The 70,222-nt window shown below is 46.4% G+C and overlaps 2 protein-coding genes across 7 annotated transcripts; one reads left to right on the top strand and one right to left on the bottom strand.

The window, feature by feature from the left end:
• Positions 1-25,915: 25,915 nt before the first annotated feature.
• Positions 25,916-28,666, bottom strand: NKX6-1 (NK6 homeobox 1). 4 transcript variants are annotated; one of them, XM_082758755.1, is made up of 3 exons: positions 27,757-28,666; positions 27,454-27,626; positions 25,916-27,386 (listed from the first exon to the last, which is right to left on the bottom strand). In XM_082758755.1, the coding sequence occupies exons 1-3, from the start codon at positions 28,397-28,399 to the stop codon at positions 27,135-27,137; spliced, it is 1,068 nt and encodes a 355-aa protein (XP_082614881.1). In that variant the 5' UTR covers positions 28,400-28,666; the 3' UTR covers positions 25,916-27,134. The 4 variants fall into 4 exon arrangements, with proteins under 4 accessions (XP_082614881.1, XP_082614882.1, XP_082614883.1 ...); XM_082758756.1 differs by having other exon boundaries at positions 25,916-27,374; XM_082758757.1 differs by having other exon boundaries at positions 27,129-27,386; positions 27,454-27,555.
• Positions 28,667-38,710: 10,044 nt separating this feature from the next.
• CDS1 (CDP-diacylglycerol synthase 1) lies at positions 38,711-68,976 on the top strand. 3 transcript variants are annotated; one of them, XM_082759403.1, is made up of 13 exons: positions 38,711-39,401; positions 46,027-46,154; positions 46,922-47,018; positions 49,456-49,553; positions 50,967-51,106; positions 52,591-52,649; positions 54,608-54,690; positions 56,513-56,600; positions 58,503-58,571; positions 59,334-59,486; positions 61,953-62,045; positions 64,839-64,942; positions 66,125-68,976. In XM_082759403.1, the coding sequence occupies exons 1-13, from the start codon at positions 38,799-38,801 to the stop codon at positions 66,252-66,254; spliced, it is 1,845 nt and encodes a 614-aa protein (XP_082615529.1). In that variant the 5' UTR covers positions 38,711-38,798; the 3' UTR covers positions 66,255-68,976. The 3 variants fall into 3 exon arrangements, with proteins under 3 accessions (XP_082615529.1, XP_082615528.1, XP_082615530.1); XM_082759402.1 differs by having other exon boundaries at positions 38,716-39,401; positions 61,926-62,045; XM_082759404.1 differs by lacking the exon at positions 38,711-39,401 and adding an exon at positions 45,323-45,622 and having other exon boundaries at positions 61,926-62,045.
• The last annotated feature ends 1,246 nt before the right edge of the window (positions 68,977-70,222 follow it).

Below are 70,222 nucleotides of genomic sequence, written 5' to 3'. Positions count from 1 at the left end.
CAAGACAAGTAATGTCTATAATCTGACACAGGCTCTTCTCTGGCATCATACTCAAAGACGGAAGCAGCTTTCATCATCTTTCTGCAAAAAGAAGAAGACTCTGAATGTTACCAAGTGATTAAAAATCAGAGAGGAGGGAATGCTGAGGACTGTAGCCAGCTCAAGAAGTCTCAGCTCTCTGTGAGCCAGGCTATATACTTTTATGTGTGTTAAGTTTAACACCTCCCAGTCTCACTTCAGCGGATTTAATTTTCTCAGAATAAATTGTTAGCATTTTTATAACTTTGACACAATTATTTTGGAGACTTCTTTGAAAGGGGGTTTTGCTTCAAAGCTCAAACAAGACCATTTGAGTGAATTTTTGGCTCTAAGCATGGATGTTGTTTTCAATGAATGTGTCTGTCGAGACCTATACAAAAAGGAAAGCTAAGCTGTCTCATTATTTTCAAATCTGCAGTGCCATCACAGTCATCCAAACTGATGGTCCTGAAAAGTAGCATCTGATCGTCACGTTTTCACATGCAGGAAAGTCAGCTGATGAAGAAAATAAGTAGACCAAGTTCAGATGGTTCTTCAGTAAAAAAAAAAAAAATAAAATAAAATACCTTGGTAGTAGCGTTTCAGCTTGCTGCCCTTACCATCCCTTTTGCATTAATTGCTCTGGATGTTAGCTTGGGCACTTCATGTCAATGATGTTCTGGAGATAGCGCATGAAAACTTTACCTTTAGGCCCATCATGCCCTACACCACTTAGGGCTTTCCAAAGCAAAACCTATGTTCTTTTGGCCAGGAAAACCATATGGGAGACAGAGCATGCAGAAAAGGTTTAGTTTTATTTTGTTGTTTTTGTTTTAGCTTTGGAAGAGAAAGAAGTGTGTTCCTTGACTGTCTGGGGGGGGATGTGAAGAGTGGCTTTTGCATTGAATCTGTGCAGCAGTTCATCAAAATATATGGCTCTGGAATGTTATAGAAATGAATTGACACATTGATTTTAGTTGGAAAGAGGCAAACACCAACAGGGTTTCTTGTGAGTGATCATACTATAGAAGGCCAAGATGGGAAGAATGCAGTGAAACTCACTCCTGATTGAGTACTGAACGCAGTACTTCAGGTGCTCGTGGCCTTTGGTTGCTTCATGGCCTTGCTTGTTTCTTTCTTCTTTGCTCATATTTGTCACTTGTGCTTTCCCTTACTCCATTCATAATGCATCCAGCTGTTCCTTGCCTCCCTGCACCAGGAAATGCTTTCAGCTGCTCTCTAGGCCACTGGTTAGGAGTTGCACAGTCTTCACTAAGCTGGCATATGAGCCAGCATGTGAACACTGTCCTGTCAGCCAGGACCAGCTGTGGCAAAACAAGAGCATTACAGGGCTCCTGCAAGAAGGAAACTGCTGAGGTAAAAGCTTTGGTGGAGTTCAAATTATGCATCCACTGTCATTGCACTCTTCCCTGCCTTTCATTTCTCTCTCTGTATATGTACATGGAAAGTTAGCCCATTAGCTCTTAGTGGCAAAGATTGGGTACACGTTATTAGCAATAAATACCTAATCATTGTGTAACAGCACTGAGAAGAAGAGGATGCAGTGCTGGGATCTCTTAGCTCCACAGCAGGAATGCTGATGGCTCAGAGTGGTTTCACTGACTTCATTTGGGTTTGTTCCCTCACGCTAGCAGATGAAAAATCATTTAAGGTTACCATGGTGGCTCTTATTAGTGTTTTCATTAAACATCATTGGACTGTTCCCTAGGATTTTCAGAAACCTAGCCAAAAATGAGCTGTGCTCTCAACTGAATCATGAGTTGCCCAGCTGTTGAATTTCCACCTGCAGTGGGTACATCGTGTTGCTTCCCTGGCACCAGTTGGAGCAATAGCAACACAGAGGTACAGGGCAGCAGAACTGGCCCGAAGAAGCTGAGTGAACCATCAGCTGTTGTCTGGTGCGTGCAGTAGCTGTTCTGCACCTCAACTGTGTGTTAGGGGCTCTGATTTTCCTCACGCTTTTTCTAAGCCAAGTAGAAGAGCAGCGTGGGAAAAATGGGAGTCCTTAACACAACCATAATTGCCTACTGAAAAACATTTATAGAAGAATTTTTTTTACAGATAAGCAGTAAATATCGTTCAGCTCTTGACGGAGGTTGCAAATGAATGTTCACTTGAGTACTCGGAGCCCAACACTACAAAATTGCTGCTCATGCATTCAGTGCGGTCATGGTGCTAGCGTGGGTACATCTGCAGGCAGAAAGGATGCAAAACGTCAGAGAAGCTCTTGCTGTTTGCCAAAGGTCCTAAGGGAATCTTCTGTTTCATTCGGTAGTAATGCCCTTTTTGTTGACAAAAGTAAATTGATGATAGGTGAGAGGGAAGCATTTGTTGGAAAAATTCTGTTGACCCTTCTCAGATTGAATTTGACCACAGAACAGGATACCAGCAGTTGCAGAAATGATAAATTATCGTAATGACCAGAAGAATGGCCTTTTGGCATGTTTAAATGGCAATAAATTTCACTAGGAAGAGGGCAATTTAACTACTTTTGGGCAATGAGGATGCTCTTTGTTTGAGGTGTAAATAAATTGCGGTTCATTAACAGTGCACGTATTACGTTCATGGTGTAACTCTAAAGCAGGGGATGTTAATATTTAATTTAATTTAGGCAGATACGCTCTGCCTCTCTTACCTTTTCCTGACTCTGGATTGCTCAGCTTCCTGTGGCAGTGGCTGAGGTTACCTTGAACCTCCTCAGACCCCACCAGCACAGCTCCAGCTTTCCTGAACAAACCAGGATGCGCAACAAGGAGTGGGGCTTAAGCTTATGTTTCCAGATGACACCACTGTGCCCTTTGGTACCACTTTTCACCAGCAATGCCTTTTGGGAGGTGGCTATATGTGCAATTGCATAGCTGGGAGAACTGTGGAGCCAAAGCCTTGTTGGTGTGACCTACACCCGTGCACAAGCAAAGACAAGGCACTAGGTGAGGCAGATGGCAGCAGACCTGCAGTGGTGTAACTGCTGGGAGAATTTATTTCTCACCTTTTACCTTGACTCCCAAATTCCTTGTGTCCCTTGCTCATTATTTTGGCATTGTTCCTTGCTGAACTCAGCTGTTAGAGGAGAAGGGGGTTGGGGAAGAGAAATTTGACATTTTCTCAAAAAGATTGTATTAAAATCCACTTACATTTAGAGCGTGTGCTCATTTTGGAATGCTAATAAGGCATCATTTCATCAAGGTAAAGGAAGCAAAATCTAATCAAGCCAAAGACCAGCTCGTCTTGCTGGTGACTGTGTTCCTGAGACATCATTTTAAAAGGTTGCTTTTAAGTCTGTCATTTTTAGCTATGTTTAACAGAAATTTATAAATAACCGTATCACTTGGCTACTTACCTCTGCCTGTAATAAGGGAGCCTTATTTCTCTATTAAAGATTGCGGGGTGGGCTGTAAGCTTATATCCATGCTGTTATTTATACCAGCAGGCAAACCTTCCCCCAGCATCCCTCTCAGGGGGCAGGAAGGCCAGGATGTTTCCACCTCTTGGCCACCATCTTCAATAAAAAGAACTGGGCCAGGGCTACTCTTCTGGTTTGGAAAAAACACAGGTCAACAGAAGAACAACATTTAAAAGCCATGTTCTAAAGCCAAACAAATCAACAAGAAGTGGTCCTGAAAAACATCATTGCAGAGCAGGGTTCTGAAGAAATGACTAAGAATTTGTTTATGGAAAAAAAACTTCAGGCACTGTGGGCAACCTTTTCAACATCTACATGGACAGCTGTGCTTGCAAAGTAAATTACTGATGGCAATAAAGTACTGAGATTCAGGCAGCTGCCTCAAGTTGGTGCCCTTGGGTTGGCTGAGCATTTCCCCAGATCAGTACCCCAGTGCTTGGCAGGGGCTTTTGTGGTGAGGTTGAGATGTGGCTCTGATGAATGGTTTGTGAGCAGCTACACTGGACAGGGCACCTCCCTGAGAAAGCCTCCATCTGTACTGCAGCCTCTCAGCAACCACCTACAGTCTGCAGGCACGTGGGGGGCAGAATAACGTCAGAGATGACAAGTGGGTCAAGGCCCAGCATAACGGTGTAACTGAGGTATGCCTTTGGTGTCACACCTGGATAAAAAAGATAAATCCGGAAGGCATCATGGAAACAGGGAGAGTCAGTGTGAGTTTCCTGGCATACTCTGTGTTTTCCTACCGGCATGCACCTGTGCAGTTTTCCACATCAATCCCTCCAGCTTTTCCCTATTTCTGCTACCTTGTAGATAGCTTCCCAATGGGCACTGGTTTAAGGAGGGAGCACATCTTGAGGGTTACACTGGTTTCTGTGCCAGATAGGGTGAGACATGTTTCTGGGAAGGTTGCTAATCCACCCCATGAGGGTACAGCTGCAAAGCTGAATGGCGCTGTTGTGATCAGGCATCACTGCTGCACCTAACTTTTCTGCTGCGTTTGGCTGTCTTTATCAGGGCTCAATTGGTTCTTATCAATACCTGTAGACAGAATAGAAGGCATCAGGAATTTTCTATTCCTGTTTTACTGCTTGAACAAGAAATTGGGAGAGTTCAATGATTTGCCCCTTCTCTCATCTAAGATGAATAACAGACCCAGAGGGGATGTGCAGTTTTCATGTCTCCATCCAGGTCAGGCTCTTGGCCACAGGAGCACTTTCATCTTCCATTTTCTTTGGCCACTTACGCTTTTGAAGGTCTCTCACCTCTCTGTGTGTTTACTATTTTACCTCTACAGCCGGCAAAATTAGCATTTTTTTTTCTTCAGTGATTAAAGTCAGAGTTTGAAGATTGCATTAAACTGCAATTACAGATGGCTCACTGAGATGCCTTCATTTTAGTTCCAGTGAAGAAGAAAACATCATTGGCAGTACATTCTTTTGATTTCTTCCCTTTGTGCCCATTGCCCGCTTAAGGTTGGTACCCTCTAAAGGGTCAACATTGTGATTTTTTGTTGCAGTAGCATATTGTGGAAATGCTATTAATGCATGTTAAAAGAGAAAGAAGCACAGCATATTGCATTGTTCTCATTTTGAGAGAAGAGCAATACTGCCAGCTCTGAGTGCTTTCTGAGAAACTGAGTAGGAGGGAAAACCATTCAGTAGCGGATGCCTATCCTGACTCTATCACTTCTCCCTCTCAAGCCTACTTTTTATTATTTATTATTTGTATTAGTGATTATTTATATTCACTATCATTTATACTTCTAAGTTTATTTATAGTTATAACACACTCATTATACAATATTAACCAATCTATAACACTGTCATTGATGGCTGTTTTTTTCATTATCCTTCATGAATATTTCAGTGTAGTCTGCTTGATTCTTCTATTTTAGAAAAACTTTCAGAAGTGCTATGTTGTCAAGTCCTGTGAATACTAAGCTACCCATCCAAATGTTGTTGATTTCGTCTCCTCAGGCTTTTTTACGCGTGTTACAACAAACGCATTGCGTGGATGCACATGTATACTGATAGGAAGCATCAGCCATATGCTTGGAGCCGTGTTGTTATTGAGCAGCGCATGGTTTAATTACCTCCTACTTGGGAATTTAAAATGTGAGGATTGAAGCTTGCCTGTTTTTGTTGTTTGTTGTTTGCTTTGCTTTGTTTTTTTTTTTCTGTTTGTTTTTTTGTTTGTTTGTTTGTTTGTTTGTTTTTGTTTGTTTGATTTTTAAGAGCAATGCAGGCTTTGATTTAGTGATGGGATTTCCTAGGCAGTTCCCTTTCTGAAATGATCTGACATTCACTACTGCTCTTTCTTCATCCTCAGGAACAGCAGCACGGCTTTGTTGGATCAAACGTGCTGGGCGTAGCATCTTGACAGTGTAAGAGGATAGGAACAAAGCTATGCTGTGGTCAGTTCAGAGATATGCTGCCTCGGTTTTGTTACCACTTAGGTATTGCCTGGGCCGGGAGGGTTTCTTCTCTTGCAGAATGATTCAAGCATTGTCCAGCATCAGGTGCAGAGTATTTTTGGCTCTGTACACAGTACAGTGAGACAACAATAGTGACTACAGTTAAAACCACCCTGCGGTTGCAGGACTGCTTTTATCAAGTCACAGGTTATCAAAATGTCTCATTAAGCAAAAGGCTGTTAGCCTAGTCAGTAACTAGAAGAAAAGTTCTCTCTTCTCCCTCTCTGAAATTGCTCCTGTGTCTGCTAGAACATGAAGTACCTCCTAGAACAGCCGTATTTCACCCAACTAGAGATTTCTCCCTTGCTGCTCTCACATACAGCCACGCTCTGTAGCAGTGTGAGCTTTGGAGCAGGAGCCTTTCTCAGGCCAGAAACCTCTGGCTTGAGGGTGATGTCCAGCACAAAAAACAGGATATTGTTTTCTGCATGCACTTTCCCTACCTCTACTCCATGGGTGCCTGCAGGGAGCCATGGCCACCCCTGTCTGCCAGGGCGTCATGCCTCCTGCTCAGCAGGATGCCGTGCTGCCTTTGTCACCATTCTGCAGGCAGACCGCGGGGGACTGGGCCTGTGGGGAGCAGGGTCTCTGTCTGGCTGCTGCCGAAGCCTCTCTCAAAGTGGCTTTGCAGGAAGGTGGCTTGGGGTGGCTGCAGAACAAGGGGAAGGAGCACTGCACCGATGTAAGCATGCCACGGTCCAAGCGTGCCAGCCGTATCGGCACTATAGACCAGATGTGTGCTTTGCAAATTAATTAAATGCCTTTTGAAATGCTTTTAAGTAAATGAGAGTTAAATTCACACTAATTACATTAGCCTTGGTGGAGAGCACTGTCTGTCGGGGGCCACCTCAGCACGGTTTTGGGTGTGCTGGGTGCGTGTAGCCAGGTTCCTCCATCACAAGAGACAGGGGCCAGGGGTGCCGCCAGGACCCCCAGGGCTGGGAGCAGCAAGGGCCCGGACGGGGCTGAGGGGGAGCCCGGGCACAGCACGAGGCGGCCTCTACGGCACCGGGGCTGCCCGCTCCATCTCCGCCTGCTTTCTCCTTTCAGATGGCACTGTGACAGAAGATTAATTCAAGTCAGCTGCTGAAAATAATTATTGCATTATGGGAGCAGTAATCATTGTTTAGAACATGATTAAATATGTCTGCATCTATTGACTCTGCCTATGATTTATGTATTTGTTTAGTCAATAGTCTAATGTAAATGATGTAATTAATTATAGATGGTGGTGTCAGGTCATTGGTAAAAACAATCTGATGAGAACAAGGCCCTGTTTTTTCCTGACAGATGCGGAGGGAGGGCAGGAGGGACGGGCAGAGTTGAGGGAATTCCAAGGGAACTTTTTCATGTGTGAATGGCGGCTGGGATCTCAATTTGCATGTTGTCTTTCTCTTGTTCAGCATTCGTTTAGAAATTGAAATAACTTGTTAAGCAAAGGGGAAGGGAACACATGATTGCAAAGAGGACACCTGGGAGTAGTGACGGCAAGCAGCTAAAGAGCCAGCTGCTCCCTAACACGAGAGAGCGTGCCACTATCATTTACCGCTTCATAAAATTAAATGTTTTCCAAATTAAATCAGTAGGCAGCATGCAGCAAGACCTACTATCTCTAATAACAATTTTTCAATCAATATTGGGGGCCCTGCTGATCTGGAATTGGAGCGGAGGAGCCTGGGATTGGCTGGGGGAAGCGGACGGGGGGGGAGGTTCGTGTACTGCAGCTTTCAATCAGAGCAAAAGTTAAAATATATATATATGCATGGTGGATTCTCCATCACAGTGAGTCTATTCCCCATAGATTTTTCTCTTAACTGATAATTCGGTCAGTCACATTCCTCAGAGGGAGGTCACGGGTCACCCCAGCCCCTGTCAGGCCTCTGAGAAACCATTTCCATTTTAATGCCACAGCTATAATCTATCAAAGATGTGATGTACAAGATACAATGAATTTAAGTGGTCTTCATATATCACAGAGCTTTCATGCCTTCACCTGGGTAATAGTCTGAATTACTCTCCCTACCTCACAATCTGTCACCCCCAGTAAAATAACTGCCACGCCAGTGTTAATGGCAGGTTTGTCCAAATTGGAGCCGGGGTAGCCAGAGACATTATACATCATAAACTTTAGCATTCACCGCTTAGCCTAGCAGTGTCAACAGTTTAAAATTATTCCTTAAATACTTCTACGGGGCTGCTCAGCTCACGTTTCTATTGATGGGAGCAGGAAGGAGTGGCACTGCAGCGACACAGGGAACATCTGCTCGTGAAATAGCACAGCGGACACTTGCGTGTGGGGCGGGTGCGTAATGCAGCTGCATGGGGCCGGCCCAGCCCCGTTCCTCGCCACAGGCCTCAGGGGGCCCCTGAGCTGCGGGGGCTGGTGTTGGTGGAGTTGGAAAGAGCTGAAAACTGGGCCGCTTTCCATGACTTAGTCTTTAGGGCTCTAAGCAAAAGTAAGCAGCAAGGAGGCTCCTAACGTTTGGGTCCTGCTGAGCAGCCCCTTCCCCATCAAGCCGCCACTCGAGAGCTGCTGCCCATGGCGTGTTGGTTGATGCATGGCAGCTGGGTCAGGAGAGAAGCAGTGGGGGCAGCATGTATGGGGTTCTACCCTTGCTTTTACTTTCAGATTTGTTTCATCTTAATTCAAGGGACTGATGGTAATTCGAAGTGGCAAAGTAAAGGTGGAGTGGGATTTTGGTAGCATGGGCTCTGTGGGAAGAGAGAGTCCCTCTCTGCTGGCATCAACAAACAGGCGGATTGATAGAGACAGTGTGCACAGCGATAAGGTGTGAAACCACCTGGCAAAGATTTTCCTGTGGGAAAACTGCCCTTACCTTGTAAAAAAAAATAAACCGGCGGCTGCAGTTTTTGCATGACCCTGGTGTTTGCTTGCTTCAGAAGTCACAAAGCACTTCTCAGCCCTTCTTTTGGCCAACACAAGCCAAGCTAGACACTGTGGTTTCAGCCCAGTGTCTTTTGCCTGTTGAGGCTCCACAAACCTGTCTCCTTTTCGATGTTAGTGCATCAAATAAAATAGTCTCATTTTTTCGATGTTAGTGCATCAAATAAAATATTTGCTAAGTTGCATTCTCCCCTAGATGTTTTCAGAATATTTACAGTGGGAAGAAACTGCCGCACTGTCTCTGGTAAGCAACATGCACAGGGCTCATTGCAGCACCAAGGAAGTACCTAAATAAAAGATTTTTTTTTTTTGTAATCTTTTTAATGGAAGAAAACAATTAAATCCTCTAGCCTCACCAGGACTTAAGTATGTGCTTAATTTCAAGCACATCATCGAGTACTTTCCTAAATCAGGATCTTGATTTCCAACATTATGCTTTTTTAACCTGGGTTATCATTTACAATACATTGAGCTATTTTCTCTTTTGACATATTATGCTGATCTATGGCTTGGCTTTAATTTTGTCCTGTTAAGTAGAAACCCACTTCATCATGAAATATGTTCCTCATGCTTTCTCCTCCGCCAGGAGAGAAAAACATTGATAAACATCACGTGGCAGCCATTTCTCAAAGCTTCCTACAGATCTCAGAAAAGGAGAAGTAAAATAAATACTAAGTGACTGCTGCTTGTTAAAGTAGATGCTGACTACATGAAGGAGTAAGTGGGACTGGATATTAGTGGGAATAGACCGCAGCAAAAGGATTTTCTTCCTCTGCCTTTCTTGCACCCAGCATGTAGGAGGCTGTGGGGAAAATCATTTGACCTCAGTTCAGGTAGAGATGGAATAAAGTGCTGATGTCTCTCACATCTGACCATACTGTGTCCTGTGAGGCACAGGGCTTCCATGAAATGCCATGAGCAGTAGTGACCTCTCCCAAGCGCTCCTACTGAGTGTAAACAGTAGACTTTTTAGAGTAAATAGTTTGTTATTCCACCAACATTGAACTAAAAATTTCCCTCAAAATTTCAGGTGAAACTTGTTGCCTGGGAGGATTGTAGAAAACAGAGTTAAGCCAGATTTAGTCAAGTTGTAAGGCAGCATCTGCTAGCATGGGCTCACAGCCATAATAGCACAGCGCACCAGAACTGCCTGTGTTTGTGTAACCTCTGAATCTGCTGCAGCTTGCCCTGACTAATTCTTATGTGTCCCAAACAACCCTTGTTTCAGAGAAACTGGAATCTGCTGCCCATTGTGCAGCTGAGGAGAGCTGTTTGAGCTAAAGAACAATATTGGCACAGAAACAAATGGCTTTGAACTGACCGTGAATAAATTTGAGCAATTACATTATTTTTAACCAGCAGAGGAATGAGACTCTGGAAGAGCCTTCTAATAGGAAAAGAAGGAACTGAAGCCCTAGCCAGCTTTAAGATGAAGCTTGATCGGTTTATGAAGACAATTATATGATACTGTCCTCCACAGCACTCTCCATTACTGCAGGCTGGGTTCCTGTGCCTCCTTTGTCTCTTCCATCCCCAAGCCCGCAGACAGCCCAAGTCCATTTCCATCTCTCCCACAGGCAATACAGCAAGCCCATACCTGCAGTCAAGTGGGGCTGTCCCTGGCCCAGTGCTGGAAGGAACCGCAGGTGTCCTGGCCTCCTGCCGCCCTGCTCTGCTTTGCCCTCTCCTTGCTCAGCAGCCCCTGCTAATGATTTTGTGCCACTGGGAAGGACGCCACTTGTTCTTGCTGTAGCGCTGTCCCCCTGTGTCTGTCTTCTTCTCAGCCTTCTTCTCAGGTGAGCAGAGGATATTGGTGCCTTCTGAATGGTCCCAGTGGAAGCAGGAGCTTGTAGCTTCTGCTTGCACTGGCAAACACGTGTCTGGAGGCTGTTGAGCCCCTGCTGCAACCAGTGGCAGCAGTCACAAGGGGCCCGTGCCTTTGTTTTTATCTCTAATGACGGGTCATTCCGTGGTTGTAAGTTTGGGCAGATCACTGAGGGGCATCACTCCAAAGTGTATGGGTGATGGCAGTACTATGAATTGCCCTGGGACACTGAGTGCCCCACATTCCTGGCACCAGCAGTGAATCTGTACTGGGAAGGATGCTGTGCACTTATTGACAGTGCAGGCGATACCCATCCTTATTGTGTGTCACTTATAGACAAATTCACCTTGCCTTTCTCCTAGATGGGCTCTCCATAGATGTACATTAGCACTTCAGAGGAAGCCTGGGAGAACTCATAAATGATGAGGCTGCAAAAATTTAAGTATGAAAAAATCACCCCAAGCTACTGATAAAGAAACAAATTCAATTTTCCCCAAGTCAAAGACATTTTTATTAGGAGCTTAATACTTCAACATGGTGCAGATATACAGCATATACACTTTTTCCCAGAATTTCACCCTTAGTTCAGATTAGAATTTGCCCATAAAGCTCCAGTAATGTTTTTCTTTTAGTAGTGACACTTAACAAAATAATTAGGCAATTAATTGCCTAACTCCACAAGGAGCAGCAATTATTTATTTTCCTTAAAACATGTAAAAAGCTGTGTCATTTATTGATAGAGAGTCGCATAATATTCCATGGCAGAACAGCCCTCTGGAGACATTACTCTATATGCTGTGAATGCATTTTGAGAATAATAAACAAAACTCAGCTAAATATTAAATGGGCTCATTCCTGTACTTAAAAAATACTACCATTCATTACAATTATTTATTGTTTATCAGTGCACAGACGACCACAACCTGGCAAGAATGGCCCAGCCTGTACCCGCAGGAATTTACAATCGGGAGCTCCATGCTGCCACCAGTACCAGAGCGGCTCTGCTCATGCAAGCTCCAGTTTGACAGGGGATGTGAGCACACACCTGGCTTTCACCAAGGCCATGTGCCCACAGAAGCCAGGGCTTACAGCAGCACACATTTTAAAAGCTTGCTCAGTCCAAGCTGGACTGCTTTGGGTCTGCCAGAGGCTGATGAGAGGGTAAATGCACAGGAGAACTCCAGCTGAAGTGGTCACAAGTGCCAAACTGTTGCAGCATGCTCAGAGCTTCAGGGCAAGTGTTATGCTCTTCTCAAGGTGAGGGTTGGCAGAGGTGGGAATTGAGGTGCTCCCAGGACCATTGCTACATTTAATCAGATGCTGCAGCTGACTTCTAGGCAGGGTGTTGTGTGCAAGGTGCTTATCTGTACCACAGATGCTGTCTTGCTTTTGTTGCTGTGAGTACCTGGGTGTATATTTACCATTTAAAGTTCATGTAACTCAATGTTGCATTCCAACAGTACATTCTCTGATTTTTGCTGCTTAATTTAGCCTATACAGTCTTCATCCTAGAAGTAGCTGAGCATTGAATTTATTGACTTAGGGTGGTGCTGTCATGGCTATACTTGAGATGCTGTATTGATGCACAGAGTTCTCCAGGAACCCATGAAAACAATCTGTGCTCTGAGAAACCCAGGGGCTTACCTCCCAGCAGAAGGGGAGAAATGCCATGGCTGCTGGTGTGCCCCTGCTGCTGAGGTGCCAAATGCACAAGTAACAGCTACTTTTCTCCCCGTCATCTTGGTGAGAGCTGAGCAGGGTTGTAGAGGGACTTGGTGGCTGAGGAGAGGGATGAGGTCTGGGCACCAGTCACATCCCACCACAGCCAGCTGGAGCTGGGACCAGTGGAGGAATTCCAACCTCCTGATTTCCTTGCTGGCATTGGGTGCAAAGTTGTGCTCAGCAGAGCTGGCCCATGGGGAGGGAGCCAGGCCAGCAGGAGGAGGGCGATTGGAGCCATGGGGAGGAGGCTTTGCAACACTGCTTCATTGGGTTGAGGAGCTTCAGCTGCAGCCTTGGGTCACCGGGATGTAAAATCCCAAACTCCTGGCTGGTGGCAGGTCTGAAAATCAGAGCTGAGTGGAGGAGACACAGCAGCAGAGGCATTGCCACTGAACTACACAGTGAGCAGGCTTGCAACACATTTAATTACCAGCCGATATTTTCTTCTCAAGAAAGCCACCAAAAAGCCTAGTGACGCTATAACGTGCCATGGTGATGGTCTTGTGCAGTGCATTTTTGTATTTCGTTTTGAAACAGAACTGTTTTTTTTTCTGTGAACATCCCTTACAAAATGATACCGAATGTTGAGAACATAACCTTACTCAGCATGTGGAGCTGAATGCCAGTTTGTCAGAAGTGAAATGTTTTGATTAGATCATCCTTAAATTGTTCCAGAGCTTTATTTTGCGCAGAATTTGGCAGCGCTTCCCCTGGCATGAAGCGAAACCAAAATCTAGAGCCTTTGCATAGTGCACATCTGTCACCATGCAACTCCTACAGATATATTTTTTTTTTCTATTCTCCCCAGATAAAGAGGAATTTTATTTTAAACCTGGTCTTTTAAATGCCTGAAAAAATAGGGCAGTCATGGCTTTAAACAAACTTTATTTGGGCGCTTGACTGACTGGCAATTGTGGGCAATCATTTTAGCTGTCACAAGGCCTGGAGAAATGTGTGAGAGCTCTTCCATGAAATGTTTATATTTCATAAACAAAATGATGTGCTTAACAGTCAGAGTGATGGGAGGGTTCCGGCTAATGCATTTTCCAATGTGTGGGGCAGATTATTAATGCGCTCCAGTAGCTGTTAATTTCAGTTTGCCGGAATGATTTATGGGGAGGTAAAGGAGAGAGACATAATCTAATTGAGATCAGAATCACTGTTCTAGGAGAGGAGCACCAGCACGGGCCCCAGCCACAGCAGAATGATTAATATCTAATAAGCAAATAATCCGTTAAATTATTATAAACATTACTTCTGACAACTCTTTTGTTGCCAGTGGGGAGTGCAAAACAGGCAAACAATATTAACAAAAGCCTAGGTAAATTTTCCGGGCACTTCCATTCTGTTACACTGAGATAAATGTCAGACAGTGGGCAGAAACAACACATCCTGTTAGGAGAGAACATGTGCCCTGATCAGTCGGGCTTCAGTGCTTCAAGCAGGGAAGTGTTTAGGCTAGAATACGAACAACAATCGAATGGTCAGTGGGGAATCAATCTGGAAAGGGAATAGAGCGACAGCAAAAAGTCCCTTACTGTCTGTGTGCTCCCCAGAAGGGCTCCAGCCCCGCTGCCTGCTCCCCACCACCCCATGGGAGATGGAGGGGCTTAGGCGATCGGCATCTTGGCAAGGGTTGGTGGCCCCACGCCACCATGACTTGTGTGTTTGTCCGTGTGCTTGCGGTGGGTTTCCTTGGCCCAGGCAGGCACTTCGGTTTAGTCTTTCATGGGCTGCACACGGGGAGGCAGCGTAAATGATTTTGGCTCTGTGCAGGGTGTTGATTGTGCCTACGGGTGTTTGTGCCTGAGCGCCCGTGAGCACTTGACATTGCTTTTAAAAACATGGCTTGTGGAGCCCAGAAAATCTGACGTGGTGCAACAGAGAGCTTTGGGCAAAGTCCTTCTTGCCTCAATTTCCCTTGCAGCAGGACTGTTCGCAGGAGCACATACAGTAGGGAAAGTAGGAACACCCAGCCTACCTGCAGTTCCCTTGCACTGTAGAGTAGAAAATGTATATTTTGGATTAGTCGGAAACAAAGGTACTTTATTTTTCAGCAGATGAGACAAGATCTGTCAAAATTCTTGTGGGATCAAACAGAATGTTTTCCTAGACTCAAAATGAAATATTTCATTCAGTTTCAGGCTTTTTATGATCAAATTAAATATGTTTTAAAGCAGTATTTATTTCCAACTAAAAAGCACGAGCATGCTGAAAACTATTAACCAAATGTTAACCAAAATTTTTCCACAAGCCGAACGTGGATTGAGGAAACCCTTGGGTGGAATCACAGAACAGTTGAGCCAAAGGAATCTCTGGTGTCTTCCCTCACAGTGGAGCGGGGCAGAACTGCTCAGGGCCTTGTTCAGTGTGACAGTCTCACCATGGACAGACATCCCGCAGCCTTTCCAGGCCCCTGTTTGCCACTCAACTACAACCACTGTAGAGAGACTTCTCCTTGGACAAACAGGTCATTCCCTCTCCTCTTATACAATGTGCACATAGATTGCTTTGCCTCTCTTTTGATTTCTGCTTTATCCTGCCCTGCTTTGCCACAGCCTGGCAAAGAGCAAGGAGGTCTGGAGAGCACCAGAGCTGCATTGCTGGGGCTCCAGACATGCCCTCACAGGAGGATCTGGGACATGTAGAGCTGGAACCTGCAAGGCTGTTCCTCCACTAGCACACCCCAGGGCAGTTTTGAAAGGCCTTATGCTCAGTTCGGTCGAGTGCCCTCTATGGAATCCTTTCAAGCTCTTGTGCAGCTCTGTTGGCTGCATCCAGACGAAGTCATGTAGGGCTTTTCATGAGAGTTAGCCCAAAATAGCAGCAAGTGCTGCTTTTGTCTAATGCAGGAAGAAAAAAAAAATGTTTAAGAACAGTTTGTCTGCTGGAAGTATGATCCTTGCAGAGCTGCCAAGATCAGCGAGTGCTTGGAGGTGATCACACTTCTGCCTAAGCGACAGCCATAGAAATTATAATTGATTTTTGGTGGCTGTAATTTGTCCTTTGGGACTGAGTAACCAGCAGCAGAGCAGGGTGCACGAGCTCCCCATGGTGTCAGTAAGGGAGTGGCCAGAGCTATCTTGCCTATGCCCTGTAGACTTGCAGTGATGAGTGTGCCGTTACTGGAAATTGTTGTCACCTCTCTGCAGAAAATGACCGTGTAACCATTGCAGGACTTGCCCTTCATAGTTGTGCACCCCTCCCTAGGACGGACTCTGAAATGAAGCAGTCTTGAGTCATGTGTTATTTTTGTTTATTAAAAAAAAAAGTGCAAAACTTCCAAAATAGGATCTGGATTAAGACCAGCGAAGAACCTAAAACAATCAGTAAAAGAGAAAGTAGCTTGATTCCAGCTTTAAAAAAGACCTAATCCTCAAATAAATGATAATAAGATAAACAGCAAAACTTTGTCTTTTGGCTCATACTTTTCTAAACAAAAATCTGCTTTTCATTAACCAGATGAATACATCCAAAGAATGAGCCACAAGCTTTGAACTGGAGTGCAGGAACTCCTGTTCTGAGTTGATGTTATTGATCTCATTTGCAAGGAACTTCCTTTCTTTTGCTAATCCCCCCACTCTAGTTTTTAATTATTATAAAATCATCATCGTGATTATGAGGGCTGTGCTTGCAGAGAGAAAAACACAGCATCTCTCAATTTCTTGCTCGAAGGGATGCCTCTCTGAGATGAACCCACAAGCAGAGCTTGGTTCAGTGTTGTCAGATGCAGCAAGAAATCTCCTGTCGGCACACACCTCTGCTGTCTCTTCTGTGTGTCCCAAATCAAGCTCTTTTGAGGAGGGCACAGAAAAATTGAAAAGCATCTTTCCACGCTTGCTCTTCGTCTGTCCAGCTCCTTCTGCTGCTGTCATTTATACAAGTTTGCCGTAATGAAGTGCAATGTAAGCATCTTGTCAGAAACCTTTCATTGGAGTGAGAGATAAGGCTGCCTTGTGTTTGACTGTCCAATGAGCAGAACCAGGGCTCCAGAGCAGACCCAGCCACATCCCTCCCCATAGGAGGACCCCCTGTAGCCTGCCAGATAACACCGTGGTTGTGCTAGGGGCAGATGCCATACACATGGGGTCAGCGAGCAAGCAGTACCTTCTGCCATCCAGCAGGCCCTGACACCAAGTCTACGGAAGCCAATGGAGAGACAGACTGAACAAGATTGGGCTCTTACCACTGCCTCTGAGTTTGAACAGCTGCACGCTGAAGCCTATGCTGACATTCCTTTATGGGAAAGTCTCTCCTAGAGTCGAGTGTCCCCTTCGGTTCCTCGCCTTGGAATTGCCCAGAGCTTTCTTTCCCTTTTATGCTGAGTTCGGATTCCTTGGATCCCTGAGGTAGGGAGACTGATGGCTTCCTAAAGGTCAATGAGAAAAATAATTGAGGTTTAAACTCTTTAATGGGCAACACTGTGAAACATGCACAAATAGTGACGTAAATGGCAAGAACATACATATTTTCCTCTTAATAGCAAAGAGCATTCAGCTGCAGTCAGGCACTGGAAAAGTTATTTGAAATCATACCCCTTTCTTTCTGAGTTAATTGAGCCTGTGACCCAGTGTGCTGCTCATCCTAATATTAACTCTGAGAAACTTTTCTTGTAATCATGTGGAATCTCTGTTTATTATTCTGGCTGTTGCACTTGGCTCCATTCCCTGTATGCACCATGGTGGGATGCTAGCAGTTAGCCATGGAGAGCACCACGCAAATGCTCGGGCACCGCCTCCCTAGTGCCAGGCATGTTTTGCAGGCTTTATTCTGCTCTGGAGTTTAAACTCCTGTCTGAGATGTGCTGCAGGCCAGGGATAATGGAGGAATATCTCAGTCTGCTACAGGAATGCTGTACAGGAATACATATGTTTGAGGGAAGTCATTCTCACCAAGCCTTTCTCCCCCTGCCATCTGGTGCAGATGTGGCTCAGGCATTGCCTGGTACCGTGTGGTGTTCTGGACAGGGGCGTTTGGTGGTCTGGCCTCAGTGCTGTTCATAAAAATAAAATAAAATTAAAAAACACATACAAAAAAACAACAAAACAAAAAACAAAACAAAACAAACAAACAAACAAAAAAAACACACGAGAGCTAGAAGCCAGAAAACAAACTCATGAAAGCCACTGCTGCCCATTGAGCACATCTTGTCTTACTGATTGCTGCTGTTGGCCTCTAGGACTTGAATTGGGCCCTACAGGGCTAGGTGAAGGTGAAACTCAGCACCACCTGCCACAACCCCTGTATGAGTGACTTGGAGCTAGGATTTTCCCTTGTGACACCATAATCCTCATATGCAAGCCACAGATATTGACAAATACCATCTTTAATTTACATCACTACGCACCAAGACAAGAGCTGCCTGGACTGGTGGGAAAAGCCTGAAAACATCTGATGGTAAGCACAGACCCAAGTGAGCAGAAGGCTCCTCTGACATTGTAACCACCTGCTACCCATGCAGGCAGCTTGTCCATTGCCCAGTGATACCCGCGAGGGTCAGGTCTCATTGGCACGAGCCATGAAGTACAGACACTAATTCCAAGCACCTCCAAAACTTCCTACATGTTTAAGTCTCTTCCACATAAGGTCAGAAATCTTCAGCCCTCAGGTGCTCTGCAATATTCCTTGGCAGGACTTCATCTTCCTTCCAGTCCACGTCCAGAAATAGCCACATAGCAGGACTTGTGTAAACAGCTGACAGTTTCAGAGGACCCAGCAACTTGGTTGGGGCACAGGCATTTGATCTTCCATGTTAAAAATCCTGGAATGAAGAACCAGGTAGGCACAGGCTTGTCTTCTAAATAATGATGTTTAGATTTACTTTGCCATGTTTCTCTAGCCCCTAAAACCATGCCAGGTCTCATTTCCCACATGGGTTTGCCAGAGTGGGGCTTTGGCCTTCAGTCCCATGAAAGATACATTCCTCTCTTATCTCCTAAATATTTCGTGCGGCATAGGTGACACCAGAGCAAAGAATGTGTGAAGTAATGGCAACCTTTAGGTTATCAGACCTGGGAACAGAGGCCTCTTTATTTACAGCGCGTCACGTTTAACTTCCTAGTGCATATAGAGAAAGTGAGGAAAGCATGTTCAAAACACACACCAAATACTGCTGCATTACCCTCCAGGATTAGCTCCCGATGGGACAACACAGGGCCGCCCTGCTTTAGCTCCAAGGGCATCAACAAATGAAATGGTGTTTAAAATGTGACTGGTATATCAAGGAAGGCTCTGTCAATAAATTCATCTGTCAGTTGCAATACTAAGCTGCATTGCAGGAATTTATTTTGTTATATAGGCACCGGCAATACATGACCAGAGTCAATACAAAGTATGCATTGTCTTAGTTTAGTAGCCCAGAAATTAATGATTCAACACAGCTTGGTTTGGTAATTGAAAAACAATCATTTGTTTGTGTCGTGCAGACGGGAGAGGAATGCCCAGTATTTCAAGCAAGGCCTCCAATCTGCCACTGCCTTGAAACAGGGAGTGTTTCAGGGAAGCAGTGCCTGAGGAGCAAAGAGTACCCCGCTCTTGTTCCCCGGCCACCCTCCCCACAGCATGTGCTGGGCTCCACTGGGATGTGGACGTCAGTGTTGGTGTCCTCCTGAAAGGAAACTTTGGAGGGCTGCTGCTGTGGGAACTCAGACCACAGATTGGGCAGTACCTACCGTTCCTGGTTGTGCCTGGGGAAACCGCGTGGTTTTGTGCTAACACGCCTGTGTCCCAGGCAAGTCACTCCTGCAGTACCAGGTGGAACTCAGGCTACAGGCATCAACACCCAGCGTCATTTGCAGTCCAATGGAATATGTAGCAACTCTAAAGGAAGTTGGGTTTGACCTTTACAATACAGAAATGTAGTTTCTACAAGTATAGTTCTTCCTACTCTTAAACTGTTCCCATTGTAAATTATGGGGCTAACAGCTGGCTTCCAATGAAGTCAGCTATTAATTGTATGATCACTACCCTGCCTTGTGTAAATCAATGTGAGAAATGAGCAGTCTCCTCCTACAGCACAGAATACAGAGACTGCACTGGGAGGTAATTTAAGGGTGAATGTCAGCTCACTTGGAAGGGCTTCTTTCCTCTGCAGGAAACGAGACAACCAAGAAAAACCTTACTCTGGAGAAGCTTTCCTTAGTCCCTACAGGAGCTGAGAGAAAAATCTCATGGCCCTGGCAGTGAAACAAAACTGGTGCTGTTGTTCTCACACACATAGCTTTGTTGAGATAAGTTATTTTCTAAGTCTTCCAACCTTGTTGCTAGAGATGACACTATATACCAGATTATATCCTTGAATCAAGACTGTAAATTCTCAAGAATTTGGCATTCTGCATTGTGTTCCTCATCTAGACTAACTTTGCTGCTCACATTATGCTAGCAAAGGTAGTTGTATTATTTCAGTTTTCAAGCAGTATGCCTCAAATTGGGATACATCACACTTAGTTCATGTTCCAATAGGTACTAGGAAACTGAGAAATGTGTGTTGGTTGTCTGGTAGGGCTTACACGTGCAACCCATAGCGCAGGCCCTGTTGCTGGCTGCGTTACCTGAGAGCTGAGTATCCATTCTAGGCTGCTGGTGCTCTCTTGTTATTTCTCACCTGCAGCTGCAAGGAAGAAATGGTCAGTGAATTGAATGGCAAAAGCTGTATTTCAGACTTTTTTTCCAGAGTGAGCAAAATCCAGATGTCACATTGCTGGTTTTGCCCTTCAGTGGGAGTTTTGCCTGGAGTGGAGGGCCTGTGAGTGTCAGACCCCATGCCATGCTGGTCCTGCTGCCAGGCACAGCGCTGGTCCTTGCTGTCCAGTCCCATGGGCAGCCTCGCAAGCTGACTTCCCAGTTTTCCCCACATTTCGTTCGTGACCTTTAGGTAGAAGCTGACAGAGCTAACGCTCTGCAGTCAACAGTTATTTCTGCCAGCGAGGGCCTGCCCAGTCTGCTTTGGCAGTTCAAGGAGAAGGGAAATAAGAGAAAACAATCAAGTTTTAAGTGAACCACTGTGAAGTAGCAGAGCATAACTGCACAAACCTTGTTTTCAGGAGAAGATTGGATTATCTGTATATTGTACCATAAATGGGTTAGGAACACAAAGAGGAGATGCCCTGTTCACTCTCTCTCTCTCTCTCTCTTATTTTTTTCTTGTTTCCTATCTTTATTTCTGTGTTGGTTTTTTTGTTTGTTTGTTTTTTGTTTTGTTTTTGTTTTGTTGTTGTTGTTGTTGTTGTTTTTGTGTGTGTGTGTGTGTAGAATTCATGTGTCAGGAAATCTTTGACAAATATTATTTCCATACTTAAATTGAACAATGAATTGAAACTGGCAAAGGAAAAGGGGAAGAGAATATCTTCTGTAGCTGTGTCTTTTAAATTGCTTTATCTATTGGTAGTTCTGTCCCATGCTAAATGCAATTTCAACAATACAGAAAGTACAGACTGAAAAACTGAGCTCTAATTAAATCAGTAACGTTTCATTATTTCATGTGAACAATGCGAGTCTAAAGTGATCTGTCCGCAGAAAAATTAAATGGAGCTCTATGTGGAAGCCTGCCGTTTTGGATGGATGTCACATCCCACGTTCACAGCAGGGCCCACAGTGGGGAGCAGTCCCCCAGCAGTGGCATCCCCGCACTCCTCTCACAAGCACGAGGCTGCAAGCTCCTTCTGCTTTGCAGCCACGGTACCAGCATAACATGATGGACACAAGAGCGATTTCCCTGCAAGGACTTCAGCCTCCACTGAGTTAACAAACGGGTCTGTGCATTCGGTTAGAGGTGAGCACACTGGAAAGGTGCTCAGTTAAGTGGTGCTGAGGGCACTTGTGCATCTCTGCATCTCCCATCACAGTGGGTACGGACTGGCACCTGCTTCCCCATCTGATTCAAAATCTGCATGCTCATGATGCCTTCTCTTGGCGGCTGTCTTGTATGGGGCCCTGAGTGGCATAGAATAATAGCATGGTTTGGCTGTGGTTTTGGAGATTGGCGGCAGCTTGCACGGGAGCCCAGGGGAGAGCATGCTGTGGGAGGGGAGGGCTGTGCCCTATGTGCTGTGCTTGTGAGTAGGGCACGCTCGCTTTTAAGCTTGACATGAACACTTGGTGCCATTTAGTACCCTTCACCCAAAAATTAGAAAAGCCTGTGCCCACTGCATTTCATCCTTTCTGCAAGTGACATTGTTAGCATTTTTAGCAGTGGGGAGACAGAGCTGTGCTGGCTAACCAGCCCTGTCAGAACCTCAGAGCTTGCAGCCCTGCCACTGCCCCAGTCCCTGTTCTTCTGGTAACAGAGCATGCACACCAGTGCCAGGCAAGGGAAGAAATTACAGTGAAAATCAGAGGGGTACATCACCAGACTTGAGTGGTCGGGTCCCAAAGTCACCCTCACACACTTGCCTTGCTAATCCTCAATTTGTGATTCTGAAGAAAAAGATGACGATGGCGACAACGAAGAAGGGGGAGTTCACAATTCACAAACCAATTTGTGTTGTTTCTGCAACACTGCAAAAGTGCGACTCATGAATATGCTAATGAAATTGCAATGAGAGTTTTGGCACCATTTCATCACCTCAACTAGATTAGGGAGCAATAACACTATGGGTTTACATGTCTTGAGGAGCTGCTGCAGCAGGAGGAGGGAAGGAATAGGTCTGTAATATTTATAATTTGACAAAAATTACATTGCCTCCACCATAGAAGAGAGGCATTGCCTGGTCTGATCAGAAGTGGTTTCTGAGTCAGCTGAAGGGCTGGGGAAGGGGAGAAGCCACAGGGCGAGTGTGGGGAACAGGCTGCAGGGAGCTTTGACCCCAGGTAGTTTTTAGGTTACCGCTCCTACAAAATCTCTTGGCAGGGAGAAGGTTGGGAAGTTGTCCACCATGCTCATTTCAGGAACCAAAATACAGCAATAACGTTACTAATCTCACATCCCACTTTTGTACGTAGCTCTTCCTGAACAAAGACAGGCAAACCTACTCCTTTTCCTTTCCTTTCCTTTCCTTTCCTTTCCTTTCCTTTCCTTTCCTTTCCTTTCCTTTCCTTTCCTTTCCTTTCCTTTCCTTTCCTTTCCTTTCCTTTCCTTTCCTGTCCTGTCCTGTCCTGTCCTGTCCTGTCCTGTCCTGTCCTGTCCTGTCCTGTCCTGTCCTGTCCTGTCCTATCTTTTTTTTCCTTTTTAAGTCCTTTCGGGACATGTCAGAGACAGAAGCTGAGTTTCTGGAAAAGAGTCATCTGAGTAAGTTCATGGAAATGCACAAATTCTGCCCCAGTGTTGCTCAGCCACATTGAGATCGCATGTGAGGCATTCACACAAAAAAACAGGGGCAGAGTATTTGTGTTTGGGTGCCACAGTGAAAACCAGAAATACATGTAAACTCTGAGGACATTACAGTTTAGCTGTGACACATCACACCCACAAGCAAAGCAAAGCAAGCTCCAGCAAGCAAAGCAGTAACCTGCCAACAGCAAGAGGAGCAAGACGAGTCTCAGAAGGAGGCAGGGGTGCAGAAGTGATTCTGCAGATCACCTCCTGCTCGTTTGCTCACATGAACAGTCCTAACACCATGCTGAAGTCTTGCCTTGTGCAGTTTCAGGTGAAGTTCCCACAGCAACCACTGGCACTGTATGCCAGCCTCTGCTCAGCTTCTCCTCTTGCTTTTTTAATGGGCACTCATAAACTCCCTGGGGAGTTGATCCCATAATCAGCTAAACTTCACAATTTCCAGGGCATGTGTGAGCTGGGCAAGTAAGAGTTGGAATTTGGGCCATGATTTTAAATCTGAATTCATCTGTCACCGTGACACAAGCATGTGCAGAATGGGGTGGCACCTATTTGTTCCAAGTGAGGGAACTTATGCAGCGATGGTTTCAGAAGTGATCGCTGCTGTGAGAGAAACTTCAGAAGAGGGGAGACACAGAATCTGTGGCTACCCCTGAGCATTTGCATCAAGTCCTTGAAATTGTCATCCCCCATGGTTGTTGTTTTGCACGCAGGAGTGCAGCCTAGCAGTGAGAAAACAAACGGCGCTGCACCGAATGCACTGATGCCATAGGGGAGGAGGGGACAGAAAGAACACAACATGGATACAGAAGATGCCAGTGGGTGCAGGGTATCTGAGATCACATCTTTCACCCAGAGTTGTGTACCTGTTTGATACCTGGTAGGTGTCTGGGACGTGGAAAAGCATCACCCTTGCTGGTTTATTTACTAACCACCATAGTTCTTCTTTTCATTACCTCCACAGCATAATGGTTATTTTATGAAGGCTCATTAAATTTAATGAGACACCACCAGATTTTATTGCCTTCTAATAAAATGGGTAGGGGGAGCTGTTTTCTTTCTGATTCATGCAGCTCCAGAGTACCTTAAATAGCCAGGTATTCAGCTGGGTTATGAGCAGGGCTCCCAACGTTCTTCCTGGTGGCCTCCTTGGGGACCACTGGCAATTAACAGCTATTCAAATAAAGATGTGTACAGGGATGTGCTTGGATATGTCAAGGTTTAGTTTACATGTATGGTTATTCTCTCAGACATGAGAACTTTCCTTGCCATGGAAGGCACGATGTGGATAGAAGGAGGAAGGTGTCTGGGGGAATCCAGTCAGGGGCTCTCTGGCCACAGCAAGCAGGCACCTGCCTGGGTCCTCAGAGCAAGTTGTATTATTTATTATAAATAAATTACCCAGCAAACATAGCCCTCTCACCAGTCACAAGCAGCTGACAAACCTGATCCCGATTTCAACAGATGTGTCTGGTATCGAGAAGTACTCACAGAAGGGACAGTTTTCTAACTGCTTCTTTTGTCGTTGTCTCAGTATGTGCTATTGTGCCATGCATGCTTCCTGCTGCTAATAGGGAAATAATTCAGGGAATTGAGGTTTTTCGTTGTTCTGTCTGGTGCATCAGCTCTAAAGTTGCCTGTCTTTCACTTCTCTCTCAGACGAGTCACCTGCTGCACTGACGCCTGGCGGTGTTCCTGGTGAGGCTGGGATCAGAGCAGCAGGGAAAACAACTCCACTTACAGCGTGTACAGTGCAGGCGGTGTTACGGTGCAATGGCATTTTTGGAAACCTAAATCAGACCATTCCCCCTGTGTGGTTCATCCAGTACCTGTAGTCTGATAATCAGTGCAAGCCCATATTTTCAGCCTGACATCTGGCAGAGTTTTAAACATGGATATTGAACTGAGTTGGAATTTTCCTTACAAAACGAATTTTGCTAGGAAAATATCTGTTAGGCGAGATCTTTCTCCATACCCTCTAATGTGGATGGAGGTCTCGTCTGGGACCTCCGAGAACTTTCTCGGAAGGAGAAGCTGGGAAAGCTGCTGCTGCTGCTGGGAATTATGCGGCAGTCCGGGGAGAGCTGCGGGGTAGGAGTGTCATGTAACTGGATGCCCAGCAGCTCGGCTGCTTTTCTAGGAAGCAGGGACGTGCGGAGGCTCCGCTCGGCTCTGCCACTGTGAGTGACAAGCAGCTGAACAGCTCCATCCAGAGAGGAGTCCGCACCAGAGCAACGCGCAGCCGGCGCGGGGCTGCCCGCAGAGGCAGGGGTCCCTGCTGCTCCTCCGGGGGGTGACGCGCCCCTGCCCGTGCTCCCTTCTGCCCCGACTGTTTGCAACACGTCGTCGGAAGAGTCGGCATTGGAGAGCTGAGCAAGGCTCTCCAGGCTGGGCACTGTGCTCCCGGGCAGCGGGGCACCCCGCAGAGCGCACCCGTGCCCACGGCGGTGGGGTGAGGGCTGCGGGCTGCCAGGGCTGGTCCCCCGGCACCGTGGTGGCACCCGGGGCTCGGCACCTCGCCTGGCCTCGCCCCACCTGGCCTCGCACGGCCGGGCAAGCTGGAGGGCGCAGCCCCCCCAGCACAGAGTAAGGAGCACTGGCCCAGCACCGCACACTTGTGCTCTGCCGGCACCAAGCCGGAGGAGCTGCCGCACCTCGATCTGCGGAGCCGGCAGCGAAATTTCGTTGCCAATAGGTACCCCGGAGCCCTATCGGGCACGGAGCGGTTAAGAGGTACACAAAAAAAGCCTGTCTGTCCTCATTAGGGGCAAGCTGAGCGCAGTCTATCCCTGCTTTAATGCAGTGATCCAATTAACCTCCAGCCAGAATTAAAGCGACCTTGGACCGGCCGGGTGACCCGCCGCGTAACGGTGCTGCCTCCGGGCGAGCCCCCGGGGCTGAGCGGCTGCAGCGGCTGCTCCCGTGGGCCGGGGGTGAACGCGGGACCCCGACGGCCCCTCAGCGCCTGCACCGGGCGGGCTCCGGGGTCTGCGCCGCCACCGCTCGTTCCGCAGCGGTTTCTGTTTACAGCATGATGCATTTGAGCCCGAACGCATTAGGTGCATTATTCATTGGGTACATTTGTCAGAACATGCATGTGTATAAAGAACTAATGATCCATATTAAATTAATGACGCTATAAAAAAGAAAAATACCCCATACATGCAGTTTATGACGGCAACTCCAGACTTTGATAAACCATGGAAAAGACCTAATCAGATGAAGCATTGGACTGTTCCGTCTCCAAAATTACATTTCTTGAAATGCGCTTGTACACAATGTTGGTTTTATTAAAACAAATTAATTCAGTCATTAAGGAATCATACGGCAAGTGTCTCATAAGTCAAGACCTCCAGTGTAACAAATTGATTAAATGACTGTGTAATAGTCTCTTTAAACAAATCTAGTGTAACAAGTTAATAGATCTGCTCAATTACCATGCTGGGGTGATGAGGATGCGGGCGACTCATTAAACGCGGGATAGTGGGGGGGGGGGAAGGGGGAGGGATGAGAGGTGCAGGATGGGGTCCCGGTCCGGTCCCGGGCAGGGTCGGGGGCGATCTGCTGCCCTGCTGCAATTTCGGTGGGTGCCCGCTGCCCGCCGTGCCCCCGCGCTGCAGTCGTGGGGTAGTTTGTCTGCTGTGCCCCTGCCTTACAATGGTCGCTGCAATTCGCGGGCACCGGGGCTGGTCGGGAATTTCAATTCCCCCGGGCTGAACGAAGCCGAGCACCCGGTGGTGAACCCCCCGAGCAATTCGCCTCTGGCCCCACACCCCTGCTGGGGCCGCGCCGCAGCAGCTAGGAGCAGCCTCGGATCCTGCTCCCCCCGACTGCCCGCGACCCCCGGCCCTGTCCCCGGCCCGGCCCCAGGGGAGAAGGCAGCAGACGGCGGCAGGGTGCGTGTTTAATCGCTTTATCTGGGTGGGCTCAGGAACAGAAAGTGCATTACACGGAACGGGGCGTGCACGGGGCTCTTCTCTTTACAAACCGAATCTTTTTAATATAAATTAATAAATGTTAAGACGCTATATCACGATATGTCATCGTTATCGGCTTAAAAAAAGCAAACAATTTACATTCTATAGTATTCCGTATGATACAAAACAAAACACACCTTAAATTCAATTACAGCAACTAAATGAATTTTATATTTTGACCGAAAGTGGTTGTGACGATTCGCACCAGCTACTTGTCCACGCGCTGGCTTCTCCCTTCTCCCTTTTTTCGTTTCACTCTCTGCTGCTCGCCAGGGAGCGGAGCCGCGCCGGGGCCGGGAGCGCTCTGCTCGCCAGGAGCCGACCCCCGGCGGGGCCGGGACCCAAGGACACCGAGACACCGTGGCACCCGGGCAGCCCCGCCGCTCCCCTCCGTGCCGCTCGGCGCCTGGATAGTCGCAGTCCTCCGTGCTCTGCCCCCGGCCTCCCGCCGGCCACGGGGCGCGCAGAGTCTACAAAAATAATCTGTACATCTCCGAGATCGGTGGCGGGCGCGGGGCTAGGCCGAGGCCTCCCCCTCGGACGGGGGCGGCAGCAGCCCCCCGCCGCCCGGCTTGTGTTTCTTGAGCAACTGCGCGATCTTCTCGTCGTCCGAATTGGGGTCCAGCGGCTTGTTGTAGTCGTCATCCTCCTCCTCGTTCTCCGAGGCGTCCTTCAGCCGCTCCGTCTCCGAGTCCTGCTTCTTCTTGGCCGTCGCCATCTCGGCCGCGTGCTTCTTCCGCCACTTGGTGCGCCGGTTCTGGAACCAGACCTGCAGCCACCGCCTCAGCCCCGGCACCCTAACCCGGACCCCCCCAGGCGCCCCCCGCCCGCCTCACCTTGACCTGGCTCTCGGTCATTCCCAGCGAGTAGGCCAGCCGGGCGCGCTCCGGGCCCGCCAGGTACTTGGTCTGCTCGAACGTCTTCTCCAGGGCGAAAATCTGCTGGCCAGAAAAAGTGGGTCGGGTATGTTTTCTCTTCCCGTCCTTATCCAGCAAAATCGAGCCTTGGTCTGGCGGGGCGAGAGGAGAGAGAGGCACGCGCGGGGGCGCGGCGTTAACGCGGGGCCGGGAGCAGGACCGGCAGCGGGACCAGGGTGCGGGGCTGGGGGCCGGGGGTCGGGGTCGGGGTGCGGTACTTACGGGGCGCACAGGCCAGGCGGGCGTCCCTCCAGGGTGGCCCCTGCACCACGCCGGGCCAGAAGATGGGCGTGCGGCCCGGCAACTCGGCCAGCGGCTTTGGGTAGCGCCCGGCGGCCACGGCGGCGGCGGCGGCGGCGGCGGCGGGGCTGAAGTAGAGGGCGGGCGGCGGCGGCGGAGGCGGCGGCGGCGGGGGAGGGCTGAGGCTGCCGAAGCGGGGCAGCCCGGCCAGCAGTCCGGCGGGCGCCGCCGACGATGCAGAGGGCGCGGCGGATGAGAGCGCGGCGCCCGGCAGGGGCACCGAGGGCCGGCTCAGGATGTCGTTGATGCCGTGCGGCGTGGCGGCTGAGAGCTGCGGCGGCGCCGGGAGCCCCCCGGGGCCGGGGCCGGGGCCGGGGCCGGGGCCGGGGCCGGGGCCCACGCCCGGCGCCTTGAGGCCGGGCGAGCCGAGCGGCGGTGAGGGCGAGGCGGAGGCCGGCGAGGCGGACGAAGCGGAGGCCGAAGAGGCGGGCCCGGCGGGCAGCGGGTACGCGGGGTACAGCGGCGCCTTCATCTCGGCCATGCTGTGCAGGGCGGCCAGCGGCGGGCTGCCCAGCAGGAAGGCGCCCTGCCGGGGCGCGCCGTCCGCCTGCCCCAGCGCCAGCATCCCCGCGCCGCCCCGGCCGCAGCCGCGGCCGGACCTAGCGCCGCGGGGCCCCGATGGCCGGCATCCAGCCCGGGCCGCCCGCCGCCCCTAGCGGGGAGCTCCGCGCCCCAGCGCCGCCCCGCCGGGCATCGGGGCCGCGCCGCAGGGTGTGCGCCGGCGGAGCGCGGCTCAAGGCGCCGCGGGGGCCCTGCCCGCCGCCCCCTCGTCCTCCTCGGCGCCCCGCATCCCTCCCTCCCGCCCGCCCCCGGCCCGGCCCGGCCCGGCTCGGCTCGGCTCGGCTCGGCGCGGTGCTGCGGGTGCGGCTCGGGGCGCACTGCCGCGCCGCCCCGCTCCCTGCCTCCTTTACGGGGGCACGGCCGGCAGCGGGCGCGGCGGCGGCGGCGGCGGGCGGGGGCGGGGCGGCGGCCGGACCTGCCCACCGGGCCCTGCCGGGACGGGCCGGGACGGGCCGGGACGGGGCCGCCGTGCGCTCCGCCCTGACAGCCCGTGGCGGCTCGGCTGGCCCTGCTGCTCCCCTCTTCTTCTCCCCTCTTCTCCTCTCCTCTCTTCCCCTTCTCTTTTCCTGTCTTCTCCTCCTCTTCTCTTCTCCTCCTCTTCTCTTCTCTTCTCTTCTCTTCTCTTCTCTTCTCTTCTCTTCTCTTCTCTTCTCTTCTCTTCTCTTCTCTTCTCTTCTCTTCTCTTCTCTTCTCTTCTCTTCTCTTCTCTTCTCTTCTCTTCTCTTCTCTTCTCTTCTCTTCTCTTCTCTTCTCTTCTCTTCTCTTCTCTTCTCTTCTCCTCCACGATTTTTTTCCTTCTTTTCCTTTTCCTCTTTCTTCTTTTCGTTTTTTGTTCTTTTATTTTTCTTTCCCTTTTACTTTTTCCTTTTCGTTTTCTTTTGCCTTCTATTCTTTTTCCTTTTCGTTTTCTTTTTTCTTTTAATTTCATTTTCTTTTTTAATTTTCTTATCCTTTTTTTTCCATTTTCCTTTTATTTTTTTCTTTCCCTTTCTTTATTCCTTTGCCTTTTTCTTTTTTACTTTTTCGTTTCATTTTTTTTCCTTTCATTTTCGTTATTTTTTCCGTTTTCTTTTCCGTTTTCCTTTATTTTTCCTTTTCGTTTTTTCTTTTCCTTCCATTTTTTCCTATTCTTTTATTTGTCTTTTTCTTTTTTCTTTTTTACTTTTCTTTCGTTTTCCTTTTTATTTTCGTTTCTCTTTCCGTTTTCCTTTTTTCCTTTTTCCTTCCTTTCCCTTTTTTCTGTTTTTTTTGGGCTTTTTCTTTTCTCTACGTTTGTCTTTCCTTTACACTTTTTGTTTTCTACTTGTCTTTGTCTGTTTCCTTGTCTTTTTTCGTTTCTTTCTGGTTTTACTTTTTCCTTCCTTTTTTTTTTTTTTTTTTTTTTTCCCTCTTCTTTTTGCCTTTACTTTTTTTTTTTTCTCTTTTGAAATCCTTTCCTCTGCCTTCTTTAAATTTCTCCCTGGTGATTTCGTTTCTCCCCCCGTGCCCGGTCCCGGCCACTCGGAGTGGGGCCGGAGCGGCGGCCGCCTTCTGCCCGCGGCGTGGCCTCCCCTCGGCGGGGCCTCCCTCCCGCTGCCTCCAGCCCCTGGGTCCTGCCGAGAGACGGGGCAGGGGCAGGGGCAGGGGCAGGGGGCAGTGAGCGGAGCGGGGCAAGGCGGCGGCAGGGAGAGGGAGGAAAGGGGAGGACGGAGGCGCCGCGGCTGGAGCAGCGGCCGTCCCGCCGGGCAGGGACCCCTCTCCTGGCACGGCACGGCTTGGCACGGCACGGCACGGCTGGGCTCGGTCATTTGCTGTTTTCCTGCGGTGCCGGTCGCGAGTGCAGGTGCCTGAGGGGTGCCGCACGCCAGGAGGGAGCGGATGCTGCGCGGAGTCGTTGCTTTGTTCAGCAGATAAAGTACACCGCCGGTACCGTGTGTGACCCGGTGCGAGCGAGCGGCCGGCTACTTTCTGCAAGAGATGGACGGGGACTTCGAGGCCGTTTTGTTGTAGCAACGCTGAAAAGGAGCCGAGTCGTTTGCTGTCCGCCCTAGGCTGGGGAGAGGAGCTGAGCCAGGAAATCCTAATGTTCTTCTGGGTGCTAATTCCAACTCTTAATCAAGATCTGATTACCAAAAAGGAAGGCAGAGCATAAAAATGCTATAAAGATTGAAAAATGTTCACTCTCGCCCATAATTCAAGCTGCAAATGTGTCCATTATGACATCCGCTAGAGCAGAAGAATTGTGATGTTGTAAGATTCTCTGCAGCAGACTTCTGCCAAGTCTGGCGAATAACCTGGGTCCGTGGGCTAGCTCTGTGACACGGGGGTACTCTCATTCTCTTTCTGCTTCTTCAGAAACACGGGATAGTTGAGGAACAGTAAAAGCTAATTAAAAATAGTTAATAGGTCAATCACACTCGGTCTTATATTTATCTAATGCGGAACAGTGATTCTTTAGTGAAGTATTACCGGAGCCAAGAAAATGAATCAGGCGTTTAATGGAGATGTGGAAACAGAAATTTCTTGTAAGACTACAAAACTGTAAGCCAATAATACACTAAAATATAATAAAATTATAATTAAAATTCCACGCACGAAACGCCACCCTCTGAGTCCTCTCTCACTGGGCGATAAAACCGAGGCAAAGCCGGCCAGAAAACGTTTCGGGAGCCGGCACTTTCGGTACCGGTCAGAGGTACCGTCTGCAGCCTTGCCCCGGCGCGCCCGGCTCCGGCGGCAGCCCAAGCGAAAGGCGTCGCTGCATGGTGACCCGGCTGCGGGCCCCCTCGGGGAAATGTCCCCGCGGGCTGCACCGGCACCCCCAGGAGACCTTCTCCTTTGCCTCTTTCGGCCTGAACGGCCCCCCGAGGGCTGGCCCTGGGAGCTGGTGGGGGGCTCAGGGGGCGATGCGGCGGCGGTGCCGCACAGCTCGGGAGGCGCCGTGCTCGGGTGCAGACCTCTGGGGAGCACCGTACGCGGCACGGACGCCCCCGTTTCTTTCTTACCACGGCGGCAGCAAGCGTTTGGGCTTCCCGAAGTACAGCCCTCTCTGCCTCTCCTCCGTGCCGAGGACAGCCGGGGGGCTTGGTGGAGACGCCGGCCTCAGAGCGACACCGCTCTGCATTACTCGCTCAGCCCGACCGCGCCGGGGTCGGTTCTGTGGGCAGCAGCCTCACGCTGCCAGCCGGGGACAGATTCTGAGACCTGTGCCCTTCCCGGGGTTCCGTGTCACTCCCGAGGACGCCTCACTGTTGCTTTGCTGCTGTGGCGCCGTGCTCCCCGCATCGCGGCCGGAGTAGTGCTCCCATTTGTGCCGAAGCGCATCCAGAATAACGGTGGCAGGAATTTGCACCGGAGGCCGAGGTTTTGGTGAGATCGAGAGGAAGCAGAACCTGCTCCATTTGCGACAAGCGTGCAAGGAGCAGCATGTCCCTGGGGGTTCCTTCATGGCAGCCGCTGCCTCAGTGTTTCTTTTCTTAAACGTGGTGCAGAAATATATTTACAACTCCTGAGTCGTGCAAAATGTTTTTCTCCTTTCTGGAGTGTGGAAAATGTGTGGTGCTGCAGCAGAATAGTTACTTTTACTTTTTGTTTGTTATCGTTGGTCCGGACTGATCCCTGCTGGGGGAAAGCCAGGAAGCTAGGATTAAAAGAGAAGCTGTGTCCTCAGTCCGCAGCATATGAAGGGTTTCTTGGCACTCTCCTGTTTGTGTGCTCCTGCCCGGTGCCAGTGGGCAGCGCAGCTAGCAACTGGGTGCCCAGGCACTGCGGGGTACACAGAAAACTTCTTTCCCTTGGTGGGCTTGCAGGTGCCATGGCTCGTCCTCTCTGTTCACTGAAAGTAGAGAGCGCAGCCAGGGGCTGCTACTGGCTGTGCCCACGGTGACCCACAGCATGGTCACATTGGAGTGACCCGCTCTGCATCCAGGTGGCACTGGGGACCCTAACAGGGACGGGGTGCACGCAGAGGGTTAGGCCCAGACAATGGGGCTCGGCTGGAGCAGTGTTCTGGATTGGTGATTGTGCCTGGTCCTCATTTATCATCTGGCCCCCTAAAAGCAAGCCAAAGTAGCCTCAGCTACTTTGAGCTTTGAGCTTTGCTCAAAAGCAAGCCAAAGCGAAGCCTCAGTACAAACAATGGTTTTGTAAATTTATTATGAAAAACAGTTATGTATTAACAACAACAATAAAAAGTAAATAAATAAATAAACACTGTATTGGTACTGGCCTAGGAAACCACTGCAGAAACCTGCAGGTAACAGTCATGCAGACTCATATGCGTCATGGGCCACGTGTGTAAGAGCCCTAGTATTCGATCTCTGCCATTTCTCTTTGTCCAGCTGCTGTGTTCCCAAGTCAATTTTGGTTGCTTTGCACTGCAGTTCATTGTGCAGAACATCCAGTCACATGGCAAGCATGCATGCAAGGCACAGGTAGAGGATGGAGGCACCAACACAGGCCCTACAGGAGGCACCAGGTGTCCCCCCGCGGGCCAGCCACCCCCCAGGCATGTTCCCCACCACCACTCCCCACGGGTCTGGACACAGCTCTGGAGTTCATGTCTGTGCTGCCTCCATGCAGATTACCAGGTACGCATCAGGGTGAAAACTAATGTCTGACTGTACTTTGGATTCACATTAACAACAAAACTGTATGGAAATTTAACTGGCATTGCTGGAGCTATTGTGCAGTTTGTTTCACTCTGAGAGGAAAACGAGTGTACAGTAGGCCATCTCTGGGCATCGATCTTTACACAGCCCCCATGGAAATCAGCAGAGAGCACTCTGCTTAGAAATTGTTGGCACAGGGTTGTCCGGTGTCAGGGAACTGGAAATCGTTAAATTGATTATCTAAACTGGGGGGGGGGGGGGGAGGGGGGGGAGGAGAGGAAGTGGCGGCAGCAGCTATCATTATGTGCATATTTGTATGATTTTTATAAAATCTTATTTCATCATTTTCCATCACATCGAAGGCTGACGGGGCTGCATTGATTTGAACATTCAAGCTAAAGCAAAAAAAATAATAATAATAAAAAAAAAAATTAGTCGCAGCAGCAGACTCTGTAAGGTTACTTCTGTGTGCGTTGTTTTTTGTTATTTTTTAAGAAAAGATTGTGCTTCCTTCGTTAAGCAGCACCAGCTGCTTCCAGTGGCGGGAGGACACCCCCGGCTCCGTGGGGCTGCGGGGCTGCTGCCCCGTCCTTGTTCTCGCAGCTCCACCTAGCGAGCTGTCACCAGCCGCTCTGCTCTTGGCTCGTGTGCTTCCGTCTCTGGTTTTCCGAGTTGAGAGTCCTGCGTTTTCCTTGCCTTTAATGTGTGCTGCGCACGGACTGCTCTGGTAAAGCTTTTACTTCCCCCTTGGTGTTATAAATCATCTCTGGTCTGGAGGTGAGCTGTGAGAGCCGGCTCCTGACCGCTTGTGGTCGTTAGAGGTCCCAGGGTGCTTTTTGCAACAATAACGTAGTTAATTCTTCTGCCTGGCCGCGCTCCAGCTCCGGCACCCCACTGCCTCTCTTCCCACTCTGTTCGGCTCCCATCGGGCCACATCTTTACTGGAGTGCAGCAATTTTTCCCCAGAAAGGCTACTGTAAAGGGGATATGTTACATCACAGGATGTTGTACATAGTGCATCGTGCAGACATCTACTACTATCTCTGTACCCTGCATGCAAGGGAGGATTTAACGGAGGATGCAGCTCTATTAGTGCACAAGGTGATTCTCCTGCCCTGTGCCAGCAGGAGCTGCTGTGCCACAAGGCAAGGGGCAAGAGCTCTTGCTCCTGGCCAGGGCAGGGGCGGCAGGGGTGCAGCATCGCTTCCCCACGCCTTGCTGGAGTTGCAGGAGGCAGCTTCTGCTCTTGTCCCTGTGACATGGGGCACTATCCAGCCCTGCAGACCCCGGGGCACCATATCATCCCCAACGGCTGTGTCAACTTTTGTTATGGAGGCCAGACCCGTGCTGCAGAGGTGTGATGGGGAAGGCAGAGAGAACTCTGGGGGGCTTGGGAGCTGCCAAGGGAGGCAGGGAGACAGATGTTCTGATTGCTCTGTAATAAGACAGATCTTAGCAGAGAAGGGTTGTTCCATGTTTTGTGTTTTCTCCTGTACTAAAAAGCCTGTTGCCAGAAGGAGCACTTTCCTAGCCCACCTCAGTTTGCAGTGGCATTGCCAACAGTTCCTGGGATACAATACACTTCTGTGCCCTGCCGTGCAGAGAAATCTGCTATTTTGTACACATTTCTTGGTGACCTCTACGGGCTCCTGCTTCTCTTCACCTTCATCCTTTCCTTCTAATTTCTCATCACCACTGGTGTCAGTAGCAGTCATGTTCTGCAGATGGCACGAGCTGCTTGTGGTGCTCAGGAGAGGGCAGCAGGGAATGCCGTGGCTGGAATACCATGCCCAAGGTACCTGCACACAGGTTATCAATGCCTTCCTGTTGCGAGATAGCTTCTGCCACTGACAGCTTTGGTTAGCTGTCGTGGTGCCATGAGGGATGCCATACAGAAAGCACCTTCTGAGCATGTGGGTACAGCAGCTGGCTGAAAGAGAGTCTTCTTGTGCTGGCAAATGGTGGGTCTCAGGTGGTGCCTTTACTTTGCAATTGCATGGAAAAAGCACTGCATCAGAGAGTTCATGAGCTGGAAAGTACAGTTCTTGACTCCTCTTTTCTGGGCTCTGCAGTGCAGGCTGCAGGTATGTGGACAGCTGTCCTGCATGACAGCAGAAGTGGTAGAAACCCATTTGGCATGGTGGCCCTCTATCCACATCTAGCTCTCACTCTTCCTGCCTGAGGACCAGCTGCCCCCGAGGGAGCTGGAAAACTTTGGGGGCAGAGCCAGTGCTGTCCCAGCTGCACCCCATCCTTTGGAGGGGGCCCGCTCCTCCTCCCCCCTCAGCTCAGAGCAAGGCCTGATCGGTGCTTGCTTCCCCAGCCTGCTTTGCAGGTGGGGCTCCCTGCAGAAGTTCTTTTCAGGATGGAGCGCTTTCCCACAACTGCCTCTCCAGAACTCCAGAAGGTAAGGCAAAGAGGCAGACGGCTTGCAGCCAGTTGTCCCTGTGTGCTGGTGACTTCCAGGGCATAGAAGTGAGGTCAGGAGCAGGAGTGCTGTGGTGTAATGACATGAGTCATTAGTCAGGATTTGCTGAGGGGCTTTCTACCCCAATCCTGGCAGCTTAACACAGAAGAGCCTCAGGTCTCTGTCTTTGTAGTTTGCATTGTGTTTTCATGGCTGTTTGGGGCGAGGCACTTGTCTCAGTCCGTATCCTCCTAGTAAACAGCTCAGAGTCCTATATAGTGTGGTTCCATTTCACAGGATCTGGAGAAAGGTGACAAAGATAGCAAAAGGCATAACTGGTTAATAATTGCTAGTGTCTTTTTATGACTATGCCAGTGGAAGATTACTGCCAGGAAACTCCCAGAAGTGCATGTGTAGGAGCACCGTTGTGAAGCACAGAAAGTGCATAGATCTGAGGATTGCCACAGCAAAATGACAGCAAACCAGGACTTCACAGGGCCGCCTTTCCAGATCAGGAGTTTTTGTCCTTTTTTATCATTTGCCTTAGTTGCATCCTGCTGACTGCTTGCCACTTATAATATACACTCTGAGCATGCCATAAGGCTCTCTCTGTCCCTTGAGATAAGGTAATAAGATGATATCGCTGGCAAAAGAGGGTGATATTTCACAAACTGCTGAAAATTAATGCTGATATGCCTCCTCATACCCTGCATCAGCCTTTCCTATGAACTGAAAAGTAAGAGGGAGGGCAGTACTGAAGTTCAAATAAATGAGATGGCGTAAAGCATTGGGAAAGGAGGATGAGAAGGATAGGACAAAATCAAGTGCCAGAGAGCACAGACAAGCGTGAGCTGTGCTTGGTGCTCTGCAAATCCAGCAAACGGTAACCAGTTCATGTGGAAGTGCCATGCTGGCCAGAGGGTGGGAGAAGCTGCTGCCAAAACTGTAGAACTGTTATTCCCCTGGTGTAAGAAAGAGGCAAAACACTGCTGGAAACAGGGCCTGGGCTGCTACCCAGCACAGGAGGCAGTGTGTCTGCTGCAAACAGAAGTGGTGCTGGCTGCTCACCACGTGCTGAGAGAGGCTGTGCCCCCAGTGCTTGGCTACACGAAGAAAAGCTGTGTGCCTGAGCAGAGGCTGAGAACATGAAGCTGGCCTACCAAAAACACATAAAGAGTGAACTTTCTCCAAAAGCTTTAGGCTGAACTCAGCAGAAAACAGCTCTTTCCATCCGTGCTACATTTCATGGGCCAGCTTCTCTGGCAGGTATCTGCAGGCTGTGCCCCAAGTCCCTTCCCTACCAGCCTACAACTGCCCCCAACCACCTCCTCAGTCTCCACCCTGCTGCAGCTCCTTCACACTGCTTCCCATCACCTCACCCCTGTCTTTCCCCTTCTCTGTTTGCAGGAGGCAGCCCTGCCAGCAGTGTGGCGAGCCCAGTGCAGCATTCCTGGCTGGTAAGTTACGGTATTCCCAACAGATGTTTGCATTAAAGACCAAATCTGCATGGATTACGCAGCCTGCGGTGCACGTGACGTCACACAGAAAGGGAATGTCCAAACACATGGCGTGTTCAGGTGGCTGCAGCAAGCACATTCAAAAACAGCAGCAGCTTGCCAGACACCCAACACGTCTGAAGCATCGTTTGGGAGCAAGAAATAGCATCCCAGGAATTATGGTATGGAGGAGAGATCAAGAATACCCATGTAATTGTGCAGTGCACCGCCACCTGGACCAAACAGAAGGCCACAGTGGGTAAAGGTGTTACCAGACAGATTTTGCATAGTGGTCAATAGGCAGTGTTTCTCAGACTTTGGTGCTTAATTTGGAAATACTGTGGCCAGTTTGTTCCGTTTTGTTATGTTTTGTTGTTGTTGTTGTTTGTTTGTTTGACATACAAGTATCCTACTTTATAAAGTTCAAGTGTGCAAGCACCAAGCAAGTAACTCAGTCACAAATACTGGGGACTATGATGCTTTTATGCCACACTAGCAAATGTAAAGAGGTTATTAGGCATGTTAGCTAAACCCAAAAGAACAATGTGGTGCTGTCAGTGGATTAAAATTACTCAAATATGGACAATCCTATTCAGGAGGCCTTGGCAAAGTGTTGCTGTCTGTCAACAAACATTCACACCAGCAAGACAGCATTAGAGCTCATACTGCATTAATTCAGAGGAAAGAAAAAGACTCTTGTTTTGTTTTGGTTTTGGAGGAGGTGGATTCACCTTTGAGCACATAGGTTGTGTAACAGCCAGCTTCTGACCTGGAATTCGGCTTCCAGCACTTCCTGAGCACCCCGGCGCAGGTGCAGTGCTCCCACCCATGGTCCCCAGCCCCACGGTTTGGTCCTTGTTGTGTCAGGGGAGTGCGCGGCAGCATTGGCTGTGGACTTGTGGTTCAGTGATCAAACGCTCAGCAGAATTGGAGGCTGGTGTGTGAAACGCTGCTCTCCACATTTCTCTAGCATAGGGGTATCTCTCTGTAATGATCTAGGAATAGGGCAAGATTGTAAATTGATTAAATGCAGCATATTATAGTACTGTTCATAATTACTGTGACCTGGGGGGATACTGTGCTGTTTGCCAACATCGTCTGACATAGCTGTCAATGCTGTATCAACATTTTCCATGTGTCCCGTGTTCTGTGCATATGTAGGAATGTATCTCAAACAGGCAAAAGCTGCAAACAACTTCTGTTTCCAAGACTGCCAGCGATAGGGCTCCCCTAAGCATGCAGACACATAGATGTTAAAAGCAGGCACTCTGAGCCCCGTGACTTCTGTTCCTCAGCCTCACGGCCAGCTGGGGATAGGTTTGCTCAGGTTGCTTTTGCTGCTGCAGGAAGGGAGCTGAGCTGCTCCACTTCTCTCCTGCAACAGGGGCTTGCTGATGGTGTGCAGAGGATACAGCAGCCCCGTGCCAGCTTTGCTTTCTGCTGGGTGCACAAGCACAGCTTGCGCACGTGTTTCAGCACAGGGCTTATGTAAGTGTTTTGATGCAGGGACTTTAGCGTTGTGCCTGCCTGCAGAGAACTCCCTGTTCTGTGCACAGGTCGAGGTGCACAGTGGGGAGCTGTGTGCTATGGGTGAGCAGGGCAGGCGTGGCCCACGAAGGGCCTAAACATTTGGGAGATATCCACATTGCAGGTAAATCGGGTAATTAGCCCGGGGGAACCTGAGCAGCAGGGTGTTGCTTGGCGCTTCCCGCCCGACCAGTCCAACCAGCTGTGCTGCAGAGCACCCAAGGGCTCCGGGCACGCACGCAGGGCAGCAGCAGAGGCTCTGCTCCCAGCCTGCTCTCACAGCCCCAGCCCCACGGAGCTCTTGGGCCCGGGGCCGTGCCGTGGCATAGCCTGGCAGCCTCGGCAGTGCTCCCTCAGCCCCGCACAGCAGGCACTCCGTGGGCGATGCTGTATGGCACCTGCACGGGCGCCCGGCTCGGAGGCAAGCGGGGCCAGGCCCTGCCTGCTCCCTGCGCAACCCGCTCTGCGTCCCTCATTCCCCGTCCCGTCGCGGCCCTGCCCGTGGGGCTGCTCACGCCCTCGCCCCACTGTCACCAGCCGCTCAGGTGCTCTTCCTTCTCCCCGAGCGCCCTGACTCATCCCGCCCTGCCGCTGCCGCTGCCACGCCGCGTGCCTGCCCTCCTCCCTCTCGGGCCCACCCCTCGGCGCTGCTTGCCCCCGCTGTCCCAGCTCCTCCTCCCCCTGCCCCTTCCCTGCCGCTCCGGGCCGAGGGGGCACCGCCACCCCCCGCTGCCACCCGCAGGCCGCTCGCTGCCGGGCCGCAGGGAGGCGCCCCGCTCGCTGCCGCGCCCCGCTCCGCCCCGCGCCGGGGCCGCGCCGGGCGCACCTGGGAGAGGCCGCGGGACGCCAGCGGCGCCGGACGGGGACCCTGCGCCGGGCCCCCCCCCCCCGCTCCCCGAGATGGCGGCCCGGCGGCGGCGGTGGCGGGCGGCCCCCGAAGAGGACGGCGAGGAGGAGGAGGAGGAGAAGGAGGAAGGCAGCGACCAGGTGAGGGCGCGGCGGGGCCGTTGGGGCCGGCCCGTGCCATGGTAACGGCCGCCGGGGTGGGGGGGGCGCAGGCAGCAGCCGGGTGCTGGGGGTGGCGGGGCCCTGGCGCTGCGCGGCCGCCTCGGCAGGAGCCGTGCCTCAGCCGTTCCAGGCCGGGGGGCTCCGCGCTGTGTCGGGCGGGCACCCTCTGGGTGTCTGCTGGAGGTGTTGCACAGTAAGATGACAGCAAGGATTTATTTTCCGTATTAAGCTGTCTGTAGTGCCCTTGGCCGGCTGGAAAGATAAGCTAGCTTTCTGTGCTGAGTGTTGTGTAGGTCGCAGTTTGGGCCTCGTTTAAATGAGAGAACTTGGGTAAAGTATACAGTAGGGGACCTGATGGAAAGTATTTGGACATCAGGATTCACAGATGCATCACTACACATATCCGTAGGTGCTTGTCTGTCTGTTCTGCCTCTCACTTCTTTCCAGCATGTGAATAGTGAGTTTTCGCTTGGTTGTGTGCAGATCACCTGTTTTGCATGGCGATTGGGCCTGAAACTCGCCCCTTCCTCCGCAGCTGCTCAGGGTAGCTGTGATGCAGTGCATTTCCACTGGTTCCTACCTCACAGCTGAGAAACATGACCCTTTCCCATACTTAGAGCAGAAAACTTGGACGTCTCCTTCCGCATGGAAACTGCTCAGTACTTATGCAACTGTTGCTGACCCGATTCATCCAGTATTCCAGATAGGTAAAAGGGACGTGCTTGAAAGCACCTTGTTTGCCAAGGTAGAGAAGTGCTCTGTGTTTGCGCAAGAGCTCCAAGAACTCCGAGTATGTCGGGAGGCTTTTATCTCTTGGACTTTTAGTTGCTATTTTCAGTAGGCTGATACTGTTCTTGTTATGCTTACTAGGTCCTGAGATGCTCATTTCCTCATGAATTTAAGTAAAGTTGTTTTTTCCCCACCCCCGATCGGTTCTTTTTCTTAGTGGTACGCAGAAAAGTTCAGTATTCACTTCTACTTCCTTACTTTCAAGTAAAAGGCAACTTCTTTGGTTTCGCATGAACATGGTGTGCCCTTTGTGAACCTTCTTCCCGACGTCCCGAGCTCCGCAAGGCTGTGTCCTCAGCTGCTCGCAGCCCTGCCAAGCTGATGGCTGCAGAATTCCTGTTGGCCTGCCTTTGCCCTGTGGACCTTGGTGATTCTATGAGTTTGTTGTTGCTTTGTGTTGTGCTACAGTGTGCAGGAGAGATCTCGAGGTCTTTCCTGTCCTATTTGCTGCAGCGTGCCTGGCATGCTTTTACTAACAATGTCAACATACCTTCATGAGTACTCTGCTGCCCAGAGACACGATTTGCTGTTAAAATACTTGGAGTTGCATGAAAATCCTGATGGCAGTGTTTGTTAGAGTAGAGCATTAGAGTCTGTCACAAATAACTTCAGTTTGTTTGGCAGTGTTGGAAGAAACAGAAAAATTTAGCTATGTTACTTTCACAGATAACCAAAGGGCTGGATATTTCCAAAACCGTAACTTGGTGGAAGTGGTGGTGAATGAGAACTGCTGTAGGTAGAAAAGGAGGTGAAGGTTTAAGTCTGTGATTACATGTGAACAATTCTGAAAGTGTTTGTTTGTTTGTTTGTTTTGGGGGGAGGGTGGTGGTGGTGGTACTTTTTTTAACAGCTTGGAAAAACAAGGTTTTATCATTCAGGATCTTCTGATGCTTTGATAGCCTGACTTAAGAGGAAGGTATCAAGGTACATCTCATGAAATATGCTCCAAGGTGCTCTCACTGAACTATTGACTTCAGTGTAACACTTGGGGTAGAGACTGCAGAAAGGTCAGTACTGGAGAAGAAAACTAAAGTAACCCTTATACTGGTAAAATGACAATAACTAAATTATTTTGCTTTAACATTTTTTTTTTCCCCAGATAAGTTGTTGGAAAATGTCTGTCTTGATTTCTTCTTAACATAGGTGATGCTGTATTGTCTGAGAAAAACATATTAGCAGTCTACCTGTGAGTTTCTTAGTGTGTCCTGGAAAAAAAAAACAGTACTAACAGAATATTGCAAGTGCCTTAGTAACAAGAACAATTTTGTGCATGGTTTGCTCAGCACGTGATAATTGCAGTGAAGAATGTGTGGTATGGAATGGCAATTAACATATGTTATTTTGGAGGATGATAGGCTCACAGATCTGGGGTTTTTATGCATGACACATGGCTGTATTTTTGTAGGTGCTGGAAAGCAAGCAGAAATCCGTGTGGAAGCTTAATTCCTGGTCAGACCTCCTGCTGGGGAGGCACAGTCTCCTGACTGTTTGAGGCCCTCCTTTTTAAGGCCAACTATTTCACAGAATCATAGAATTTCTAGGTTGGAAGAGACCTCAAGATCATCGAGTCCAACCTCTGACCTAACACTAACCAGTCCTCCACTAAACCATATCACTAAGCTCTACATCTAAATGTCTTTTAAAGACCTCCAGGGATGGTGACTCAACCACTTCCCTGGGCAGCCCATCCCAATGTCTAACAACCCTTTCAGTAAAATTATTGCTTAAGGATGGAAGGCTTGCTGTGTTTTCTTTTTTTTTTTTTTTTTTTAGGAACGTGACATAAAAACAAATCCCTACAACTAAACACACCTTCATTTTGGGGCAGCTGACAAATTCTGGAAACTGATGAGGATTGTAGTGTCAGTTACATGTGTTTGTTACGTGCTGAGCTTGTGGTAGTGACCAAGGAATTGTCAGGTTTGCCTTCTTCCCTGTACTCATCAGGCCTGCATCATCTCAGCCTTGTTGGATTTGTCCTTTTTGAGCTGATTAGATGGGTTCTTTGGAAGGAGCATGAGCCTTCAAATGAAGAGAAGTGTAAGGTGTCTTAGTCATTAACAGAGTGCAACTTGGGCTGGTTTTGCTTAACCTTGGCAAAATGTGCAAATGGGTACCCACAGCATGAAAACCATAGCTTTTCATTTGTCATCCCTCATACAGAGGCTGTTACAGTGTGTTCTGCTTCGCCTAATCCCAGACCTAGTGAATGGAAGGAAGGGGTGCTGGGTTTTATAATGAGCTCCAAAACTGCATCTACAAGGTCAAAATGAAATTGCAAGACTGATGTAGATGTGGTTTTTTTTTTTTTCTTTTTCCTTTGTGAGGGCATTTGTAGTGATTATGTTAGCATTTACTGTTGCAGTGATTGTTGTTATTCCTGGCTATAAACTGAAATGTTTATAATTGATCATATAACTAAGAAAACAAATAATAAGAAAAGCTTGTCCACCAGTGATGGGGTTATTACAGCACTTTTTATGCTAGAGATGATAATTAGTTAGCTTTTAGTCAACAGCTTCCTCTTTGGCCTCTGACCTGGCAAATTAAAAGTCTTATTCGGGAAACGTTTGTGGCTGTTATAGCATGAAATGGAAAATCAAGTACTCAAGGTCATTGTTGAGGTAAGGTGCAAAGGTAAATTTAAGATACAGTTCATGGTTTATCCCCCACTAGTTGTTTTAGCAAATGAAAGCTTAAAAAAAAAAAAAAGGTAAACAGATGCAGCCATATAAAACTTGAAGTCTGCATCAGCCCAAGTCCTTGTAGCAGCAGCAAACTACTGAGAAATACATCTTAGGTGAGCACAGGAAGACTTGTTCTTTAACGGGTTCAGGTGCTCTGAGAAATGCCACAACTGAGGTGCTAGAATTGGGAAATCTAAAAAATTGGTTCTCATTAGGAGCATAAGTGAAAATCGTATTACATATCAGAGGAATAAAACTAAGCATATGTATTTTGACTGCTTAAACAGCAATGGAGTATGGAACCATGTGCAGCAATACTGAAAGCCCGACATGCATCAAAAGACTTGGGGTTTTCCATAGTTCTCCATGCTTAAGGGAGAGAGCACCTCTGCTATGCACAAGCAAGGATTAATACTAAAGACTCTAAGTTGTGGTTTTAGGGCCAGGATTACTGCCCGTTATCAGCAGTCAGGTAGTGTCCTCTAGTTCTGTACAAATAGCTTTTTGTACTCAGGTGCAGATTGTAGTGGTTGGAATGTGACTTTGCAAAAGGCCTGTGGCTCTCCCGGCTCTCCCCTGTCTGCCCTCTCTCCCCTCTTCTTTCTCATTATAAAGTCTGTAGTTGATTTCCTAAGGAATAGTACTACAGCACTGGAAGAAAATGTCTGAATACTAAGGCTGCAAGCACATGAATCCCTGTTTTGTTACTTGCATTTTCGACAGCCTCCCTGAGGCCTGGGCCACACTTGCAGTACAGTGATGCCCATTAATTACAGGCATGCCCATTAATTACATACCACCTCCAGTGCTGGGCTTGCAGGGTAGGCCGGGGCCAGGCCTGCAACACCCTGGCCAATTCCTGCCACCACCCAGCCACGGGCCAGGCTACTGAGCCCACCAGGCCCCTGACCCAAACCTCTCCCAGTTCAGCCTGCTGCTGGGCAAACTTTGGGGCACAGCCTTGGTCGTGGACACTGGGGCTTGGCAGGCCTTGTCTTTTAGGTGTAGGTTACTCCCAGAGGTCATCAGCTGCTGAGGCTGTGATTATGTTCAAGCCCAGCTTCCCAAAGGCCAGCAGATTAAGAGGAAAGGCTGAAGGCTATAAAGAGAGTAACCCTGTGATGGCTTGGACTGTAGGCCTTATTAGTTCTGTGGTGTTTTTTTATGCGGAGTTGGAGGTATGTCTACTCTCTTCCAAAATGCCAAAAATATTCAAGACTCGGGAAGAAAATAATAGTATTAAGGACAAGTTGGAAACAAAAGCTGACCTGTTTGTGGAAATAGGTTGAGGATAAACAAGTAAAGAAAACAGCCCACAGGGATCTGGGACGAGGAGGCTGGAAAGAGAGGAAGAGTTAGAAACCACAGTACAGCACTGGTGGAAAAGGTTTCGAGTACAGTTCATAGAATCACAGAATATCCTGAGTTGGAAGGGACCCGTAAGGATCATTGAATCCAACTTCTGGCTCCATCCAGGTCTACCCAAAAATTCAGCCCATATGACTATGCACAGTCCAAACACTTCTTGAACTCCAGCAGGCTTGGTGCCATGGCTACATCCCTGGGGAGACATCCCACGATGATGTCAGCCAGGTCTCTAAGCACACTGGGATGGATCCCATCCAGACCCATGGACTTGTATGGATCCAGGTGGGGCAGCAAATCCTGCACATGTTCAGGGCTGGTTGGAAGTTTGTCATTCCCACCGTCATGGTCGCCCAGGGTCCAGAAGCACATCCTCAGCATTGAAGACAGAGGCAAAGAAGGCATTAAACGTCTCTGCTTTGCCTAAGTCCTTGTCTGTGAGGTGACCTTCCCCATCAAGTAGTGGACCTATGTTTTCTCTGGTCCTCCTTTTTCTATTCACATATTTAAAAGGTCATTTTTTATTGTCTTCCACAGACCTGGACAGCTTCAACTCTAGTTGGGCTTTGGCCACACAAATTTTCTCCCTACAAACATGAACAGCATCCCTGTATTCCTTCCACGTTGCCTGACCCTGCTTCCAGCAGCTGTACACTTTCTTTTTCTGCCTAAGCTCCAGAAGAAGATTCCTTGTCAGCCAAGTAACTTCATGGTCCCCAGAGCTGTTAGGAGCTGATGAAGCTGGTTATGTAGGATGGGCTGCAGGCTGTTTGGGATGGTGAGGAGGTGAGGCAAGCCCAAGAGGTCATGAGGAAACTCAGCCCTTGCCAGAGACAGCTCTGCTGCTCCCTGCTGTGCTACAGCTGAGCAGCATTCCAACTGCCAAGAGTTAAGCATTTGGTCATGTAAGGATGAAGTAAATCAGCACATTCAGTGTTAGCTGCTACTGAGGGGAGGAAAAAAAACCTGTTGCCAGTTCACTCTCACTGTTGATGAGAATTTGTACACTAGACCGCCTATTTTTTGTCTTTGCTATGCTGAAAGTTCTGTCTAGGTGTGTTCCTGAGTGGTCATGAGTGAATGGTGAAGAAACAATGCCATGCTGGGGTCATACCAAGAGATTATTCTGAATAATATTGTGTCCATAGCATATCTGGTCACTTTATAGTTTGTTCTTGGATCATGTATTTTCAAGCTGGATTGATCAAGTTCCCCACAATAAAAATATGAGAGACTGTGACAGCAACCTCTTCTTGCTCTGGAATGGAACTGTTTTGTCAGGTACTCCATTTAGTTTCTTCATGCAACAAGACCAGAAGAGCCGTGACCTTCTTCCATAGAAGATGAGTTAAAATGAAGGTGAGGGAGTATGTTAGAGAGTTGGGGATTTTTGTTAAACCCATGTTTTATGTCACTCGTAGTATTTCTGAGAACATAGATCCCTATGCTTATGTAGGTGGGTAGAAAGAGTGCAGAGGGTGTCAAGTGCCCTTGAACATGGCAGGTCATGTTACAGCATCTGAATACTGGCCTTAGAAGACATGTCAGTATAGTATTTACATGCCAATACAGTGTTACTGCAGTATTTATAGTTTAAGTACTACATCATAGTTGTCTTGACTTGAGGAACTGATAATTCCTGCATCTCCATGTAAGACATAAGCTTGTGACTGCATACTATTTTATGAAATAACTAATATTATTGCATGTTGAGTTTGTTTAGTGTGCTTTGCCTTTTTTTTTGTTGTTGTTGTTGGTCATAGGAAGCAGATTTGATTGAAAGACTTGATGATTTGGATCTTAGAAATGATTGTGATGTTCCAGATGTTCCTTCATCAATAGACAGCACTCCAGAAATCCTCAGAAGGGCTTTGTCGGGTTTGTCTGCCAGGTATAGTAAAACAAACAAGCTCTCATATTTGAGAGCTGCTGAATAAAATCATTACTGATTGTATTGAGGTTTTAATTTTTGTTTGATCTACATGAAAATTAAAGACTAAATTTTTATTTGATATCATGATTGATATGTTTATGCTTCAGCCTGTTTAGTGCAATTTTTTTTGCATAGGACCTGAAGATTGCCCATGTGAGCATTTCTAAATGAATTGCCACAATGTTTAGCTACAGTTTAGATAAACATTTGTGGTGGTTCAGTCTATGTATCAACAGATAAGATCAACAGATATTCCTTTACCTGGCAAAGCAGCGGCTTTGCTAACATAGGCAGTCAGCAATCCCCTGGTTTTGTCTGCCAGTCCTCAAAGATTTCTATGCTTTTTTCCTGGTAGCCTTTCTTTCATGGGTAAGCCTTTATGTGGCTGGTTCCCCATGGCTCCTGCTGTGAAACCCTCCCTGGGGATCATGATGTATTTTCACAGCACCTTTAAGGAGGGGCTGATGCATTAGATGGCAAATGAAGGCATTTTGTGGGGAGGAGAGGGATGGGGAAGAGGAAAGATGGCTCACTTGGCTTTCTTTATTGTGTCCCCTCGTGAGGTGGCTGGCTGCTTGGTTCTGTGTTTCTTACTATGTGTCTTATTAAGCAAGATGCCTGGTCTTCCTTCTGGTAACCATCTACTTGAGTCTTTGGTTAGGGAAGGAAGTGGCCATTATATTTAATTCTTACTGGTTGCTTTTTATTCTCTTTTTTCTTGGCAGATGGAAGAACTGGTGGATTCGTGGAATTCTAACTCTAGCTATGATTTCTGTGTTTTTTCTGATAATATACATGGGATCTTTCATGCTGATGCTTCTGGTAAGTTTGTTTAAAATCTTCTATTGTGCAAGAGTTACTTCATCTCCTTGTCATGCATAAGAAATAGGTGGAAGTCAAGTGCAGACATTACAGAAGACATTTTGTCTCTTAATTTGGTAAATACAAGTATTCTTGAAAAATTGGAAGAGTTTTCAATTGGACCTTGTGGATGAAGGCCTTCTCAGCTACTTAAATTAGGTAGGAATTAAACAAACAAGTTAAACAGTTCTTTACATCGAAGCTTATGAGATTAATGTCATTCATTTGCTTGGCTTGTTCCCACTACCTTCTCATACCTTCTTTAAGACTTGCTTGAAATACACAGAAAGAGAGTTCCATTTTTCAGGCTGAGAAAAGCAAGCAGCTTTTGTCTGCCGGCAGTGCCTGGCTCTAAAAGACTTTGCTCACTCATGCTCTGTTAATTCCTTGCTTCTCTTTCCTTGCTTCTCTCCAGGGCTCTCTAGGGTTTATCCATAGAATGGAGATAGGTGCCTGTCCAAGGTGCAGAGATAAAATGTTTTTTTAGGCCATGAATTGAACAAATATCATCATAACATTCATACACACTGCGTACTACCTCTTCCCATCATTTTTATGGCTGGTATTCTTAGTGAGTAATGGTTTAACTATTTTTTCCAGCCATGACAAGCAACAAACAGGGATGTGGCTTCTAGAACACTGAAATTAATGCTTGTGAGTAGCTGCTTTGATTTTTGACTAAATTTGCAAAATAGTTTTTTTTTTGTTTTGTTTTGTTTTTCCCCATGCCTACTCTGAAACACTCTTGGACAGTAATGTCTTGAGATACCGGAATGCTTGTTCACCAGTATTATGGCCTGTATTAGAGTCCCTGTCTGAATGAGTCTAGTTTGTATTTCCTGTTGTCAGAAGAATGACACAAGCTTGTAATTCACAGTTTCATTGGTGGACGATGTCTTTGAGTGTATGACGAAACAACAAAACAAAGCTTCATTACAGTGTAGGTCATTGTAGAGGCATTTTTCACATGTTTTTTTTTTAGTATAACACTTCCAGAATGAGAACTGGAGCACAAACAGTTTGCAGTTCAATTTGGTGTATTCATAGTATGCTCGAAGACTGCAGTCATGGGCAAAGCTGCCGGGAGATGAACCAAAAAGCTAGTATAGAAATAATATAGAACTCTTCCTTTTGACTATAAAACAAAACTCAGAATGGTTCTCTAATCAACTGTTTCTCAATTTGACATTTGTTACCATGCAAAAAGGAATGGAGGAATAAAACAGTTCTGCTCATGAATTATTTTATTTCACTGGAATCACATAACTTAAATTGTCACAGCTTTTGTTGTGCCAAAACCAAATCTTAATACTGAGATGGAAAATGTTTGGAGACTTGTAGGGAAGTCCAGCTAAGCTGGGAAGAGAAGCTGTAAGACTTGTATCAGAGGTTGAGAATATACTTTACATTTGTCTGGAGGTAACACGCACAAGTTTCCATGCCTTCATCCCCAAATGTCCTTTTCCACTTTAAGGCGTAATCCTTTACTGGTGCTATTTTGTGTAGCGATTGGGTTTATAATGTAGACAAATCAGACGAGAGAGCATGAGACGGACAGACATCAAAGTTAACTCGCTAAGGTGATGTGATACCCTATAGGCTGTGGTTACGTGTTGAGCAAGGTGAAATGTGTTCGTGAGCGCATGTGCTAAGAGAAATCCTGCAAAGCCTGGTGTGATGATATGCATGGTTGGTGTAGGTAGGTTCATCCTCTAGCCTCTGCACAGGATTACTGCTGACCCATATTTGGAAATATGTGGTATTGGGGCAAGGTCATCTCCTTGGTGACTACGGCTTAGGTGAACTGGCTGAGACCTTCAGAGTGCAGCAGCTCACAGGACACACTTACAGACTTGCACAGACAAGCACAGCACTATGAGATGACAAACAACATGGAGGCTGTGCAGGGTGTGACGTTTGGACCTGCGGTAGGTGAGCAGTGCCTCTTCTCATCAGTGCTAATTAGCAGCACATGCTTACCCTTAATGAGGCTCTTGCAGATGGAAGACTTGGCTGTCCACGTTCTGTTGCAGAGTCCATTTTTTTTTTCCACTGGACTTTGAAAATTTTGCTTAAATTGAAAAATTAAATGTAACCAAAAGTAGTAGAAGAGCCTACTCTTTACAGGAAATGATTTTTTACTTCCTGCTGCCAAACTGCTTTGGTGAGGAAAAGTAAGGAGCTTTCCCTTATTTCTGGAGGGATTTCTTGCAGCTAGCCCAGTATGCCTTTTCTCAACAACTGTACTTCCCTGTGTTCTTGCTTGGAAGCTGCCTTCTTTCTGCATGGAATTTGGATTCAGAATAATTTTTTCCCCTTAACACAGGTTGCAGTACTCCGCACAGCCTTCAAGAAACAACTATAGTGTATCTGCATAGCTTTTTTCTTTTTGTTTTAGGTCTTGAGCATCCAAGTGAAATGTTTCCATGAGATCATTACTATAGGTTACAGAGTCTATCACTCCTATGATTTACCATGGTTTAGATCCCTCAGCTGGTGAGTAGCAAACAAGACCATCAATAAGTAGAGATTTGAAATTTAAGTCTCTTCATTCTTTGTATCCTGTTGTAGTGCAAGGATAGCTTTGTAGGTTGTGTACACATGGAAAACTTGACATCTGTTTCTACTGCAGGATTCTCTGTGTGCATGTATGTATACTTGAAGTCAGAATTAAACATCTGAAAGCTACCTAAAAATGTGCATAGCCAAATAATCACCTGATCAGTATTATCTGAACAGCTTTGACTTTTTTTTTTGTATTTACCTTTGTGTAAGAAAATAACCAAATAGTTACTTTGAAGTGCTCCTTTTCATGCATAAGTAACTAAAATCATCATGTACAAGTTGTAAATCCTCACTCATTTTGCATTTAATCGCAATCACAGGAGTGAATAAATAAAGAGGTGTCAAGGGATCTTTTGATAGCCAGAAGATATAATTAATGTTACTGGCAAATCCCAGATAGTTGTGGGAATGCCCTGCTTATGCAGGGCTCTGTAGGGCTGGGGAAAAGATTTCTACTTCTGAGTTCTGGGAGGAGAGATGAAGGCATTTGATAAGAGGGAGTGTTTTAGGAGGATATTGGGCACATGTTGTCTCTAAGGTGCTTGAGGACGTAATTGTTCAGACCTGACCTATTTTATTTTTTTGTTTGTTTGTTCAATTAATTGAAGTGATCCAAGGTACTCCTGCCTCTTGTCACATTGCTTCTTCACTTTTAGAAGCAATTTTACTGTGAAATATCAATTTATTCTGTCAGCTCTCTGTACAAGCTAGTTGGTTCCCTTTGCTCAGTCCTGGGTTATCAGTAGGACTTGTCTATCGTCTGTATTATTCTGTGGGTTCTGGATCTACTGCTGCAACAGAATCAGGTATTTATGACTGCAGTCCTGCCAAAATTCTTAGAGGATGTGCACTGTACCGCTTTGTCTGGTTTGGCATTTAACCACAGTCACCTGCATACATGGAGCTCAAAATCAACTTTTCTGTTGCCGTGCTAGTTAAAATCAAAGTTTTGTTCAGTTGAACAGATGCAAGATATTGTTCTGTACTTTGAGAATATCTCAAAAGGACTTGCCCAAGTGTGGAGCACAAGTAGTTCTGTATGAAAGGATTTCTGCAATATCTGTTTTTCTAGTGTGGTTGCTGTAGAAGAAATAAACAACCAAAATTTGCTTGCTAAAAGTGAAAGAATGGAATGGTACTTGCATTTTGTTTCCATTGTGAACCTTTTCCACTTTCCACCTTTTGGGTTTTCTTTTTGTGTGTCGGGTGGGAGGATAGGGGAGAGGGGTTTTTTTTTGTTGTTGTTGTTGTTTTTGTTTGATTTGTTTTGTTTTGTTTTTGTTTTTAATGAATGACACAATGTATTACCTTGTTTAAGTAACAGCTGCCTCTTGTCTGTTTCAGGTACTTTTTGCTGTGTGTCAACTACTTTTTTTACGGGGAAACTGTGGCTGATTACTTCGGTACATTTGTTCAGAGAAGAGAACAGCTTCAGTTTCTAATTCGTTACCACAGGTTTATATCTTTTGCACTCTATCTGGCAGGTAAGTGAAGGAAATGGCAGAAATGGAAGAACAGTGTGCTGCATTTGTTTCTGTGCCTGTTTTGCTTTGTTTTTAAGAAAAAAGCTTCTTAGCTCTATCTATTCTATTACTCTTTTTCTGGTGCTGTTGGAGGAAATTTACACTTTTATCATCAAAATATAAGTATAAATTTTGCATTCACCTAGAAGAAGGTAGTAGTCTAAAAAACAGTTGATGCTTGTTGGAAGGTTGAGCTAATAGTACTCATTAAGAGTCAACATGAATTAATTTTGATAGCAGAAGAATTTGGGTTCAGTACCTGAATGTATCAAGAGTAGTTTGTCAGTTTGTGGAAATGGCTTATATGTGTCATTACTGTGATGGGTTATGGCTGTTGTTACTGTGATAGGAAACGGCTTGTATGTGTCATTACTGTGATGGGTTAATGCTTTATTGTGTAAGTGTTCTGCCAGGGCTACAGCAATAAGGTGTGTGATTATATTGTAAAGTGTTTATTCAAAAGGCCTCAGACTTTATTTTGTCTGTGAGATACTCTTTTGCTTGCCTCATGGATAAATGTTCCTCCCAGTCCAGGGAAAGAGTTCTTTAACAGCCTCCTTCCTGTCTCTGTGAACAAGTAAATGCAGTCCATGCGGCTTTCAGAAACACAACGTTAATGTTACTTTAGCCTTAAAAGTAATCAGCTGAAGACTCAGGTTGACCTAAGAGATGGGGAGACTGCCACACTGCAAGTATTTGTAAAATAGATGAAGAAACCTGATCTTCATAAAGAACTTTGTCTACTGCTACTGTTTTGTAAACCAGACAAAACTTCTACTTCATGCTTAGATCACAAACTAGCAACCAGCCTTGCAAGACGCAATCTGACCTTTTCCAGCCAGCTTCTCCCCAAGGAACCTAACACAACTAATGCTCATGGCTGCTGAAGGGCAAGGAGGGGGAGAGCAGGCAGCAGCCACATACCCAGTGGGAGGCCAGGGGTCCTGCGGGTGGCCACCAGCCTCGCTCCTGTAGGGCGCTGTCATAGGGAAGGCCGGGACTCCGCATGCCCCCCAAGTTGAGGGGTGATATGTCTCCCTGGAATCTGCACTCTGCAGCATGCCTCAAGGTTCTGTTGCCTGCAGCTGTGTGCCTCTCTGGGGTAGAGGGGTGAGCTGGTGTTCACCTTCAGGTTATTTCCTGTTTGTCATTCAAATCAAGCTTGTTGGTCTGGCTTTGGGCACCTTTTAAAGGTGATGGTCTCATCCCCTAAAATTGATGTCCATGATGTGACCTTGTAAGTAATGAAACGGATGCTTCCTACTGATGTCAATAAAATCTTATGCTCTAGTGAGAAGAATTCTCTGCCTGTGGTTACCAAACAGAAGTAGGTGCTCCAAACAGGCAGGTTGGAGACTGCTCCAAGGGAAGAGAATTATTGGTGTATGGTGGTTCAGTGTAATTACACATTCAATAGTACAAACTATGCTTGCTTTGTTTTACAGGCTTCTGCATGTTTGTTCTGAGCTTAGTGAAGAAACACTACCGTCTGCAGTTTTATATGGTGTGTATTACCTACTTTGCCCTGGTCAGTTGCGTACATATATCACTAGAAAGGGTCATGTCCTTACGTTCATAAAATACCTTGGAAGGTGGGGGTGTGAAACCAAGTGATGTTGGGCTGTTGGGTGTCTCTACCTATACATTGGGGCTTCTTATCATCTCACAAAGCAGTCTTTCACTGCGCGAGGCCCTGTACACACTGTGACACTGCTCCTGTAGTGGCAGGTGGACAAGGGAGAGGCTCCCTCTGAGTGCGTGCGCCTTCCGTGCAGGTTGGAAGCCAGACACATTCGGCATGGGGTGGGACATGGTTCTGGTGTCTCAAGCACCTCTTTGTAGAGGCTCCATTGCAGTGCTAGGATGGAAACCTGACCTGAACGCCTGCACAGGAGTTGGAGTCTGTGACACTTAACAGTTGTTCTGGCCCCGTGCTGTGCCCCAGTAGATCATTCTTGTCCAGTAAGAAACCAGTGTTTCTGACTCCCAAATTTGATTAAAAATAGGAATGATCAGAAGCAACAGTAAAACAGTAATGCAGTACTACTTGTCTTTAAAGAACTTGAGTGATCAGGGTGTTGTGCAACCTTAAAGATTACTTAAAGGTCAGTGGCTGCAGTTAACTCCTTTGTTTCTACAGTGCCTTAGGTGACACTTTACCACTGCGGGTCCCTCATTTTGGACTAGGACTTAGCTGAGCACTATAGCATTAAAAAACAACAGAAATTATATTCAAAAATGATTTACCCTATTTGTGGGAGAAGTTGCTTCACTGGGGGGAGATGCAGCTTTTTGGGGAGAGGTGATTTTGGTTTTGTAATCGACAAAGCACGTTATCTTTGAATTGGCACAAGGTAATTATATTTTTCCCTGATATCCCTCTCTTCCCTCCCCTCTCTTGCCTCTTCCCCCCCCTCCCTGGAAAAGGAAGGATAAACAAGTGTAGTCAGTCATTTAACATTGTGATTGTCCAGAAAGCATTAAGGTGTGACTACAGAAGAATTTCAGTAGAACAGAGGGGAACCTTTTTTTGAGGAGGGAACAGGGGACGGAGACTGAAGAGTAGAAGCCATTTGTTTTGCACTGGTTTTTCAGTACCACTGTATGATTAATACATGTTTTGCTGCAGAGATGCTTTAGTTAACCAGCAGGTAATATTTTCAGGAAGGTTGAGTCAGCTCTTGCACCTGCTTTCAGACTCTTCAGGTTTCTTAACTGCAAGTAGATGCTGGCTGCCATAGGAAAGCACACATGATAAGGAAATTTAAGGAAGTAGGACATCCTGAGTATTAACTAGCACAGCCATTGTGTGCTTGAATTCAGTGTTGCCTGGAAAAATGACCAGGTCTTTATCTGTGAGTTTTTGGAAAGCAAAATGTAATGTAGAAGCTTTGGAAACCACTTTACTGCATACTGCTGCTACTGAATAAACACTAGGTACACTGTGTAGTATTGGTGAAATTGACAGTTGAAATAGCCATGCCCATAAAAATTAACAATTAGTTTTCACTTATCCTGAGAAATTCCATCTTTCCTAAGAGGACCAGTATTCTGTCATGATATCCACATCTGTGTAACATGACTCTTTCATGAGTTCTTCATTGCCATTTTATTGTTACAGTTCTAACTTGTCTTTTACGTATGTATATGCAGAATATCACATTGCTTATGTTTCTTTGCTGCTTTCATGCTGAAGGTATACGTCTCACTAAATTGGAAGTTAAACTGCATGTTAAAAAATTCCGGGTAAAGGAAAACGATGGGGAAACCTTTTAAAGTTTCGGTCCTTGCTTCTGAAAGCCAGCTGAATTGTGATGTACCGTATGCATGCATCTCTTGTCTTACTGCTAGATCTGGTCTACCTGTGAGCTCCTCAGGGCTCCTCTAGCTGACGTGCCAGTACTGATGGAGGTGTACTGATTGGTGTTTTCACTAACTGTTGTGTTGTTGCATTGTTAACAGTTCGCATGGACTCATGTCACTTTGCTGATCACTGTAACTCAATCTCATCTAGTCATCCAAAATCTCTTTGAAGGCATGATCTGGTAAGGGAAAAAGTAACAAACTAATTTGTAACTATTGCATTGAAAGGTTGGCTCTGTTACATAGCAGATCTAATTAGGGAGAGATCTAATTAGGGAGTTAGGGAATAACCACGAGAACAGTCGAAGCTGCACCAAGTAAGAAGCATCCATGCTTAGTTGGAGGGGGAATCGGAGGTGGTGGGAGCAGTGACATAAGGGGTATAGGGCAGTGGGCAGAAACCCCTTAAGCTTGATAGGCAGCCACAAGTATGGTAGTTTCAAACAACTGCTTCATTTATGTGCAAGGATCAGGGTTAATCCCAAGTATGGTCAACTATCTCCCATGGCATTTGGTGAAGATGGGAACATGCAGCAGTTTCTTTTCAGCTGCTTGGGAGCTTCAGGTTCTACAGTCCTACTGAAATGGAACCATTTAATTTGGAAGATCAAATCTGGTGTCAGGAGTCCAGCTTGAGACCTTCTTTCCAGAAGGTTTCAAGGACATGAAAACCTTAGAGGTTAAAAACAACACGCTGGGGATTTTTCAAAGTAACTCGAAATGTGTTCTCTTCTGTTTTTAGCAAGCAAGCAGAATAGTTCCAGCAAGTGAAGTGGCAGGTATCGGTGGTCTTAAACTGTGTGTCTTGTCCGTATGAAGTTCAGGTGAAATGATAGCAGACTACCCTTTTTTGCTAACTAATGGTAGTCTCCAAGAGCAAGATGTATATTGGGAAAGGGAGAAGTGTTTTTAATAATTTTGTATGTACAGGTAAAGTCAGTTGACCTAAAAACAAAACAAAACAAAACAAAATCCTCCAGAATGTAAATCTTGACTGTTTTTTGGTTGTCCTAATGCCTCACTTCCCACTGCATATTGAATTCTGATGATGCAGTTAAACTTGATGACTTTAAAACTTCTCCCTTAACGAGATGTCATGTTTTTACACCCCACACCTCTTTAGGGAGAGTGTAAATTGCGAGTTGAGACAGAAAGAAGAACATGGAAGATAATGTGTACTTCGAAGGACATAATACTTCATGTGTTCCTTGTTCTTTTCTCAACAAGGAAGATCATTACAGAAAAGACATGCTCACAGTTGGAAAAAAAAAAAAAGCCTTTGACAGAGTTTGTATGAACAAATTCTTTTCATGGTGAACTTGTACATATGTAAAACAGTGAACCTAGTTTTTGAGCTAGCTGCCTATTTCTTAGTAGCATTTCTGCTACTATTGCACCAGACAATTTGGCAGATGGTCACAGAATCTGACTCCAATCTTACTAATACATTTCTGCTTTGAAAAGGGAAAAAGAGGTTAACATGTTTTAGTAGAAAAGTCAGATGATGTTTACATGCAGAGACCACTTAAAAAGCTATCACAGGCTGCTGCAAACTGACGAGCAAGAAAAGGAAAATAGTTTTTCTTTTTTTAAATGTAGGTATCATTGAACTTTATAAGGGATTTGCTTGCTTTGATGTTACCAGTAACATTAACATGTTTATTTCTGCTGATTTCTTTCTAAGTGGTACTAGTCTTCAATCTGATAGAAAAAGCCAACCTGTTGACATTTTAAGCTCATGTGATAAAATGAAATTATAAGTTGAACTACTGTGGATCTCTACCAGTCTGTATTGGCTGAACACGAACATCAGTATAGCTCAATATGTTGCTTATGGGGGAACTAAGTGAACATATTATGAAACATAATTGTTTCTAAATATTAGATAAAAATTCCCAACCAAAAATGCTGCTGTTTCAGTTAAAGTTATTTCTGTTCTGTGTTTAGGTTCAGGCACCTTCTACCCCCTCCCACTTCTGAAACTTTCTGTGCATCTTTCTCTAGGTTTCTGGTGCCCATTTCAAGTGTGATCTGCAATGATATTGCCGCATACATCTTTGGATTCTTCTTTGGCAGAACTCCGTTAATTAAGGTATGTACTTGACTCAGCAACAGGTTCTTACAGTTCACAGCATTTTTGATACTTGTTCAAAATTATGTTTATAGAGGTCAGTAGTTTCAGCTGTACTGCATGTTAGACATTTGCTAGAAAACACATCATTTATCTGGTTTCTAGGGATTTTTAAGTGCAAAGTGGGATTACTTGGACTGGCGTATGCTTCATTGGGTTAAAAACTGGCTGTGTAGCTGGGCCCAAAGAGTTGTGGTGAATGGAGTCAAATCCAGTTGGAGGTTGGTCACTAGTGGCGTTCCCCAGGGCTCGGTGCTGGGGCCGGTCCTCTTTAATATCTTCATCAATGATCTGGACGAGGGCATCGAGTGCACCCTCAGTAAGTTTGCAGATGACACCAAGTTAGGTGCGTGTGTCAATCTGCTCAAGGGTAGGAAGGCTCTGCAGGAGGATCTGGATAGGCTGCACTGATGGGCTGAGGCCAACTGCATGAAGTTTAACAAGGCCAAGTGCCGGGTCCTCCACCTGGGATGCAATAACCCCAAGCAGAGCTACAGGCTGGGAGATGAGTGGTTGGAGAGCTGCCTGGCGGAGAAGGACCTGGGAGTGATGGCTGATAGTCGGCTGAATATGAGCCAGCAGTGTGCTCAGGTGGCCAGGAAGGCCAACAGCATCCTGGCTTGTATAAGAAGCAGTGCGGCCAGCAGGTCTAGGGAAGTGATCGTCCCCCTGTATTCGGCTCTGGTGAGGCTGTACCTCGAGTACTGTGTTCAGTTTTGGGCCCCTCGCTACAAGGAGGACATGGAGGTGCTTGAGAGAATCCAGAGAAGGGCGACGAAGTTGGTGAGGGGTCTGGAGAACAAGTCCTACAAGGAGTGGCTGAAGGAGCTGGGCTTGTTCAGCCTGGAGAAGATGAGACTTAGGGGTGACCTTATTGCTCTCTACAGGTACCTTAGAGGAGGCTGTAGTGAGGTGGGGGTTGGTCTATTCTCCCACGTGCCCAGTGATAGGAACAAGGGGGAATGGGATGAAGTTGCGCCAGGGGAGTTTTAGGTTGGATCTTAGGAAGAACTTCTTTACCAAAAGGGTTGTTAGACATTGGAACATGCTGCCCAGGGAAGTGGTTGAGTCACCACCCCTGGAGGTCTTTAAAAGACATTTAGATGTAGAGCTTAGTGATATGGTTTAGTGGAGGACTGGTTAGTGTTAGGTCAGAGGTTGGACTAGATGATCTTGGAGGTCTCTTCCAACCTAGACAATTCTGTGATTCTGTGAATGTAATATCAACGTAGTATGATGAATTTGAGGTCTGTTACATCATTAAATATTGCTGCTTTCTTTTTGGATTGCACGTGCTGGCTAAACTGCATACTACTTCAAAAACTGTTGCTTGAAATAAGGCTTTATGTAATGTTCCTCATCTGGTCTCATTGATGTAGCACTGAGAAGGGCTCGAGCATTAATCTTCCAATTTTGGTAGTATTTGCAAGACCCTACAGAAAGATACAAATTTTTATTTTCATGTCCTTGCAATGTTAACTTTGGTGTATTTGGTTGGATCTGATAATAAATTGCTCCCAGATAGGAAGCCTGATGGAATTTGATGAAGAAAACAGCTTGCTATGCTGGTCTCTCTATGCTTGCATTTAGATGCTGTGCTTTTTTGCCCATCTTAAGTAGGGAGCAAGCATCTCCTGAGGACTGTCCAACCTTGGCAGATTCCCTGCCTGCCCCTGGCCCTGCTTTTCTATCTATAGTGCTCAGAGATTGCAGCCAGTGACATTCAGCGTTTGATACTTGCACATGCTCACAAGTAGGAGCTTACTGCAAACAAGGTCCAGGTGGTTAAAAAAAAAAAAAAAAAAGTTCAATGATGCAATTGATGCAGCTCTCTCTCTCTCTCTCTCTCTCTCTTGTGCCTAGCTGTCTCCCAAAAAGACCTGGGAAGGGTTCATTGGAGGTGGCATCTCCACAGTTGTATTTGGATTCATTGTAAGTAACAACACAACTTTTCTTGCATAGGTTCATGTAGAATAGCTCAGTAAATAGAATCATTCAGGTTGGAGAAGACCTTCAAGATCATCACGTCCAACCTCACCTGCCAGATCTCATCCCTAAGCTTTGTTCCCTAGTACCATGCCCATACAGCTCTGAAATATCCCCACCACTTCCTTGGGCAGCCCATTCCAGGGCTTGACTACCCTCTCTGTGAACAAATTCTTCCTAATGTCCAATTTAAACCTCCCCAGTGCAACTTCAGGCTGTTGCCTTGCATCCTAACACATAATTTCTCCTGACAGAATGCCCATGGGTTTAGACAGGTGCTTTACACCAATGATATGCATAGAAGAAAGCAGCAACATAAAATAATTGCTTTTATATGTAACTTATCAACAAGATCAGTGGAACTTATAGGTGACAACTTGTAGTAGCAGTAGTTCAGGATTGAATGGAGAAGTGAACTCTAAAGAAATAATGAGTAGTTAATGCTTGGGGATATTACAGTGCAGAAATATGCACTAGATAGGAGCCTGAGAGATAGGAAAAGAAAAATAAGATGGGAAATGGTTCCTAAAGGCATTGAAGGTCAGCATCCGCCTCCCTTGTTGAGGCATTCTCCAACTTAAAAAGAGGGCTGATTTTACTCCATTGGGGGTCTCTTTATTACAAAAGATAATAAAGCCTTCAATTACAGTATGATTTTTGACTGTATCAACTAATGCATATTTGACGAGTTGTTCTTCTGCTTTCCAGTTTTCCTATTTCTTGGCTCAGCATCAGTACTTTGTCTGCCCAGTGGAATATAAGAGTGAAACCAATAGATTTGTGACAGAGTGTGAACCTTTGGAGCTCTTCCAGATGAAGAAGTATTCGGTGCCACTATTGCTTCGGGCTGTGTTGGGATGGGTAAGAAAAAAAATCAAGGTTTTAATTAAAATTGGAATTGTAATTCCCAGCTTGAAAACTTTTATAAAAACTTTTTAGAAAGGTACATGAACGTAGGTAGGTCTTGAGGGATAAGAACTGAATTGACACTATGAACTTTTGCTCACATGGGGAGGAGGTCATCAGGGAAAGGCATTGCTGAAGCCACACGAGGAAACATCTCTGTTCTCATTGCCGGTATTTGTGCAGGAAGTGGATGATGCTGTTCACTGTACTGCATGTCATTCAGGTAAGCTGTTAGAATCTTGTGGAAAATTGGTAAAGGCCTGAGTTAGTAGTAAGGCTAAATACTTGCGTTAGTAGAACTTGATTCCATTTGCAGTGAGTGTGCAGCTGCAGTTAGAATAGGATTTGTGCTTGTAATGGAGTCGCCAACCCTTTTCTGTGCATGTAGCCTGCACATTGTGGCAAGAGACACCTTGAATCTTCACCTGACAGGATCTGAACCATCACTCCTGCTGGGGGAAAGCACTGCTGCCTGAGTCACAGGCGTGGGGGGAACTCTCACAGGTACAGACCTGATAGAAATGCATGCGGACTGGTTTTCATATCTACATATTTGTATAGGTGACCAATTTTTATATAAATGATTCGTTATATAGTTGTTTCTATGTACACACACAGCCACCCCCTCACCATCCCACAGATAGATATCCCCACATGGAGGAGCGCACACTTCTGCACAGACACATGCATCTATACGCCCACAGACCCCCACATGCAGCTCCACCCATCCAGACATATATACATCTACCACACACAACCAGACACCTATCCATGTGCATAAATGTGTGCACGTACATACATGCATCCCCCAGACATAAATACACTCACATCACATACATGTACTTATGCAAATACACACAGAGATGCACACCCATGCCCATACACACACATACACCCACATGCCCACACTTAGCAGCACATACATACATCTATACACACACATGTGCATGCCCACACATGTGCACAGATGCACACCCCCATGCATATTTATCTCTCCTTGAAGGCAAAGAGGAGGTGACTGCGATGAACGCAGAACAGGAACAGCTGGCACATGCCTTCTGCATCACTCCCCTGCTCTGCTGCCTCAGCACAGAGAGCTGTGACAGACAGTGCTGAGAAAGACACTGGGTTTTGCTTGCTTTTACACGGGTAGAACACGTAGTGAGAAAAGTTCACATGTAACAAGAAGGCAGAAGTGGGAAATTGTTGCTGCTGTTTGCAAAAACTGAGTACTGCAAATGATTAATGGCTGCAGGTGGTACTTAAAAAAAAAAAAAAAAAGGCAAGACTGCATCAGGAGGGAGCTTTGATATTTTCATGCTGAGTGTGTGTACCATTGCTTCAGGAACTGTGGCGTTGATGGCAAATGTAAAAAGTTATTGTTTGTTTGTTTGTTTTTGCATAAAGTCAGTGTGTAGTCTGGGTTGAGAGAAGTCTTATTTTGTCCAGTTTCATTATACATTTTGGTAAGGGAGGAGAAGGGAACAGTCAGCTCTGCAATAGTCTGGTAGGGAGATGTCAATTAACCCCCTAAAGCAGACAGTGCTTGCACATACACTTTGCAAGTATTATTGCTAATCTCTAAGAGGCCTTTTGAGAACAGGATTGGTTTTAGCAATACTTACAGGAAGTCGAAATAATTCCAGAAGGTAGTCAGTGTTGCTCATAATGCAGATGGGAAACATAAGGTTCAGGGATTTTCAGCTCCAGGAGTTGTATATTGAGAATTGCCAGGTGAGGTGTGCTCAAGGTTGCAGCCTGTGCCATTGACTTGAAAGGGCCCAAAACAAAATTGCAAAATAAAGTAAAATAAAATAAATGCTTACCTTGATTATCATCTTTGGCAATACTCATCTGTTCTCCTTCCTGATAATTAAGTCTCTTATCCCTAAAAACTAATAGATCAAAAGAAATTTCAAGTCTGTGGACGGAATGAGGGGAACAATAGATAGTTAAATGTAAAACAAAAACATTAACAGAGGTTAAACTTTTATCTCCCATTATTGTCCTATGTATGCACGGTGCCAGTATTGCAGACTTGGGCAAAATTCCCGTCTGTCTCGTAAGAGCACTTGAAAGGAGCAACTGTGACAGTGAATTGCATGACAGCAACCAGTGCCTAGGGAGCACTGGGTCACCTGGTCTTCAGAAATATCGTTGGATTACTGGAAAGCTCCTTTCTTTATAGGAAATGGATCTGGAAAAGCAGAGTTGGGGAAGATTAGGCTGGGGAAGATAATATTCCATACAATTAACTAAGGACTTGGCTGAAAAGTATTCTTTTGTATTAGGAAAGGGTGAAGCTTTGTGGAAATTTGCTCTGTACTAGCCCAGTTGTCAAATACTTGAGCTGAAACATGCCTAGAATGAAACATTGAAATATTTTTCACATAGGAAACGGTGAATATGTACCCATTCCAGATGCACAGCATTGCCCTGTCAACATTTGCATCCCTAATTGGGCCATTTGGAGGATTCTTCGCCAGTGGATTTAAAAGAGCTTTCAAAATCAAGGTGTGTCATCACTTCTGTAAGCTGGCAGTGTTTTGGTTGTCTCTTTGAATGAGAGTGCTTGTTCTGTTGGTTGGTTTTTTTTTGTTTGTTTGTTTCATTTATTGAGTGCAGTACCTAGTCTTTCTAGGAAGATCTTTGAGCTGTTTTTAAGCATCAGTAGCAGCACTTTGTTTTATCAGATACAGGTATATTGTTCCAATTTCTTTTTTATTTTAGGTTTGCATTTTGGTTGATAATTACTCTTCTCAGTCATGCTGCTAAAGTGATTGGGATGAACAAGATGTGAGATAATTACACTTGACACGTGTGGCAACCTAACAATTGCTGACAGCAGTTTGCCCTTCAAATTATGGCTGGCCGTATTTTACCTACAGAGTCTATGCTGTACGCAGATGCTGACATGTCAGGCTCACCTGGGCATGAGTGTCGGGCTGCTTTTGCCAATGCAGCGCTGCCTTGTACAAGAACGTGTACTGGCAGATGTTGTGATGTGCTAACCTCTGTTTATTGCAAGGTGTGTGCTGTCGCTTGTGGCAGTAGTGTCCCTGGCTGGCATTAAGTGCAGCTGGAGTATGGGAAGAGGGTAGCCCCAAATTTTCTCCTGACCTTCTTTATGTCTTGGTAGGACTGCTGTAATTCTGAACTTGTTGCTTGTTGCTCTTCTTCCCTGTGTCCACTGGTTTTGGCACATGCTTTGGACAGAAGCATATAAATAAACCTGTTTGTGCTGAACTCTCATACACGTGCTTGTACTTGATCCTTTTCCTGACGCTGGTCCAAGCAGCTTGTCCGGCAGCTCTCTGGCTACAGCCTTGTGCTCTGTCATGCCTGTTAGCCACAGCAGCAAAGGAACATTGGTGTGAAGAAAGGCTTTTTTTGGGGAAAATGATACTTCTGAAAAGCAGTCATTTCAGTACAACACACTGCAGCCAAAGGGCCATCACAGGGACAGGGATATTGTGTGGTTGTTATTAAAGGCGGTGCGTGTATGCAGTCCGTGCCTGCTGGAACAGCATAAGCACAGGGCTTGTATCTATTGCTGGCAGTCAGCTCACCTGACAAAGGTCCAGAAGTGAGCATGAATGACACCAAGGGTGTGTGAGGGCACTTGACTAATAATAAAGCTGTTGTACAGACAAGGTCAGGTAACACAAAGCTGGCATACTGACTATTGCTTGCATCCAAGTATTATTATTATTGTTTTTTAAACAAGTGATTTATTAATGACAAGGCTTTGTGATGCCATTCAATGTATTTATATTGCTTGTGCACATCATGGCTTTTAATTAATGTTACCAAGAATCCAGTGACAAAACTAGCAGGTGAATGGGCCACACAACTTGTGAAGCCAGTGGGAGACAGTGGAAAGAGTTCTCAAGTTACCACTTGGCTGGAAGCAAGTAGATACTTAACTTCAGTACTGAAGTAAGTGCTTCAGTACCAGCTGCTAGTAGACAATGCAAGAAAAGCCATAAAGAGGAGAATCAGATCCTGAAGAGGCAAGAAACAACAACCATTAGCTTGAGACGGTTGCCTCAAAATGGAATCAAGTACGTGCAGACTTGAATGCTCCATCTTGCTTCCTTTTTTTTCTCATTCCTTGACAAACCTTGGCAGTTAAAAACTTCTTTAGCAATGAGGCTCTTTCTAACTTTATGCTTAACACAGTAAAACCATAGCTTAATGGTTTTAATAGCTAGTGGCGTCCCCCAGGGCTCGGTGCTGGGGCCGGTCCTCTTTAATATCTTCATCGATGATCTGGACGAGGGCATCGAGTGCACCCTCAGTAAGTTCGCAGATGACACCAAGTTAGGTGCGTGTGTCGATCTGCTTGAGGGTAGGAAAGCTCTGCAGGAGGATCTGGATAGGCTGGACCGATGGGCTGAGGTCAACTGCATGAAGTTTAACAAGGCCAAGTGCCGGGTCCTGCACCTGGGGCGCAATAACCCCAAGCAGAGCTACAGGCTGGGAGAGGAATGGTTGGAAAGCTGCCAGGCAGAGAAGGACCTGGGAGTGATGGTGGATAGTCAGCTGAATATGAGCCAGCAGTGTGCTCAGGTGGCCAAGAAGGCCAACGGCATCCTGGCTTGTATTAGGAACAGCGTGACCAGCAGGGCTAGGGAGGTGATCGTCCCCCTGTACTCAGCTCTGGTGAGGCCGCACCTCGAGTACTGTGTTCAGTTTTGGGCCCCTCGCTACAAGAAGGACATCGAGGTGCTTGAGCGGGTGCAGAGAAGGGCGACGAAGCTGGTGAGGGGCCTGGAGAACAAGTCCTACGAGGAGCGGCTGAGGGAGCTGGGCTTGTTCAGCCTGGAGAAGAGGAGGCTCAGGGGCGACCTTATCGCTCTTTTTAGGTACCTCAAGGGAGGCTGTAGCGAGGTGGGGGTTGGCCTGTTCTCCCACGTGCCTGGTGACAGGACGAGGGGGAATGGGTTTAAGTTGAGCCAGGGGAGTTTTAGGCTAGATGTTAGGAAGAACTTCTTCACTGAAAGGGTTGTGAGGCATTGGAACAGGCTGCCCAGGGAAGTGGTGGAGTCACCATCCTTGGAAGTCTTCAAAAGACGTTTAGATGTAGAGCTTAGGGATATGGTTTAGTGGAGGGCTGTTAGCGTTAGGTTGGAGGTTGGACTCGATGACCTTGAGGTCTCTTCCAACCTAGAAAATTCTGTGATTCTGTGATTCTGTGATTAATGACGGCCTTAAAACACCGCTGTGAAGTGATGCTTGATGAGTGTGTTTCATCTGAATCGGTTAACATGATTTTTTTTCCTCCCTGTCCTTCAAACCCAAAAGGATTTTGCAGACACAATCCCTGGGCACGGTGGCATAATGGATCGCTTTGACTGTCAGTACTTGATGGCCACTTTTGTTCACGTCTACATCACCAGTTTCATAAGGTATTGGATTTTTGAAAATCAAAATACATACACTTGGATAGGTGCGGTACCACTGTGTTGCAGTCCAAGTTGTGTTCTGCACCATTATAATAGTAGGATTTGTTCCTAAATCTGTTCTATGCAATTACTTCAAATACAAAAATCGTTAAGAATGCACATTTGTGTGCCCTTGTAAGATTAGTGTAATGTTCAAGCTATGCCCAGAGTGTTAACAGTAACCTGTGTAACCCAAGTACCAACAAGTTTTTGTGTTGCAGCCTTGTACAAGTTCTGCTGGAATTTACTAATAGGGAGGTATCAGGATGGGGTTCTGGCAGGAGGGTTGTTTGCTGTAACATCTGCTTACTGTTTTTTGCTTCCTGAAGAGCCTCTATATTGAGGATGCAGTTTTTTCCCACAAGCTTCAGTATTTCTCAGTGGCTGGACTTGAGGTTTTCTGTTGGAGAGACTATCTTTTTACTGTGGGTAAAAAGAGTAGATGACTTACTAAAAACAATGCTCATCATCTCACACCAGCTTTCAAGAAGAAATTGTGGGAATGGCAATTGTATTGCAATTGCTTTAGTTCCCAGGGAAAGGGTACTCAAGGTAAGGGACTGGAGGTAGCCAAACTCATATGTGCCCTTAGTTTTATAAATACATTTGAGTAAATAATCATGAGATAACTAAGTTACAGATTCTTTGCCTCATGTTTGGTCTATCGTAAAACTACGCTGTAAATAAGTGGCTGAAAATGGGGCTGATAGGTTCCTGTCATTTAGAGGAGTATAGTTTAATTGGTGGGTTTCTTTCCTGACTTGGACCATTTTCCTTTTAGTTGGTAGTATACAGCTAAACTAGCAATGGATATTAAACTAAAAAAGCCCTTTTGATGAAGAATGTGAGTATAGTAAGAAAGAATAAATAAGTCAATCTTCTTTGTCATAAACCTTCTTAATATCCCCATTTGACAGAACATACAAGCAATGCTTTTCTCTTTTTGTTTGTATTTGGCTAAGGAGAGTGCTTTCCCAGTGATGCTTGGCCATGCATCCTGAGGGGATGGTTAGAGCAGAAAATATCCATACTTTAGTATCCCCCCCAAAAATGGGAATTCATTGCTTGTGCAGCAGGGGGGGAATGGAAGGCTGTCTAAAAGCTTCTTTAGAGCTGCTGCTCATCAGAAAAACTTTTCATTGACAGAGGTCCAAATCCCAGCAAACTACTGAAGCAGCTGTTGGTCCTTCAGCCAGAGCAACAACTAAATGTGTATAAAACCCTGAAATCTCATCTTGTTGAAAAAGGGATCCTGCAGCCATCTTTGAGAGGATAGTCTGTCAAAATGAAGCACAATGTGAAAACTCTGTTTAGAAGCTGTCTGTGGAAAAGCACTATAAATGTGCACAAAGATGGTACCTGAAGGAAGAATACTTCATGGTCTGGAAGAGGTGAATGCTTCTTTCCTGAAAGGAACACGAATGCTGTGACTTTCCATGAGGAAACAGAAGATCTGTTACTCCTAAAATAATTAAACAGCTTGCAAAGTAACAGTACATATGTTTATGTATTTTATTTCCTGCAGTGGATGGTACCAGGCCTTCCTCAGTACCCAGCCTGACAAGATTTGTATTTTAAAAAGCTAACTTTCCTTTTTAAATCGTCCTGGATGAGAACAGTAAGACCACACTCAAAATAAGCTATATAGCCAGCAAATTTTATTAAAAATTTTAAATTCACTGGTTGTTTTTGATGACTTCTTTAATATTGTATGCTTTAGCAGTACTTTTTTAGTGTTAAGTGGTTGCTGAAGTGAAAACACAGGTGAGGCTGGCAGTCGATCATTTATCTAGCCAGGTGCTGAAGTCACAATTGGCCAGAAAATACACATTTGCCTGTTCAAAACAGTCCTTACAGACTGCACTATGAGGCTTCCTATATTTACTACATCACTACGAAGATTAAACTTAACTGTGTTTTTAACTAATAAGCTTTCTTATGAAACTATTTCATCCTTTCAAAAGGGAAGTATCTTTACTGAAGTACAGCTGAGCTGATTGGGCTGCAGAGCTGCCTTTTTTTTTTTTTTTTTAAATGAACGTTATGGGTTATAAGCAAGTGTGTACATCCAGGATTAACAATTACCTAACAATGGAATTCTTAATGTGCAAACAGAGTTAGATGAACTTGGAGTTTAAGATCTTGGTTTCCAGAGGATGGTCTGTGTCTGAAGACGTAATTTCACGCCTTATTCCTTGTGCCTCTTTACTACTGTGTAGAATGGGGATTTTTTTCTCCCTTTTAAAAGCACTTTGAAGTCCTGTTTTATTAATATGTTAGTGAGTGAAGACAGAAACCTTTATCTCATGGATGTGCATGGTGCAAGACAGGATGCATGTTTGTTTTTTTTTTTTGCATGTTGCTATTTACCAAGAATCTTCAAGGAAGCCTGGGCAACACCACAGGAATTTGAATGGAGAATTTTTAAAGGAAGCAGTTATTCTGTAGACTTGATGGGACAGATGAGGAAAGCTGATACTCTGCATTTCTCAGTCCTAGTTGTTTCCTAACTTATTTTATCACATGATAAGTCTTAATGCAAATTAAATTTTTTTTTGAGACAATGAAAATGATTCCTTTATAAACAAAAAGCACAAATGCCAATTTGGTTTTGGTATACTGTAATTTGATTCAGTATCATTTTTCAACCAACTGTAAATAAGTTTCTAATGCAGTGAACATCCTAATGCTACATGTGTCTGTATTTGTATGTGTGTATATGTATATAGCATTAATAGGTGTGTGTGTGTGTATACACACATATAAAAGGTGAAAAATTTAAATAGTTGGTGGTACCTGAGAATAAAATCATGGAGAAAATAACTAGGATTCATGATAGGCTCTATCTGTAATTTTGAGACTGGTTCTGTTGAATACAATGCATATGAATACATCGCATGCTCTGTTTTGCACTTAAGCCACAGTACCATGTGTACAGCACGTGTGTGGAGAAGCACTCCTGCACGTGGCTGTGAAATGGAAATCTGGCCCTAGAGTAATCTCTGCTTATGTCAGGTGTCTGACAGAAGTAGATTTTTTATGGCACTTTCTATGTCTGACCTGGAGGCAGCAGGACTATGTTGAAGGAACATTCTGAAACAGGTTGGCTCTTAAAAATGTTGTAAGCTGTTTGTCCATCAGTGGCCAAGTCACTTGGGCTGTTAATTGGAAGGGACTGCATTTTGTCCCTTCCACCGGAAGAGAAATACAGCCAGAGGTTAAAAGATGGCACAGCCAGGAAGAATAACGTGTGGAAAGGTGCTTGAAAAAGAAGGGAGAGAAAAAGGGTGTGTGCATCAGTGAGGATGACCAAGTAGCATACCTTGAAAATAAACTTGTTGGTGAGGCTTTGGTTGTGCACGGGACTCTTGGAGTTGCTTATGAAAAAAGCACAGTTTTATTGGAGCCGGTATATCTTTATCCTGTGTTTAAATAGTAAAATAAAAAGAATATATATTAAAAGGTATTCGTTGTTTCTAAAACTTGAACTTTCTAGTGTAATTTTATAGCATGTGTAAAGTTAAGGAAGTTAAATTGATTTGAGCATTTATTACAACAGACCATTTGAAATCTATGTTTTTGCACAGTAAAAGGTACAACACAGCAATTCTGCTGTTCAATATTAAAATGAAGAAGAGATCACTTCTGAACTCATTCATAGCTTTTTGTAGAAAGAATAATAGCATTCAGCTGGCTTAGGCTTTGTAAATACAACTCAGCAGGAACTGTCACTGTGAAGTGACAATTATATTTGCTTGCTACAGAACATGTTTATCCCAGTTGTTACTTTTGCTAGTCCAAGCACTACAATGTGATCAACAGGACAGTTTAACTTTTGCACCAGTGATTCTTTTCAGTTGTACTTCTGTCACAAGTTGCTGTAATTACCTATTGAGCAAAAAAAATGTATATTTGTAAATACTGTAAATGTTTTGAGCATATAATGTATGTTTTAGTTTGTTGAATCTTTCATTGAAGCAGGCATTGTAAAAATAAAACCAGAATATAAATCCTCTCATGTTGTATTGTTTCATTGGTTTCTATGCAGAGCAGGTAGCAATCTCTTAACAAAACTGTATTCTTCCTTGAAGTTGCATCCTCAGTAATGAAGGTAGCAAATAATTTCCTATTTATTTGTCAAGACTTGGGGCTGTCCTAGGCAGTTACTGCAGGCACTTTCTATGATGCATCTCTTGCCCAAGCACATGCCAACTTGCCATCTCTTCCCACAGGTACCCAGTTTAATGCAGCATCCTTTCCTCCCAAGCACGTGACACACAAGGCACGCTTATGCCTGGCTACTGCAGTGAGCTGTTCCTGACAAAAGGGGAACGTGATGCTGTCACTGCCCTCTAGGCTCACTTTCCTCAACGTAGGAAACATTGCTGCCTCTGGTCTCTGAAGGTGTCTAGTGAGATGTTGGAAGAGGCTGCCACAGGCAACAAGGACAGATAGTGGCTCCCTTGGTCCCCCGCCCCACAGTTCCCAAGCACTACTAGAGGCCACTGCCTCAGCTAGAGAGAAGACACAGGAGGGGTGGGCCATGTGCTGCTCAATGGGCAAGCTGTGCTGGCCCAAGCACAGTGTGTGACATCTTCCAGTCTGTGCTCCAATATCACATCACTGGGCAAGGCTGCTCTGGGCATGCCTTCCTGGCTCTGCTCCCAGCTTCTGAAAATAAATGGGAGAGAAGGGAGGGTGCAGCAGCAGGAGGACTATGGATCATGTCCAGGGAGGACTTGGACAGCTCTGTCTACTCCGCAACATTCTGCTTTGGCAAATGCAAACAGTGTTGCAGTTTCTTGGGTGGTAGCACTTGTGAAATTGTCCTGTTTTGAATCCCCCTTCCCATGTGTTACTCCCTGTGTGGCTGGCACATACTGCTCAGCTTGTGCAGTGTGTGAGGATGAGGGGATGGCAGCTGGTGGCTGCCGTTCTCCTCTTGTCCTGTTGCTGCCTTTTTCAGTCCTGGATCTAAGGCCTTTCACCTGCAGACTCACCATGTGTCCATGAGCACCTTCTTCCACATGGAGGGGACAACAGGGGCTTCAGTTCAGAGGGGCACAGCTCTGTTTCCATCCACAGTCTGAGCTTGATCCTGCCCCTCTTTGGCTTTAGTCTGTCCTGCCTCCGCTGCAGGTGGTCCCTGGAAGCATCCCTCTCCTCCCCCCCCACCACTGTCTGAATGCTGTTGTCTGTTACTTGTATGGAAAAAAATGAAATTTTTACCTTTAACAGACAGAA

Source organism: Aythya marila (genome assembly GCF_965140915.1).
Source record: "Aythya marila genome assembly, chromosome: 4".
Lineage (NCBI taxonomy): Eukaryota > Metazoa > Chordata > Aves > Anseriformes > Anatidae > Aythya > Aythya marila.
This window is presented reverse-complemented; position numbering and strand designations above follow the sequence as displayed.

Excerpts from the sequence above, each read along its gene's own strand:
- CDS1 (XM_082759402.1), top strand. The coding sequence starts at position 38,799 with ATGCTGTATGGCACCTGCACGGGCGCCCGGCTCGGAGGCAAGCGGGGC. Across the intron at positions 46,155-46,921 it reads TTGTCGGGTTTGTCTGCCAG|ATGGAAGAACTGGTGGATTC; the intron begins GTATAGTAAAAC and ends TTTTCTTGGCAG. Across the intron at positions 54,691-56,512 it reads CTCTTTGAAGGCATGATCTG|GTTTCTGGTGCCCATTTCAA; the intron begins GTAAGGGAAAAA and ends ATCTTTCTCTAG.
- NKX6-1 (XM_082758755.1), bottom strand. The coding sequence starts at position 28,399 with ATGCTGGCGCTGGGGCAGGCGGACGGCGCGCCCCGGCAGGGCGCCTTC. Across the intron at positions 27,627-27,756 it reads CCGCCTGGCCTGTGCGCCCC|ACCAAGGCTCGATTTTGCTG; the intron begins GTAAGTACCGCA and ends TCGCCCCGCCAG. Across the intron at positions 27,387-27,453 it reads TGACCGAGAGCCAGGTCAAG|GTCTGGTTCCAGAACCGGCG; the intron begins GTGAGGCGGGCG and ends CGGTGGCTGCAG.